The sequence below is a fragment of the Brachyhypopomus gauderio genome, chromosome 18 (assembly GCF_052324685.1).
Source record: "Brachyhypopomus gauderio isolate BG-103 chromosome 18, BGAUD_0.2, whole genome shotgun sequence".
Taxonomy (NCBI): Eukaryota; Metazoa; Chordata; class Actinopteri; order Gymnotiformes; family Hypopomidae; genus Brachyhypopomus; species Brachyhypopomus gauderio.
In genome coordinates, this window is record NC_135228.1 from 1,549,290 (window position 1) to 1,621,378 (window position 72,089).

At 42.5% G+C, this 72,089-nt stretch overlaps 2 protein-coding genes across 8 annotated transcripts in view; both read left to right on the forward strand.

The window, feature by feature from the left end:
- LOC143481625 (NACHT, LRR and PYD domains-containing protein 3-like) overlaps nucleotides 1–1,353 on the forward strand; it is a 35,496-nt gene extending 34,143 nt beyond the window's left edge. For 2 of the 3 annotated variants that reach the window (XM_076979702.1, XM_076979703.1), the window contains exon 17: nucleotides 1–1,353. This exon is cut by the window's left edge and continues 1,463 nt beyond it. The gene's annotated coding sequence lies outside the window, so the exon portion shown is untranslated. The other variant, XR_013122043.1, reaches the window with a different exon arrangement.
- A 19,106-nt stretch (nucleotides 1,354–20,459) lies between these two features.
- LOC143481756 (uncharacterized) lies at nucleotides 20,460–49,500 on the forward strand. 5 transcript variants are annotated; one of them, XR_013122064.1, is made up of 12 exons: nucleotides 20,460–20,590; nucleotides 27,061–27,093; nucleotides 27,614–27,952; nucleotides 35,980–36,261; nucleotides 36,692–36,940; nucleotides 37,876–37,992; nucleotides 38,092–38,172; nucleotides 39,161–39,232; nucleotides 40,142–40,219; nucleotides 40,414–40,473; nucleotides 41,757–41,839; nucleotides 49,148–49,500. XR_013122064.1 is itself a non-coding variant. In XM_076979902.1 (11 exons), exons 1-11 carry the CDS (start codon nucleotides 20,560–20,562, stop codon nucleotides 41,786–41,788), a joined length of 1,374 nt encoding a protein of 457 aa, XP_076836017.1. In that variant the 5' UTR covers nucleotides 20,460–20,559; the 3' UTR covers nucleotides 41,789–49,500. The 5 variants fall into 5 exon arrangements, 3 of the variants coding, with proteins under 3 accessions (XP_076836017.1, XP_076836015.1, XP_076836016.1); XR_013122065.1 differs by having other exon boundaries at nucleotides 49,158–49,500; XM_076979902.1 differs by having other exon boundaries at nucleotides 41,757–49,500.
- Nucleotides 49,501–72,089: the final 22,589 nt, after the last annotated feature.

A 72,089-nucleotide genomic window follows, 5' to 3' on the forward strand; every position in this document is an offset into this window, starting at 1 on the left:
TTTCTTCCTTTTGTTTGTCACCATTCCCACAACAGAACTTCCTACAATTGAGGGATAATGGCACTTTACACCCTCCAGCAGTGCATTGGTTTCTGCAACTTGGGCATGATTGACTTAATTGAACACAATCATGTCTGCTAATGCGTGGGTGGGTATGACAGCTCTCTTGTATCAAGCTTTCTTCTGAGGACTTACAGAGAGGCACTGACATGAAAGGTGTTGTGCATCCCATCAAAGGGAGCATGCTAAACCACTGGAGCAATACACCACAGAAGATCTGTATGCTCGCTTAAGTACATTGCAGCCCTTGTCAGGGCCAAACTTCAACTGAGAACCCGAAGGAGTCTGTCTGTGGAAGAACAGGTTCTATGCATCTTGTTGGTGACAATGTAGGAGTGGACAAATCAACTGTGAGTAATGTAGTGAAAGCTGTGTCAATTGCATTGGCCAGCCTGGTCAATCAGTTTGTTTCACTCCCAAAGTATGACCAGATTGCCCAGACCAAGCACAAGTTTTTTTCTTCTTTTGTGGAACATGCCCAATACTATTGGAGTTATTGACTGCACTCATGTGCACATCCAAGCACCTCATGAGAGGGATTGAGAATACATCAACCAAAAGGGGAGGTGCAGCATCAACATCCAACTTGTAGGTGATGCTGACCTCATCATCACAAACTGTGTTGTGAAGTGACCTGGGTCTGTTCATGACACACGTATTCTGAGGGAGAGTGTTTTATTCAGAGCTCCAAACCAACCGACCAGATGGCATAATATTAGAAGACTGTGCCTATCCACTCCTACCATGGCTGAGGATTCATTTTCTTACAGCAAAAACGCCTGCGCAGGCTTCAATACTGCTCACTGCCAAACAAGATGTGCAGTTGAGCATTTAAATGGAGTTCTGAAGAGACGCTTTGCATGACTGGACTATTTGCGAGTTGAAAAACCAGGCACATGCAACATAATACTTGCATGTATTGTCCTGCACAACATTGATACCAGACACAATGTGCCTCTCTGTGATGATTATGATGCAACTGAGCCTGCTGAAGAAGCAGATCGACCTCTGTTGTTCTGTCAGAATGAGGGACTGACTGGATGTGTAAGGGGTTCAATTGTTCAAAATGATTTTTGACAGGTTCATATCAGATTAATGTTTTTTTGACATTAATATACAGTGATGACTGTATGTCATGATGAAAAAATGAATGTATTATTTTTGATTGTTATTGAACACTTTTTGGGGGTTTATTTCATGGGGCCATTTTTATTTTTACTTTACTATAGTGAAAGGCTTAATTGGTAGCCTGTGTCTACTTTATCCCTGTAAAGGTTAAACAGGTCAAGTGCAAAATAGAAATAAATGTATATACATTAAATTATACAAATGTATGAAAAGTTTTAAATGTATTAAAGTTTTACTACATTTTCTTCCTGAAATCCACCTTGAAATCCTACCCCATGTTGGGATCAGGGTAATCCTGTTTTTTTGGATCAAAGTTATCCAAACCCTACTGAAAAGTTTTGAACAACAGAAACTGAACATGGGCAGACTAGAAACTAACGATTAACACAACAATATAACTTCACAAAGAAGGGATAAGGAAACGAAGGAGATGGATACCCATGGGGAGAGAATTGAATATAACTAAACCACAAGAAGACAATCTGTGTAACAATTCAATGTCGTAATGCATGACTAACCTCACAGTAAACTAATCAAACACAAGAACATGCTGTACACTTAAACCTACGTCCGACAACAGTAACAGTAACTCGCACAACTGGGATCTTAAACAGAAAGGAAAGGAAAAACACTAAAACAAAAGGAAAAACGGGGGGGGGGACGACAATGTGTTACGCTCTCTTGCAGATCCGCCATGATCACCAGCCATGTCGACCACAAATTCAATCCGTGGACATTTGTGCCAATCAAAATAGCCCTTGTTCAGAGCTGTGATGGCACTGTGTAGAATTCGCCTCCTTCTTGCCACAACTATCAGTGTAGAATGCTCACTGATGTTTTCCCTCCTGAATTCTCCAATGATATCAGCAAGGTTTTCCACTTCCTTTAATCAAGAAGAAATAGCCATAAAAAAGTAATCTTAAATTTCAGGAATGAGTCTTTCCTCCTCCTGATATAATGCAAAATGGCTAATTACCGACATCCCATCATCAGCGTAGTGGGAGCATGGTTGCTAAAAGGCTAAAAAAAAATACACGCTATGATAAATGCATATAATATTGTAAAGCTTTTATTAATATATAGAAACCATTGTCTTTATTATAAATGATTCTAATATCAAAGATAGCTGCAGATGCAGACTTTGCAACCTTGCATCTTTGCAGGTACTCCCACAGACAGTGACTAGTGATGTGTCGTTCGCGAACGATCCGGCTCTAAGAGCCGGCTCTTTGAAGTGAACGATTGGAACCGGCTCCACAATGGGAGCCGTTTTAGGATCCTATTTGGGAGCTGCTTTTTCCTTCAGTATTGCGCTTGTGCTCTGCAAGTGCCACAGTGCCAGTTTTTTTCCAACATCGTTTTTATTTGTCCTTCGGTGCCTCGCTGTCTCTCCCTCTCCTTGTGCGTATTGCTCTGTTTCTGCCAGTGGTAGAGCATACTTGGCGCGTCGCGACCAGCGCGAGGGTCCATGCGCCGAAAATGACGCAATCGCGGTGGCTCCGCCCCTGCGTGAGGACCCCCGTGCGAAGCGAGGTCGTGCACCTCTTCAGCGCAATGAACAAAGTTATGTATGCCGGGTTCATACACCTTTACAAGGTGGAATTCAAGCACTTGTACGTCACTTGCCATTTTCAATATTTCCCAGCACCTTAAACTTAAATATTTATACATATACTCGAAATTATTCGCTTTTTTATCACATCGATTCAGTCAGAAATCTATTTGTTGTGAAACAAAATACAGTTACATTTTCAAGTACTTTAGCCTACTTTAGCACTTTTCAAACCTGGAGCACAATGCAACATTAATTTTCGTCAGGTAAAATCCTGTTTTTCCCTGTTTTTTAGGGGTGTTTCTTTATACTACCACCCATATCGTTTCAGACAACACTGCAAAGAACTTCTCCACTGCCCGCATGTCAAGCGTGTGCTCCACATATCTGACCAATCACATGCAGCTTTCAGTTAATAATGTGGTGGGAAAACACTGAAAAAAAAAAGTCTCCACTTTTTTTGTGGAAACGGCAGGCAATTGGCCAAGCTGTAATTGGTTATAATAAAACTTTTATTTATAAAGCATTGTTATGCAGCATTTTTACTTAACAATGTCAATAATGAAACAAAATGTTATAAAATTAGGTTTAAGCTATTAATTAATTAATGTTAAAAATATATATGGGGAGCCGTTTGGGAGCCGAAAAGAGCCGGCTCTCCACAGTAAGAAGAGCCATTAGAGCCGCATCTCAAAATAGAGCCGAGAATCCCATCACTAACAGTGACTACAGGCCACTATTGGATAGGTTTAAAACACACTTCATTTACTCATTTGCATAAATGTATACTAGTAAAAATGTTATTCTTGCATGTAAGAATTCAAATCTTGATATCAAAAATTGATTTTATACATGTAAGAATGTAATTCTTTATCAAGAATTGCATTCTAACTAGATTGTGATGGGCAGGGAGTGTGAAATAAAAAGGAAGCGATCAGGGAAGTCTTAGGGGAAAGGATTTAATGCATAAAGTGCACAAACCAAAAACCTGTGACACAATCCAAATCAAGGATATAATAACCAGCAGTTAACTGGTACAAAGACAAGACATGTATAGACAGAAAAACGACCGTCAGGTGATGGGATCACAGGCCCCACCCACCAGAGGGCCAAACACATCGCAACAACAGGAAAACTGCTGCTGTTTACGGGGGGCAACCAGCAGGGGACCTGCCATACCATGACAAAAGTGTGCTTGTGTAACTCTCCTCTATGGACACTGTGTCCAAGGTGGAAATACATACATGGGTTAATGACAGCGTGTGTACATGAGACTAGAGTACATACTCATGTGTTAATAATATATAAACAATAAAATAATGTAATCAAATAATACAATTCCATAATTATTACATACATAGATGTACACAAACAAAATGTAATAAAGTAATGTAATAAAATGATAAACCATAGAAATACACATACGTGTGTTAATGGCAGTGTGCGTACATGAGACTGCAGTGTGTTATTGATGTATGGGTGTACATGACACTGCCTACACCTGGAAAAAACCAGGAGACCTACACCAGGAGGCCTGCACCAGAAGACCTGCACCAGAAGACCTGCACCAGGGGATCTACACCAGGAGCCGACCTTAGCCTACTAGAGGGAGTAAACCAATTAATGAGGGAGGCCAAGTAAATAGAGCGCATAGCAAGTAATTTAATCTGTCTGTTTGTGGGTAACCAGTGAAGTTGTGCCAGCATGGGTGTAAGAGTGTCAGATTTATTGGTGTCAGTCAGAAGCCATTCTGAATAAACTGTAAAGGGCAAAGGGTTTTGGGTGGAAGACCATAAAGAAGAGTTACAGTAAATAACAGTGTTACACATAACCCCAACATAAATAAATCTATACACATAACCCTGATATCACACACACACACAACCCCATAATCATATACAGAACCCCAACACACACCAATCAATCAAAATTTATTTGTATAGCGCTTTTCACAACACATGTTGTCACAAAGCAGCTTTACAGGATTTACAAGGTTAATACTATGAGTCCAAATCCCTAATGAGCAAGCCAAAGGCGACAGTGGCAAGGAAAAACTCCCTATGATGGTGGGGAATAGGAAGAAACCTCTGGAGGACCAAGACTCAAAAGGGAACCCATCCTCCATTGGGCGGCCCATTAACACACAAATTGCACAAAATCAAATTATACAGACGAACACACAAGTCACAAACAAATCACACAATCAGACTAAGTATAAGGTAACTAGAATGAAAATTCTGGGTGTTGATATTGTCAATGTAAATGTCTTGTGATGAACGCCAGGTTTTCATTCCGTGTCGGAGTGATGATACTGGTATTGTAGGCTCCGACTGCAGTGTTACTCCCCAGGTGAACCTCGGAGAAGAAAGATATGTGATGTGGTAAATATGTAACAGATTAATCAAAGGCCAAAGTAAACAGATGAGTCTTTAGTCTAGATTTAAACATTGAGACCGTGTCTGAGTCCCGTATAGAGGCAGGAAGATTATTCCACAGTTGTGGAGCTTTAAAAGAAAAGGCTCCTCACCAGTGTTCATTTTGACAGCAATTTTTGATTTAGTCTTAGTCTTTTGACTAAAATGTAATTTAGTTTTAGTCATAATTTAGTCATTGATTTGTTTTTAGTCTTAGTCTAGTTTTAGTCGACTAATTATCATTAGAATTTAGTCGACTAAATATCAAAATAATTTAGTTGACTAAAATATAAATGGTGTAATAGTCATTATATACACTTGCACAAAATGAAACATTTATTAACCAGTTATAGAATATTATTTTTTGTATGTGCAATATATACAAAAACAAATTTCCAAACAACTCTATTGACCTGAACTTATAGTTATTGAGCATAACAATAACAAAACATTGATGACCAGTAGGTCCGCCCTACCTGAAAACATATGGAGTTTATGAACAAGGCATATTACATTCTATATAAAACTGGGCGCCGTAAAACAATGCCATAGCCCACAGATGTCGTTTCATTTGTTGTATTTGTCCCAACATCATCATTCCTCATGGTTTACACAGCATCTTGTTTTTCTCAAAGTCAAAGGAGAAATGTGTCCATATATCGCCGCTCATCTTTCTCCCTGCTGACAATGTCGAGTTAACTTTGAGTTTAATTTCATGAGTGACCACAGTTCACGGGCTGGTTTTGTCCTAACGGGTTCTGCGCGATGTGAAGACGTTAGTTCTGATTGGATGGTTACCCGGTTTGTCCCGCCTCTCCGTGTACGCTAAAGTAGTTACGGTTGGATCTCTTCTTAACTTAACTTATCCCTACCTTTCACAAAACTAAATCAGGTCTGATTGAATGTCGTCGCTGGCCAATATTTTCGTCTCGTTTTTATTCATTGACGAAAATGTCCTTTAATTTCGTCATCGTTTTTATCCCTTCGTATAGTTTTAACTTAGTTATCGTCTCGTTTTCGTCATGAAAAAAAGGTTCGTTGACGAAAACTATGAAGAAAATTATTCGTCAAAGAAATTAACTCTGCTCCTCACATAACTCCATGATAATCATAATCAACTCGATCATATACACATAACCCTGTCATCACATAAACACACCTCCATCTCAATTCTCCACTATCAGCATACACTAAGGTCGTGTGTGTCTATATGATAAAGTGAGATTTAAATGTTATTTCAGGAGTAGGTTAAATTAAGTCTCAGTAAATGGTTAGTGCTTGTTACTATAGGACACTATAGGCACGACTAACACGGAGCAAGCACACACAACGTGTAGACTTAGACAACGACGAGCACAGGACACTGCGTGAGCGCACATTAAATAGACAAACCACATTAGCCCCACGTGATTACGAGACGATTCACAGGTGAGACAGATTATCATACGACATAACCATAACCACGGAGATCCACTGACGCAGACAAAGCATGTGGACAACGTTAACACACTCTTAAAAGGGAGGGGCCGGGGTCCTCAACGTGACAGATGCCCACTCCAAGGGCACTACCCGTCCCGGGGTGCCAACGGGACCGAGTGCCCCGAACCCACGACGATGGGCGGATCCGACGCGCTCAGTCCAGCGTCTGGGAGGTGACTGCCCTTGGCGAAGCATCCGTCACGAATCGCCTAGCACACCCTCCCTGGGAAGACGGGGGAAAAGACGTGAGACACATTAAACGGAACTTTCACAAACATACACACAGGCACGCTTACACATAGTGGCACGAGAGGGAAAAATGGGTTAGGCACACAAATGGGGAGACTAACAAACACTGGTACACACACACATGACATAGGCGCCAGACTTCGCGCCAGGAGGAGAGCGATTAGGGGAGAGAGATCCGGAGCTGCTGGTGCTGCGTTGGGCAGTCCCCCTCCTGCCCTCGCTGCGAACCCTCCGCTGGGTGCAGCGCGGCTGGCGGACGTGCCAGATGCAGTGCGGCGGGCGGACATACCAGGTGCAGCGCGGCGGTCGGACGTGCCGGGTGCAGCGTGGCTGGCGGACGTGCCGGGTGCAGCGCGGCTGGCGGACGTACCAGGTGCAGCGTGGCTGGCGGACGTACCAGGTGCACCGCGGCTGGTGGACGTGCCAGGCGCAGCGCGAGGGAGCTCCTCCTCATAGTCTATCAGCTCCTCCTCGCCCTCCAGGACCCCCTCCATGGACTCAGCCGGGCTCTCACCCCGGGAATAGTCCATGGGGCTGGCCCCGGAAGGTCCGGAGGACGCGGTCTCCCCAGGAGTCCTCCTCCCTTTCACAGTTCCCACGGAGGAGGGAAGGCTCTCCTCCTCGTCCTCCGTGTAGGGGTCGCTCTCATACACCCCTCAACCCACGGACGGGGAATAGTCCTCTGCGCCGTAATCCACGGTGGACGCATCGTCCTCCGAAGGATGGTAATAGTCCCGCTCCTCCTCACCCTCCTGTACCGTGGGAGAGGGACCTACAGGCGAAGGGAGGCAGTCCTCCTCGTCTGACTCCTGCTCCTCCTCCTCTTCACCGTAGTCGACGGTGGCGTCGTCGTAGACGGAGGGAGGGTACTCCTCTTCCTCCTCCCCAACATAGTCTACGGTGGGAGCAGAGTAAATGGACGGAGGGTAATCCTCCTCTTCCTCCCCCTCCTCCTCGTAGCCCGCGGTAGGAGAAGGGCCCCCAGGTGGAGGGGGGTACTCCTCCTCTTCTAACTCCTCCTCGGAGTCCCCCTCCTCAAATTCCGCCTCCGGGGTCGAGTCCGTGACACAGATCACACCAGGACCCCTCTCCAGAGGCGAGAGGGCACGGGATGGAGGGGAGTGTCGCTCCCTCCAAATCCTCACCGCGCCCTGGCGGAAGGTCTCTGCCAGCAAGGGGTCTCTCTCCTCTACCTTCTGGGCTGAGGCCAGCTGGAGGGCGCACACCGGGTCCGTCATCAGCTGTTCCCGAGTCGGCGGGGTTATGCGGCACGGGGGAGAGGAAGAAGAGTGGTGGTGCCGCTTGCTGGGGCGAAGTGCCTTCTTAGGCCAGGTGGCGTAGCCTGGCATTTTAGTGTCTCTTCGCGGCTCGTCGTTCTGTGACGCTGGGGCCGTGGCGAAGCATGAGACACGGAATCCTTAGTTTCCACTGACGTCACTTTTATTTATCACATATATTGCGCAACAGCGCACGACGAACACGGAGCAAGCACACACAACGTGTAGACTTAGACAACGACGAGCACAGGACACTGCGCAAGCGCACATTAAATAGACAAACCACATTAGCCCCACGTGATTACGAGACGATTCACATGTGAGACAGATTATCATACGACATAACCATAACCACGGAGATCCACTGACGCAGAAAAAGCACGTGGACAACGTTAACACACGCCCAAAAGGGAGGGGCCGGGGTCCTCAACGTGACAGAAGCATGTACATCAGGGGTGTCAAACTCATTTTCACTGGGGGCCACATCAGCACATTCGTTTCCCACGGAGGGCCATATGTAATTTATAAATGTACCTACTCCTTAATGTTAAATAAAATATGTTTGCTTGTTGCTGTTATTGTAAAATAAACAATAATCCTTTTTATTTATGTTATGAAACCCACATTACTCCATCAATCACCAATCAAACTATCCAAGTGAATAAAAAAAAAATAACATCAAAGACATCACATTTACAGTTGTGATCAAATTTATTCAACCCCCACTGAAATAAAGTGTTTTGGCCAGTTTGACATTGATTTTGATCATTTCAGTCATCTTATTTACAATTATATCAAAGAGGCACTTATAAATTAGACAAACATAACATAATATTTATGATGGAATAACCACAAATGTCTTTACTGTGCTCACATCATTATCAGTTTTATTCAACCCCCTAGTGACATTATTTTTTAGTACTTAGTACAACATCCTTTTCCAGTTATGACAGCTTTCAAGCGTGAAGCATAGCTTGACACAAGTGTCTTGCAGCGACCTATGGGTATCTTAGCCCATTCTTCATGGGCAAAAGCCTCCAGTTCAGTCACATTCTTAGGCTTGCGCACTGCAACTGCCTTCTTTAGGTCCCGCCAGAGGTTCTCAATTGGATTTAAGTCTGGTGATTGCGATGGCCACTCTAGAATGTTCCAGCCTTTCATGTTCAACCATGCTCTAGTGGACTTGGATGTGTGCTTCGGATCATTGTCCTGTTGGAAGGTCCAACGTCTCCCAAGCCGCAGGTTTGTGACTGACTCCATCACATTTTCCTCCAAGATCTCCTGGTACTGAAGGGAATTCATGGTACCCTGCACACGTTGAAGCTTTCCTGTACCATTAGAAGCAAAACAGCCCCAAAGCATAATTGACCCCCCGCCATGCTTCACAGTAGGCAAGGTGTTCTTTTGTTCATAAGCCTGGTTCTTCCTTCTCCAAACATAGCGCTGGTCCATTGTCCCAAACAGTTCTAATTTAGTTTCCAAAACCTGTTCCAAAACCTTTGTGGCTTGTCTACATGACTTTTGGCATACTGCAGTCGACTTTTCTTGTTCTTTGGAGTCAGCAAGGGGGTGCGTCTGGGCGTTCTGGCATGGAGGTCTTCGTTATGCAGTGCGCGCCTTATTGTCTGAGCTGAAACTTCAGTGCCCACATCTGACAGGTCTTTTTTCAGTTCCTTAGCAGTCACGCGGGGATTTTTCTCCACATTACGCTTCAGGTAGCGCACAGCAGTCGCGGTCAGGATCTTCTTTCTGCCACGACCAGGTAACGTTTCCACTGTGCCCTTTAACTTGAACTTGCGAATGATACTTCCGATAGTGTCTCTTGGAATATTTAACAACTTCGCAATCTTTTTATATCCATTGCCATTCTTGTGAAGAGCAATAACCTCTTCTCTTGTCTTCTGGGACCATTCTCTTGCCTTCACCATGCTTGGAAACACACCAGTAGATGTCTAGAAGGAGCTGAGTATCACAGTCCTTTTAAATCTGCCTAATTGGTGCTTATCATGCTTGTTTGCTGCTCGTTGACATCCACAGATGTTTTCAATACCTGATGGAAAACACTGGAATGAACCTCTGTTCTTAGGAGTGGTAGTCGTAAAGGGGTTGAATAATTGTGTCAATGAAGAAATCACAAAAAGGCCATTTAATACTTTATGACAAAAAAAATTGATGCTATCTTAGTTGCATTTAGTTCTTTAACAAGTCCTTGTAAGATTTCATTATGAACACAATTACAAATGTGCACTGAATTCCATAAAACCCTTCGCAGCATTGGGGGTTGAATAAATTTGATCACAACTGTACTTGAAATATCAAATAACTTCAAAAACGCTCCCTCTAATGAAGTGCGGTGATTTATTCAGCTACAACAAATCTATCATTTACTGTCGCATTGTTTGTGAAACAATTTGTTTCATTCTCCTCCTTTGGCAATGGCACCAAATGGCTTTTTTGGTTTGTGACTCATGTATAGTGATTCTCTGACCCTAGTCAAGCTCAGGAATTTCTTATTTCTGTTCAGTCACCACTCACATTCCTGGCTTGTCAAATATTACTAGAGATCCTGGTGTCTCAGGTTACTGGTATTGCCATTATTTCAGTTTTGTGATTTTCTTGATTTCCCTTCTGTGTTTGCCTTGTTTTGTGTTTGCCCTTCTCTTGAAACATCTCTCACACACATTTAAACTTAAAACTACAAACCCCACATACTCACATATGAAAAATCTCTCACACACAATAAAGCTTTAAGCGCGTATAAGCCTATTTCTCTCCCTGTGTGAGTGTGATCTGACAGAGAAGAGCTGTGCAGCTCTGGCCTGAGCTCTCAGCTCAAATACCTTAAGATTGAGAGAGCTGAACCTGAGTGACAATGAACTGCAGGATTTAGGAGTGAAGCTCCTCTCTGCTGGACTGGAAAATCAACACTGTATACTGAAGATACTGGGGTGAGATGCTTAATTTCTCATTGTCGATACAGATCAATATCCACACACAAATCACACTCTGGATCATTCATCCACCATATGTTTCTGGGTACTCAAACTACTTTTCTCTTTGTCTGCATGTTCATAAGGGTAGACACGAATGAGGGGCATTGGCACACAAACGCACATAATACACTGAGTAAAAACAACTGCTAGCCTCTTAGAGCTTATACACTCTTAAAGCCTTATTGTGTGTGAGAGATGTTTCATATGTGAGTATGTGGGGTTTGTAGTATAAAGCTTTATTGTGTATGAGAGCTGTTTCATATGTATGTGGGGTTTGTAGTTTTAAGTTTAAATGAGTGTGAGCAATGTTTCATATGTGAGTTTGTGGGGTTTGTTGTTTAAAGCTTTATTGTGTATGAGAGATGTTTCATATGTGAGTATGTGGAGTTTGTAGTTTTACATTTCATGTGTGTGAGGTTTCATAAAGTCCCTGACAAATTCTGTCGCTTATCCATGTTGTGGAAACAAAAGCTTATAACCTGACTTTAAATTCATCGACTGGTTTTAGAAATGACTCCCAAATGACATGTAATTTACGAAAATGAATTTGCTTCACTGCAGAAATATTGATCACAGAAAGGTCAGATTTTGGCAAGAAAAAAGTTTTGTAGCCCACAGAAAGTAAGGTGAAAATCAAACAAATAATTCACTTCATATACAAATATATGCTTCACAACACTGGTGAATGACATTGTGGTGCTATCAGAGCCACATTTAATATTTTGTGGCTAATCTTCCACGAGCTTGAAGGACTGCATCCATGCGGTTCGACAATGATTCATTGGAATAGCAAATAATTCAGTCTTACATGTCTCCTAGAGTTCATCAAAATTCTTTGGTTTTGTCTTCCAAGCTTCCACTTTCATCCTACCCCAAACATGCTCAATGATGTTCATGTCTGGTGACTGGGCTGGCCAGTCCTGGAGCACCTTGATCTTCTTCGCCTTGAGGAACTTTGATGTAGAGATCAATGTATGAGATGGAGCACCATCCTGCTGCAAAATCTGACCCCTTTTATGATTGGGAATGTAAGATGTAGCTAATACTTCTTGATATTTTAGGCTGATATTGATATTGCCTTCCACCTTGCAAATGTTTTGCACACCCCCATACTGAATGTAACCCCAGACCATGATCTTTCCATCACCAAACATTACTTTTCTGGCTGAATCTTGGATCTCCTGCAGTATTTGCGGCAGCTGTGGTGTAATTTAACTGAAGATTCATCTGATAAATCCACCTTCTACCACTTTTCCAGCATCCATCTGTTTAGCAGGCTGTGGGCCTTGGCAAATGCCACAAGGTTTTTTACCTGCCTTTTGTTTATTGCTGGCTTCTGGGCACTGATTCGCCTTGCGGTCCTTTGTGGGTTTTGAGTTGGCGTTTGGTGTTGTGAGAGGTGTGCATTGGTTAATTAGTTAGATTTAGTGGTTAAAGTTCTGTTATAATATAGATTAGATCACCTAATATTTATAATTATTAATATTAATAATAATCATTACTATTATTATTATTAATAATAATTATTATTATTACTACTACTACTACTACTACTATTATTATTATTATTATAGACTTTAGGCTAGTTGTAAGCTAGGTAGGCTTTTGCCTGTCACCATGGAGCCACCCAGAAAGAGGAGGACTTCTCCTGTGTGGGAACATTTTGAATTGGTTGCTCAGAACAAGGTAGATCATAGCTGTATTCATCATTATGACCTTCTCCATAGCCTATAACCTTTCCTTGTGTTTTTTTTTTTCATAATGAAGGTAAAGTGCTTGCTGTGTCATAAGGAGCTCACTTACAGCAACAACACATCCTCCATGCTGCGACATTACAGATCAATACATGAGCTTGCCCAGTCTGCTGACAGTGGTCCAGACACCAGTCAAAGTAATAGATCATCAATACATGAGCTTGCCCAGTCTGCTGACAGTGGTCCAGACACCAGTCAAAGTAATAGATCATCAATACATGAGCTTGCCCAGTCTGCTGACAGTGGTCCAGACATCAGTCAAAGTAATAGATCATCAATACATGAGCTTGCCCAGTCTGCTGACAGTGGCCCAGACACCAGTCAAAGTAATAGATCATCAATACATGAGCTTGCCCAGTCTGCTGACAGTGGTCCAGACACCAGTCAAAGTATTAGATCATCAATACATGAGCTTGCCCAGTCTGCTGACAGTGGTCCAGACATCAGTCAAAGTAATAGATCATCAATACATGAGCTTGCCCAGTCTGCTGACAGTGGCCCAGACACCAGTCAAAGTAATAGATCATCAATACATGAGCTTGTCCAGTCTGCTGACAGTGGTCCAGACATCTGTCAAAGTAATAGATCATCAATACATGAGCTTGCCCAGTCTGCTGACAGTGGTCCACCGGTCAAAGTAATAGATCATCAATACAAGAGCTTGCCCAGTCTGCTGACAGTGGTCCACCAGTCAAAGTAATAGATCATCAATACATGAGCTTGCCCAGTCTGCTGACAGTGATCCAGACACCAGTCAAAGTAATAGATCATCAATACATGAGCTTGCCCAGTCTGCTGACAGTGATCCAGACACCAGTCAAAGTAATAGATCATCAATACATGAGCTTGCCCAGTCTGCTGACAGTGGTCCATACACCTGTCAAAGTAATAGATTTCTTGAATTATTTATATCATGTGGTTGCCCCCTATAATGTCCCCCTTTACATTTTGTTTCAGATTTCAGAAAGAAAATGGTGGATGATGCCCTAGTTAATATGGTCATCAAAGACTCCCAGCCCTTTTCCATTGTGGAAGATGTGGGTTTTAAGGAGCTCATTCGTGTACTGGATCCAACATGTGTTCTGCCAACCAGACAGGTGCGTATTGTAGCAACATGGATTAAGTGTTTCATTGCTACTTGAACATTAAATGAATAGTAAGCTACATATTCATATTTGTGTTTACAGACTCTGAAGGCAATGGTGGACAAGCAGTATGAAGAGGCTAAGGAGAAGGCCAAGGAGAAACTCCAACAAGTTGTGTCTGTCAGCCTCACATCAGACATGTGGACTTCCATCAACATGGAAGCATACCTTGCCGTAACCTGTCATTTCATTGATGGAGAGGACCAGCTTGGGACAATTGTGCTTGGGGTAGAGCATTTTCCAAGCACTCATACTGCTGAGAATTTGGCATTGGCTCATACAAGATCCATGGAGGAGTGGGGCATACAGGACAAAGCTAAATGTCTAGTGACAGACCTGCAGCCAACATGATTGCATGTGTTAATAAACTGCATGTAAGACGTACTCTATGTATAGCACATTCTTTGAATTGAGTTGTCAAAAAGTAATTTGATAAAGTACCAGGTCTGTCAGAGTTGAGGGAAAAATGCCGCAAGATGGTTTCATAGTTTCGAACCAGCACCACTGCAAAAGAAACACTTGACACAAGTACAGAAGCAGATGGGACGACCTGTTCTTAAGATGATAATAGAGGTGGACACCAGGTGGAACAGCACATACAACATGGAGCGCCTGTATGACCTCAGAGAACCAGTTGGTTGGAGCAGCTCTGGCCTCTCTAAGGACCCAAATAACCCCACCAACATCATCTGAGTAGGCCAACATCAAAGAGACAATTCAGGTCCTCTGCATTTCAGCAGGCTACTGTAGAGCTTTCAGTGGAGAAATGGGTGAGTGCATCTAAGGTTATACCCATGCTGAAGATGCTAAGCCACACTACCCAGTTTAAGACTGAGAGCTTAACTACAAACATGGCAAGGCAGCTTGGTGCCAATTTGGTACGCCGGGTCATAGACCGTTAATTGAAAGCAGAGGCAATAACTGATGACCACGCCCACTTTACTGGACCCAAGATAAAAAAAACTGGGTTTCTTCAGCCCCATAAAATTAGAAGAAGCAATTACAAGGCTGAAAGGAAATTGTGTTGAGATAATAAGAAATACTCCATCAATCAATCAATCACATTTTATTTATATAGCGCTTTTTACAACAGTTGTTGTCACAAAGCAGCTTTACAAGTGCCGAGTCCTAGCCCCCAGTGAGCAAGCCAAAGGCGACAGTGGCAAGGAAAAACTCCCTAGTTTTTTGCATGAGGAAGAAACCTTGAGAGGAACCAAGACTCAGGGGGGGAACCCATCCTCCTCTGGCCGACACCGGTCACCATGACAACAACAACAATTTAGACAGAAAGAAGAGAAAGAAAAGGAAAAAGATGTAATCCATCTTCAACCCCCCTTCTGCAACCAGAGACTTCACAACCTGGACAATCTTCTGGCAATAGTAAGTCTTTATTCAGTTTAGTAATATTATATAATGTCAATGTCATTAATAGATGTTTTCCCTTTTTTCCCTTGTACACTTATAGGTGACCTTTGGCATCTCCTGAATAGCACTGTGGGACAGAGCAGGCAGAGCTCAAGTGCAACGGCTGATGCTACAATAGAAGTAGACCGTTACTTGTCTGAGGTAAACTGGCCAAGATCTGAAGATCCACTACTATACTGGAGCAAACAAAAACTACAATTTCCACATTTATAGCACTGACATTTTTATGCACTCCAGTTTCCTCTGTGCCATGTGAAATGGTGTTTTCTAAGGCTGTGCTTAAAAAAAGAATTGACTCAACCCCAACACTGTTAAAAAACTTATTTAAAAAGAAAAAAAATCAATAATTTATATTTGTTCCATCTGTTGCAGTTTCCTGTCTTTCAGTTCCATAAGCACTCTTATACTCCCAGTTCCACAAGTATTTATTTTAAGTATTTATTTTACATGTTCAACATCATCACTCAAATAATAATATTTCCATTTATAAACACACTTTTATATTCATTGAGACGTGGCAAAAATATTTTATTTCATACACAGACATTCCAGGATTCTCTGACTCAGGATTCATTGAGTCTGTCATATATCCTTTTGCACAGCAGGTGTCACTAGTGAGAACGAGTCAACGAGGCTTCTGGTAATGAACCTTTTGGTGGACCTTTGAGCTGGAAAGCCCCATTGGTTCATGAAGACTCGTTTTGCCATAATTAGCAGACACACAAAAGAAGATGGGGCAAAATGGTAGAACAGGAACAAAGCAAGTACATCCAACAACAACAATGACCAGCACAGACTACACAGAAACCAGGGATTAAATACAGTGAAATCAAGGAAAACCAAGTACAAACACCTGGGAATACTAATGAGGGGCAGGGTTACAAACAAGAAGGAGTCAACAGAAAAACACTGAAACTAGACTCAGTGAATTTCAAAATAAGAGTACACAAAGGGAAACCAGAAAATTTAAACCAAAACAAGAGGGGTAGTAGACAGGAATCCTAACACAAGCAAAGAAACATAAATAGAGGAATTAATGGGAGGAAAAGAAACAAAACCACAAGAACTCAAAACCTAAAAACTCAAAATACTAGACCCTAATCTGCACATCACTCAATGAGCTTTTATGCTTAACCCAATTAGCTTAATACCATATTGGGCTGCAGCTGTACATAGACCAAAAACATATCCAGCATATTGGGAACACCCACGCAAACTACCAATTTATTTTTAGCGCAAAGTTCTCAGCTGGTTGCATAAGCACACACATACGCTCAAACACACGAATGAATACGTGAACGTATGTGACTGAGGGAGGACTCAGATGCGGCCAGAGATTAATAGAGTATAAAATTAATAAATATCTTTCATACATTCCAGCTTTAATTCTGATACTTATAGTCTTTCTCTCCTAAAGTAATTTATATTCTCTTTATACACTGGGTCTTTTGAGTTTTACTTCCACTTTTTTTGTTCTGTCGAGTTGTGCAATGCATCCATATGTGCATCTTAGCGGTTTTGCACATGTGCTGATTCACAGAATAAGACTATATATAATATATAAGACTTGGTCAATCATTAGATTCACTGCAGGGTAAAGGATGAAAAATGCAGCCTGTATACAAACATATTCTAGACACATAACACAGACACTAAATATATAGTGGAAAAAACCTCTGCCCCCTCCCCCCACAGATATCTTTTGTGACCATGACAACACAGGAAGACCTGAGCCTTTGTGTCTTTCACACATCACTAGGGCTGAGATAATTTCTGTCTCTAAGTTTAGCTTATCTGTTCTGTTCCACTTCTTTTACTATCTGTCCATCTCTCTCTCTCTTTCTGAGCGATAGCAACTGACCACGTTGTATTAGTTATTTTAGTAGCTGTGTTCAATTTACATGAAGCACATATGCAGTGGTTGCAGGCTACAGTACCTCAGTTATTGTTTGACTGGTCATTTATCACAGACAAGTGTGTCTTTTGATTTGTTTCGTCTTGTCTGCCAGAGATTAGTGGAGGATTCTTAAAAATGAACGTGGTCACTGGATCATCCTGAAGGTTTCTGAAGTGTTTAAGCATATTATTAATAATATATAATATATTATTATATTATATTTTGAGTAGTGCTGTATATAGAAATGAGAGTGCATAGGTCTATAGATGGTGTAAGATTAACCAGAATTTGCAGACTTACAGTTGTGATCAAATTTATTCAACCCCCACTGAAATAAAGTGTTTTGGCCAGTTTGACATTGATTTTGATCATTTCAGTCATCTTATTTACAATTATATCAAAGAGGCACTTATAAATTAGACAAACATAACATAATATTTATGATGGAATAACCACAAATGTCTTTACTGTGCTCACATCATTATCAGTTTTATTCAACCCCCTAGTGACATTATTTTTTAGTACTTAGTACAACATCCTTTTCCAGTTATGACAGCTTTCAAGCGTGAAGCATAGCTTGACACAAGTGTCTTGCAGCGACCTATGGGTATCTTAGCCCATTCTTCATGGGCAAAAGCCTCCAGTTCAGTCACATTCTTAGGCTTGCGCACTGCAACTGCCTTCTTTAGGTCCCACCAGAGGTTCTCAATTGGATTTAAGTCTGGTGATTGCGATGGCCACTCTAGAATGTTCCAGCCTTTCATGTTCAACCATGCTCTAGTGGACTTGGATGTGTGCTTCGGATCATTGTCCTGTTGGAAGGTCCAACGTCTCCCAAGCCGCAGGTTTGTGACTGACTCCATCACATTTTCCTCCAAGATCTGAAGGGAATTCATGGTACCCTGCACACGTTGAAGCTTTCCTGTACCATTAGAAGCAAAACAGCCCCAAAGCATAATTGACCCCCCGCCATGCTTCACAGTAGGCAAGGTGTTCTTTTGTTCATAAGCCTGGTTCTTCCTTCTCCAAACATAGCGCTGGTCCATTGTCCCAAACAGTTCTAATTTAGTTTCATCTGACCACAGTACACTGTCCCAAAACCTTTGTGGCTTGTTCACATGACTTTTGGCATACTGCAGTCGACTTTTCTTGTTCTTTGGAGTCAGCAAGGGGGTGCGTCTGGGCGTTCTGGCATGGAGGTCTTCGTTATGCAGTGCGCGCCTTATTGTCTGAGCTGAAACTTCAGTGCCCACATCTGACAGGTCTTTTTTCAGTTCCTTAGCAGTCACGCGGGGATTTTTCTCCACATTACGCTTCAGGTAGCGCACAGCAGTCGCGGTCAGGATCTTTCTGCCACGACCAGGTAACGTTTCCACTGTGCCCTTTAACTTGAACTTGCGAATGATACTTCCGATAGTGTCTCTTGGAATATTTAACAACTTCGCAATCTTTTTATATCCATTGCCATTCTTGTGAAGAGCAATAACCTCTTTTCTTGTCTTCTGGGACCATTCTCTTGCCTTCACCATGCTTGGAAACACACCAGTAGATGTCTAGAAGGAGCTGAGTATCACAGTCCTTTTAAATCTGCCTAATTGGTGCTTATCATGCTTGGTTGCTGCTCGTTGACATCCACAGATGTTTTCAATACCTGATGGAAAACACTGGAATGAACCTCTGTTCTTAGGAGTGGTAGTCGTAAAGGGGTTGAATAATTGTGTCAATGAAGAAATCACAAAAAGGCCATTTAATACTTTATGACAAAAAAAATTGATGCTATCTTAGTTGCATTTAGTTCTTTAACAAGTCCTTGTAAGATTTCATTATGAACACAATTACAAATGTGCACTGAATTCCATAAAACCCTTCGCAGCATTGGGGGTTGAATAAATTTGATCACAACTGTAACTGAAAGATCTAAGAAAGGTCTCCTCATACCAGGATGAGATATATCCCATTTATATTTCAGAGCTGGTGAATCTTGGAGCGAGAAAAAATGAACATTTTGTGTTCAAGTTTTCAAGGTTTGAGTTCTAACCCTAACCCCCCCCCCATAGTAGTCAATGAACTCAGGGAGAAAACTCCACTCTCTCTCTCCTGAGGCATCAGCTCTCATGGTGGCATGCAGGGAGCTAATCTGCACAAGCTAATGTGAAACGAGTAACATGCACAAACTGACAAAACACACAGGCTAACACACACAAACACACACACACACACACACACACACACACAAACATACCACACACAGGACAACCCAAGGAAGGAATTGAAAGAGGACTGTGAAATGCTTTTGCAGTGGCTTCATCACACTTTAAATTGTTCTTCATCCAGTGTGGTATAACTTAATATGTAGTACTCTGATGCCTAATTCAACTTTGGTGTCATGGTTACTTCCTCCAACTGTCAAACATGTAGGCTATGTTTTGTTTTGGTGTGTTCAGTCATTCAGTGCCTCCTTGTATTTTGTAACCTGGCCCCCTCCGTCACAGTTAGCCCTCATTAGTGTATCCAAGTGTTTCATGTTTAGTATGGTCTATATATATGCTTTGTTTGCTTGTTTGTGTTGTGGATCATTGTCTTTGCTATAGCTTATAGTTCCATGGTTCTTTTCTATGTCAGATTACGGTGTGGATTACTTGTGTGTATGAATATCTTTTAGTGTAGGTTATGTTTCTATGTCGGACTTGACCAATGTCTTCATTTATGACCCAGAAATTGGAATGCTGTTAGATAGATAGATATTATTGTAATCATGTGTTGCTCGTTTGTGTCCACCTTATCGCTCCCTGATGTCTAGCGCGTTACACTTGGATATTTTCCAGATTTGTTCTACATCCCACTTGAGCAGGTGGGCAGTGCTCTTACTGCAGGTAGTGGCAACCACGACCTTTACAATGAACATCTGCTGCTGCTCCTCATACTCCAGATCTGGAGTGTGTCTGTATCTGTAAGGGGGAGTAAAATGAGATCTCTTCATGAGAAAAGGGAAGGAACTAGAACTCTAGTCTGTGTCCACTAAAGTTGTTACTGATCTGTGAAACACTCACACCAGAGACATGAAATATAAAAGGGTAACCACATCCCTCTTTTCTCCTTCTCTCTTTCAGAAGTGTTTGTACTACATGAACACATGAAGTGTTTAATACTGACAGTAGTTCAGTCAGTGTGTCATTACTGGACAGTATGGAGCTCAGTCCACTGCCTGTGATTCTCTGTGAGTAAATGTTCTCTTTATGTCTTCATTAGAGTTAGTGGTGCTGTATGAAGTTGGTAATATCCAGTTTGAGGATCCTGAGTGATGAGGTCCAGTGTGATAGTTGTGTAATTCCCTCAGAGGGGAGTATCAGAGAGTCAGCTCTATATGGTCTGTTGTCCTCACTGTATGTGTGTTGTGTAATGGGTTGTGTTTGATGTACTGGCTGGAGAGCAGGAGGATGTTGTTAGGTGCTGTTCATGAATGATGGAGATGATTTGATTATCCAACACTTTCTCATTCCCAACTTGTCATATCTTGAATTTTGGGCAGGACCTTGTGGTGTCAGTATAAACACACTGAAGGAACTCTTCTGGGGCAGCCCTGTAGAATTCAAGCTTAATTCTACTATGTACAAATATGATGGCAAAATGGAACCAGAGTCATCCATAATGTTTAGAATCATATTTATTTATATTTTACAGGCCCGTAGCCAGCATTGTGATGGGGGGGATCTTTTTCCCCCAAAAGTGGAGTGAGGGGGGGGGGGTTATGTCTTATATGTTTCCTCTATGCTGCGCCTATAGCGATCGATCGCCAGTGGTTGGCGCCAGAGCGAACTAGTAACTCAGTGGGTTTTCCATCCACCGAGTTTTTGCGCATTTTGAAAATGCGCATGAAAAAAGCTGGATGGAAAAAGACCAAAATTCGAAAAAAGCCCCAAATATCACAAAAAGATGTTTACGCTAGGAGGAGGTGGAAAAGTTAGACTATCGCATCGCCAAAATTCGGAAAAACTGGATGGAAAAGGGTTTTTCGCATAAACGATGACATGTCATGCCTCAAGTCAAGTGGTTCTGTACATGATCGCGATGTAAAGATGGCAAATGCATACAAAAACAGTTCTGGAGAGAGCAAAAATTGAATTTAACTTCTCCATGTAAAGAAAAGAAAAAGAAAAAAATGTTTCACAACCTCAACGTGCAAAAATGCATAACTGCCAGATGGACGTAAAACCACTATTGTTTGGCGTCCTCTCACGTGATGTAAAGTTTATTCGCATAACTGTAATGAATGGAAACAATGCTTAATTCACATTTTTTTCTGCCGAAACTTGGAAATTGCGCATTATTTTTTCGAAAGGTTTGGATGGAAACCCGAATCATAGATGTAGATCGAAGATAAATAAACTAGATTTTTTTCAGCGTGAGAAATCGGATGTATGGTGTGTGAGCGTGTGAAAACGGTCAAATGCGCGTGTCTCAGGCTCATTGCGTGAGAGTTGGCAACACTGTTATAAGTTTGTTGTGAGTCTGTTGTTGCTGTCCTTATTTGTTTGTCTGTATGTTCACCGGAGATTAACAATTCATTCATTGAATAGCCTACCTATCTTGAGGGGCATGTGTGTACGGAGGGAGGGTGCGGGTGCGGGGGCGGGGGCCGGGGGGGGAGGGGATCGAACGAATCCTTCGATCCCCCCTGGCTACGGGCCTGTGTCAGTATAAACACACTGAAGGAACTCTTCTGGTGCAGCCCTGTAGAATTCAAGCTTAATTCTATGTACAAATTTGATGGCAAAATGGAACCAGAGTCATCCATAATGTTTAGAATCATATTTATATTTTAGTAGCCTACTTTCTTACTTTGGTGAGCACTAGAACAAGCTAAGAATACCAAGATTAAGCTCCAAAAAGAGATTTATCCAAATTCAAACTTTCTTCCTATAACATTTATAGCCAGGGCTCTCAAGTCTCACGCATTGAGCATGTGACACACGTATTTGACCGTCTTCACACGCTCACACGCCGCCACACCTCCGATTTCACGCGGCGAGAAAAAAAATCAAGTTTATTTACCTCCGATCCATATCTATGTCGCCCTCCACTGGCGATCGATCGCGATATACAATGTATACACCCCCCCCCCCCGCTCAACAACTGACGTTCGCCACATACCACCCCCCCCCCCCCCCCCCCCCCGTGTGTAAACTGTGCAACATGGAGGTGAAATATTGTGGGAATACCACAAATCTGAAAAATCATTTAACGCGACACCATCCTGATATTCAAAAAACGCCAGAACCCAAACAAACTCCACTAGAGAAGGCATTTGCGATTAAACTACAAGTTCTCCCCGTGCCAAAAAAATAACCGACGTGCTTGAATTCCACCTTTTAAAGGTGTATGAACCCTGCAAACATGACTTTGTTCATTGCGCTGAAGCGTAGCATGCGCGAAATTACAAAATTCGAGAGGTGCACAACCGCGCGAAGCGACAGCGCTTGAGCGGAGCCACCGCCATTACGTCATTTTTGGCGCGCGGACCCTCACGCCGGTTGCGACGCGTCAAGTATAACATTTCACATTCAAACTACACTTTTTATTGTAACTGAAATGTCCCTACAAGAGTCGATATTGAATCGGATCGAATCGAAAATCGAATTGAATCGGGACCTTGTGAATCGGAATTGAATTGAAATGGGAAATCAGTGGTGATACCCACCCCTAATTGATCTAAAGTCAAACTTTAGATTTCACTTCTATTGTTCATTTTAAAGGTGTCAGTATGTAAAATAAACCCATGTGTCATATTGTGGTGGCACCACACAGGAAACAAACAGCAGCTGCGACCTCCACCCACCCCACAGCTCCACCCTGTTCTACTACAACAGCACAGTGCTGCTCTATGTTCAAACATTCACCCTTATTGTAGTTTGTCTTGCACTGGACTGCACTGGAAATGTTTATTCTCAGACAGGGACAATGCGATAAATTACTGAGGTGTTAAGATTCTTTCCTGTTGCTTCGATCAGTCACTTTCTGTATTTTTTATTGCTAAGGATGTGCACCAGTCTGCCACATAGTGCATCTTGTACGTTATTCACAAATTGCAAAGTTTCTTCCAATCTCCCACACACAGATCAGCCCTGTTCTCCTCGTTTTGGTGCTGTGTGTGAACTGGTAACAGTCCTCATCAATATGAGCTCCTGTTACATCAGTTCTCATCAATATGAGTCATAATGTAATCCATGTAGCCCCAACACTGCCACTATAATCTACTACGTTATGGACTGTACGTTATATTTTATTTTTTACTTTAAAAAGAGAGATAAATGGTCTGAATTACAACTTCTCATGCTTTTGATTCAGCGATAGTTTATTCTTGCCACCGTTGCGAGACAGAGGAAGCCAAGATACTGGTGCAAACATTGAACATTAAATAACAACTTAGACAGATACAAACGATAATACAAAGACCGACAATGGAGGGGAAAAATGAGGGAGTAGCAACACCACAACCACCAACAAGAACAGCACAACAGACACAAACACAAACTCACCGTACCAAGGGAAACCCATACAGGGGAGGGGGAGAGGGAGGTTTGCAACCCGGACCCGGACATGGGCCGATGTGCATAGTACTGTTACAGTGTGGACCAATTACTGTTACAGTGTGGACCAATACTGTTACAATTTTGGACCTCTATATTTCAGATTTGTCTGAACAGACATTAAATATCTGGGTCAAAGGTTGAGTCCATTTCTCTACTGGTGGAAAAGGCCACTTACAAGGGGAAAAAAAAGCACTTTCTGTTACATTATATTGGGATGCACTACAGCCAATATAATCCATTACATAAGGGACTAATAAGCAATTATGTATTTGATTAAATCTACTGTCATGTTCACCTACCGCCCCTTACTTTAGTGTTCCCGGTTAAAATTGCCTGGTCTGTTTTAGCACAAATAACATTTTTCACCACCATTCATCGGCACGGAATTATCTATGTCCAAAGCCACACTGGCTCAAGGGTGTTAATTATTTTAAATAAATTACACACTGGCTATACGAAGTTCACCTCTGACCATGACTTTGCAGTATTACAGCAGTATTATGTCTAAATATCTAGTTAGGACAAAACTAGAGTGCTCAATGAACTAAGTTAAAATCACTGTAACTCCGGAATATCATCTGTAGCGTTTTTATGCGTGTGCAAACGAGGGGACTCGGAATTTGGCACAACACGTTCGTTTGAAAAAAATTCTCCTTCGTGCCTGCTGCTTGCATGAGTTAAATGAAAATGAGCACTTTCTTCTTTGATTCACAACTTTGTCCTACCACCTGATTAACTTCCTGTTCCACCCCTGACAGGTGAAGAAACATCTACAGAAAAGCCACACCTCATTATAAGTCGCATGGTTCAAAGCGTGAGGGAATAAGTAGCGGTTTATAATCTGGAAAATACGGGTAGCAATCGCGGGGGCTCTGCTCTTCAGCGCTGTTTGCAGGGTTCATCAACCTTTACAAGGTGGAATTCAAGCACATGTACGACACTTTCAAGGTCCATTTTCAATATTGTCCAGCACCTTCAGCTTAATTAAGTTAAGCACGTAGTCGTCTGTAACTGCACCAGCCTCAATTTGTCCAATTAGACTGTTTATTTCCTCTTTTATTCTGTCGTGAAAAGACATTTCTGCTGCTTTCAAGTCCAACTATGAGCGATTGCTTCTGACTGGAGTCTAAGCTCCGCCCCAAATTCAGGCGAGCGTTCCTATTGGACAGTGATTAGATTTAATTCTGGCATGAATACAGCTTTGCAGAGACACAGTGGAATACAATGACGTTCAGTCGATTGCATTTCAAGGTGGCTTCTGGCACGAATTCAGCGTTTCTTTCTTTCAATACAAATCCACACACTGGAGCTTTTACTTTTCATTGTGGCATGTTTTCATCACATCAGTGTGTAAATCAATCTCATGATCATTACATTTAAAGGAGACATTTATGTCTGAAATACCGTACGGTGAAAAGCAATACCTCTGTGCTGTGATTACATTTCGAGCTATATTGTATGCAATTCTGGCACAAATCCAGCATTTTGGTTTTGAATGCAAATTTGTGTGTATTGTTTTTCAATAAAGAGATAAAGTGCATTGTAATGTAATGTAATAGTGCTTTTGCATTTCATTTTGGCACGTATTCTGCATGCTTGTATGGAAAGCAATGCATTTTGTGGACTGCATTTCCATTTTTGCCTAGTAGCGATTACATTTCCAATTGGCACTGAATCCTCTGCATATTATACATGAAGGAACTGCAATGAAAATACAAATAGGCACTGAAAATGTATAACAAAATGAACATGTAATATAAAAAATTGTAACGTTTGTCATAGGCAGGGGTGACGCAAATGCAATGTAATGAATATTTATTCAAATAGGAAATAACACAACACTACACTTATGCAGAGGAGGCAGAGAGGGACTACACAAAATACAGAAAGGGTAATATAGTTAGACAAGAATACAAAACAACAAAATGGAGACCACAGGTACAGGATCATAACGAACCAGAATGAGACTAACGGCAAAGAGGTGAACCATAAAACAACGAGGGGAAACAGCAACAACTGGAGAGAGAGATGAGAAACATAACCAGACAACTGACAAGAGACTTAACCCGAAAACAACTGAACTCAGCAAGTAAAAAACTAAACTGAATAGCTAACTGGACACAGAGGAATACAACCAGGGCAATAGGGGAGGAAAACATAAACCACTAGAAATAACCAGAGAACAAACCAGGAACATGAATCAGGCGAAAAGAGAAACAGGAATCCAACAGGTATGAAGGCAAGGGAAGACTCACGCACAAACAATGACCAACACAGGAGTGTAGCACGGAAGGGTTTAAATACACAGACAACATGATGGTGAAACGAGACGCAGGTGGGAACAATGAGGATAGGGGCGTGGCAGACAGAGGCAGAAACCATGGGAACGGGGAAGCTAGGCGGGACCAGGGAGGAGGGAGGGGCTGGACATGACAAAAATAAATTGAAAACCAAAAACCAATCTCAACATGGTGTGTGTGTGTGTGTGTGTGTGTGTGTGTGTGTGTGTGTGTGTGTGTGTGTGTGTGTGTGTGTGTGTGTGTGTGAATTCGTGAGAGTGAGCCTTGCAAACATATAAGCATCACATTTGTGACATCTCAGGCTTGTTTTGTTGTAATACATACTCATGCTCATAGAGGAGATTTATTAAAGGGTAAACCATACTCATGGTCATAGAGGAGATTTATTAAAGGGTAATCCATAATCACGGTCATATAGGAGATTTAATATAGGCCAATCCAAAATTTAGGGTCATAGAAGCAGTCCAGGGTCAGATCCCATAAAACGTTAAACAAAGACCCAACACATACCAATGGCTAAGACACAATAGAAAGACAAATCAATACAGACAGAACTCACAGACAACAGGGCTGCGGGACAAGATGTGCTCCGCCCACATATACCTGCATGATGGCCTTATGCTTTTTTCCTTCGCTTGAACTGTGTCAACAGAAATAGGCTGAAAACATTTTCTGTTCGTTGAAGCTCATTTTATTTTCAGTTTGTCTGATGTGTTTTCTTACAAATTTAACATAAATAAATAAATGTAAAATAATTGTTTACATGTTCTTTTACTGTTGTTTTCTCCATACTTTAGTGCTGACTTCACTTCGAGTTTGTCCAGCTGAAGGTGATTTCTACTTGTTTATGCTTTTTATTGTTTTTTTTTGTTTGTTTTTTTTGGGGGGGAGCAATATTTACTTTTAGAGCCGTCTAGAACTTTGCTCAGCCACTACCATAAATTATACAGCCCTGCAAAACCCACTTCTATTTCTATTTTGTAATTCCACTGTTGCCATGTTCAGGGACAACAAATGCAAGCCAACTGAAATCCACAGATGTTGATGTAAAGTGGTAGAGGTGTGTAGTCACACACTCACAACACAGGGTACTTTGCTAACATTATTTTGTGGCACGCTTAGGGATATAACCATGCAAAGACTAAAGAAAGATAAAAATGTAATGTTTAAGTATAATGAAACAAAGTATTCTTCATAAACAGGAGAAGTGATAATCAGATCTCAGTGATTGTGTTGTAATGAGTTTGTGTGTTTGTGAGACTCGTTTCTTTTACTTTACTCATTAATTGCAAGGTTGTTGTGCATGCAAAAATTTTACAGGCTCAGAATTTTGTATTTTCTGTGTTACAGGGAAACCAAAGGCAGTTCTGAGTGTGTCTCCACAGAGCTGGCTGACTGAAGGAGTCTCAGTGACTCTAAGCTGTGAGGTCAAAGACTCCTCTACAGGATGGACATTCAGCTGGTACAGAGCTGTTCCCTACAAAGAAGGTTTAACTCCAATAAATGACACTAAAGGCTATGTGATGTATGGTGTAGATCTCCTCTCAGACAGCAGCAGAGGAGCTGGAGGCTCCTACACTCTCAGTCCTGCTGCTCTTCAGCACACAGGAGTTTATGTGTGCAGACCAGAGAGACGAGAATCAGCCAATCAGACAGAGTACAGCAACCTACAGCCACTATGGATCACTGGTGAGGAAATACAACAGTAATATGGGTTGGTGTCTGAAATAATCATGATAGATACAGGATACTAGTGATGTTTAATGCGACAACAAAAAGCAAAATACAGATTGAAATAAAGAACGGTAACAACTACAAGCAATCCTACTACAGTCCATAAATGTGTGTGCATGTGCGTGAGAGGTAAAATTAAAAAGGAATATAGCTGAGAAAATTTTTTTTACTCACTTGTGTATTACAATATCAATTTTATATCTGAATGGGGACATTTTAACGTAAGTAATGTAAACAGATGCAGGAGCTTAACTTGGTCTGATTAATTAAAGTCCATAAACAGTGAGAGGCACAAGTCCACAAGTGAAAGTGTGAGAGTCACACAGGGAACTGGATGAGCTGCTTCAGAGCACTACCAGATTATAATGCTACTATCAAGAAATTTAATTGGAGCGGGGGGGTGGGGTGGTTATGTGGCGAGTGAAAATTGTTAGTGGAGGGGAGGTATAAATGGACACAAATTAAGTATTATATCGCGAGCAGAGTGTTGAGGAGCGATTTCGATTGGAGAATCGTGCTCTCTGTGAGATTTTTTATTATTAAATTTTTTTGCTGATGCTGGTCCAGCGTGTTGCGTGCCAGTGATTATGCCTCGGCGTGCCAACGGTGGCACACGTGCCATAGACACTGAAGCGGGTTCGAGAACCGAGGCAGAAACTGCTTAATCCAAAAATCCAGATTTTTTTTAATTTTTCCACGCAACTCAAACAATAGCACTGTTTTCTCCCCCTCCCCTGGTGCACGCAGGTGCCGCTCCCCCAGTGTCACTTAAAGGGCTAAAACTACTTTAGTGGCCAAGTGCCTGTCTGTTAGGTAATTCGCTGTGAGGAGTAGTAGTCGCTACACACGCCCCCCCAGAATTCACAAAAACAGACATGTCCAACCGGCAAGGGGGACGAATCAACCGCCCAGACCGGCTCACACCACCCGCTGGCGGGGCAGTTGCACAGGCCGGTTCACCTGCAGGGTGGGCAGGACCAACGACCGGGGGCCACCCACGGCTCACTGGCCGTGCCGTCACCACAGCACCATCCAAGTCCAAGTGGGCCGGCTTCAGACGGTCCACTGAAATGCTCTTGGGGACACCCCCGATGTCCACCCTGAAGAACTTGTCCCCCGGCTCCAGCACTCGGAAAGGGCCGTCGTAGATCGGGCGGAGGGGACTGCGGTGCGCATCATGCAGGATGAACACAAACCTAGCAGCACGCAAAGAAGGTGGAAAACGGGACCGCTGTACGTGTAAGGGGCTCAGGATTCATGTCTGTATATAGTTTGGGTGGAAATATGGGGTGATGTACCGGGCATCGCCAGCAGGTGGAGTTCAGGACTTTGGGGAGAAAACCCGCGAGCCGCTTTTTCCTCACTCAATAAAATGTGCGCGAGGGAAGCGGTTGTGTGAACTAACTTCATCCGAACTTTCCCACATTTAGGTGAGGAAAAATACTGCCAAAGGCGGATTGAGTCATACTTGTAACTTGCTTTGCATGTTTACATAAATGTCAAATGCACATAAATGTCGTTCTGAATGTACTGGTTTCTATGTACAAATATGTTGGCTAGTCTTAGCTATATAGCTAGCTATGCTGTTCTGTGTATCAATATGTTAGCTAGTCATGTTGTAGCTAGATAGCTAGCGATGTTAGCTAGACTTGCGTACTGGAAAAGCGAACTATGCTCTATAATAACTGGTGAATAATTCTTGTTTAAGCCGGTAAAAATGGAGATGCTTGTATTTGCAATAATTAGATTGTAAGACTCAATAAAATGTGCACGAGGGAAGCGGTTGTGTGAACTAACTTCATCAGAACTTTCCCACATTTAGAGCAATTATATACGCCATGCTGAGAGGTGGGCACAGGGACAAAAGCACCCAAGAACTCACGAAGGGCCTTCCGCAGGTGGCCAGCGGATCACAGAGCAGTAGAACAAGAGAGAAAATCCCCAGGGACTCGCAAGGGCTGGCCATAAACAAGTTCGGCCGAGGAAGCCTGGAGATCCTCTTTGGGGGATGACCTGAGGCCCAGCATGACCCAGGGGAGCCTATCACCTGTGTAGGCGTATCAATTCATCTACAGCCAGTGACTTTTCTAATGCGTTTTTAGACTGTGTAAAGTTAAATAATATTGACTTGAAACAGCCTAGTGTTGATGATATAGTCACGTCATTCTATCATAACTGTTCAGCTGCTCTTGACTCTGTTGCTCCCTTGAAATTTAAACAGGTGAAATCTAAAGTCCATCCCTGGCTGAATCCTTGTACTCAGAAAATTAGAGCGGCTTGTAGGAGAGCTGAGAGGAAATGGAAAACACAAAGACTACAAGTTAATCTTGATATATTCCAGAGTTGTCTACGCAACTATCAACTAGCGGTTAAAACAGCTCAAAATGCCAATAGACCCAAAGTACTGTTTAGTACAATTAACTCTATACTTAATCCTGTATCTGACATGTACTTCCTGATCTTAGTGAAGAGTTTTTAAACTTTTTTTTTTGGTAAGATTGAATCTTTTAGATCTCTCTTTCCATATGCAGGTCTGGAAGGTTCTCCTCCTTTTCAATGTAAAGGGGTTTTCAGAGAATTTGAAACCGTTTCAATATCAGAGCTTGCCAATTTTATGCTGAATATAAAGCTAACAACTATCCCACTTGACTTTTTGCCACCCCAGCTGATCAAGGCATCATTTGAGGTTTTAGGTCCATTTATCTTAGGAATCATTAATAGTTCCCTTGCTACTGGAATGGTCCCTGTAATTTTTAAACATGCTGTAGTCACTCCCTTGCTTAAAAAGCCAAATCTAGATGCAACAATGTGTAGTAACTATCGCTCTATTTCCAAATTACCATTTCTAGCTAAGTTACTTGAAAAGGTTGTGTACTCTCAGTTTTTACCATTTTTAAGATCTAATAGTGTGTTTGAGATTTTCCAGTCAGGTTTTAAGGCAATGCACAGCACGGAATCTGCCCTTCTTAAGGTGACAAATGATATTTTAGTGTCTGTAGACTCTGGTAATTGTGCCATTCTCATGCTGTTGGATCTAAGCTCTGTTTTTGATACAATTGACCATGACTTACTGATTGATCGTTTGAAGGAGTGGGTGGGGGTAGAGGGTGTGGCCCTAAGATGGTTTAAATCCTATCTGGAACATAGGACTTTTTCAGTAAACATGGGCAACTCATTCTCCTCTACAGGTGATGTGAAATATGGTGTCCCACAGGGATCCATACTAGGTCCAATCCTTTTTTCATTATATATGTTACCTTTAGGTCAAATTTTCAGAAAGCATAATGTTAACTTTCATTTTACGGCATCTTCCGAGGCCGTAGTGGAGGACAGCGGTATGGCTTCCGGCCACCTCTTGGTTCTGTCGACGATGGTGAGGAGGTGAGAGAAACCATGGGATGGTGGCAGCGGCCCCACTAATTCCACATGCACGTGGTCGAAACGCCGCTCTGCCACAGGAAATGAATCCAGCGGGGCCTTAACGTGTATGTGCACCTTGGCGTGCTGGCAGGCTACACAAGCACTAACCCAATCGCGAGCATCCTTCCTGAGGCCATGCCAGACAAACTTGTCCGCCACTAGCTTCTGCGTCACCCTCCTGCCGGGGTGTGAGAGACCGTGTATGGAATCAAAAACCAGCTTGTGCCAGCGGGCGGGGACGATAGGCCTAGGCCGGCCCATGGACATGTCACAGAGGAGCGTCACACCTGCATCACTGAAGGGAACATCCGCCAACTGCAGGCCGGTGATTGCCATCCTGTAGGCCTGGACCTCCAGGTCCAGCGTCTGGTCTGCTGCCATACAGGAGTAGTCGATGCCGAGGTGCACGGCGTCGACGACCCCACGAGAGAGGCAGTTGGCCACCGAGTTGTCTTTCCCCGCAATGTGCTGGATGTTCGTGGTGAACTCTGAGATGAAGGCCAGCTGACACTGCTGACGGGCAGACCTTCAGGAGCGTGAACAGGTGGGCCCGAGGTTGTGATGTGATGCTCAACCTCATGCCTGCTGCTGTCCGAAGAAAACGTGGGTTCCGTCAGACCAGGAAACTCTGCAAGGAGACATGAGAAATCGTCAGAGACAGAGAACACACCCGACAGGTTGGAGGAGCTTAAACGACTAAGCAAGCATGGGAGAGAGCTGAAAGTCTCTGGATTTACGAGACGTCTGTTCCTAATATTGACCAGCAAGCTGTTGGCACACAGGAAATCGGCACCTAAGAGGGGAGTGGAAACCTTCGCCAGCACAAAAGGCCATGTGAACCGCTGCCCACTGAAGCACAGTGGCACCGACCGTTGCCCGTACGTGGGAATAGAGCTACCTTTGGCGGCCTCCAGGGCGGGGCCAGCGTGGCCTGACTTCATGTCCATCTTGGAGGCGGTCCATCAACTGAGCACCCGTGTCGCAGAGAAAATGGTGCCCCGAGACCGCGTCCATGAGGAAAAGCAGGCTACTGGAACGGCAGACGCCTGTAGCCGCTAGCAGGCGTCGGCCCTCACTTTTCCCGGCTTCCTGAAACCGCATGGTGGGCGGCAGCTTCTGGCCTTGGCTCCGAAACACGCGTGGTAAAAACACAGAGCTGGGGAGGGCGGAGGCATGGATGCACAGACGGCAGCGCCAGAGGTGAGCGGAGGTGTACAGACATGCGTGGCTGCCAAACACTGCTTGGCCAAGAAAATCTTGTCGGCCTCCCTAGCTAATGCACAATAATCCCCGAGGGTAGAACCCGCCAAAGTTGTGCGATCGTCGCTGGGTAACTGCTGAAGGAAAATCTCTCTGAACAGAAAACACGGCGGGTGGTTGCCCAGTGTGATCCATCAGCTCCGAAGGTTTGGAATTGCCCAAACCAGACAGCGAAAGAAGCCTGCGGACATGCTCCAACTCCTAAAGCTCGAAAATTTGTAGGAGGAGCGACTTAACACTAGGACTACAAGCATTTTCATACTCCCCTACTAGCTATCAAGAGCTCGTCAAAAGACGAGGTGCTGGGCACCAGGCCATCCAGGCCTGTCCTTTGTTATGTATATGGAGCCATCTCAGGTAGACGGGGGGGGGGGGGGGGGGGTGTGGGTGAGTGATAGTGGGAACTGTGTAGATCCATTGACTCAGATGGAATGTAGAAGAAAAAACCCTGGTGTTGCACATATGGGATATAGTGGCACATATAGTGGCAGTTTTTCAAAAGACAAAAACTATTGCTCAAGAATTGCTCAAGAATATTATTCTATTTCAAGTAGTTGAGGATTTTTTTTGTAAAAATTTATGTAACCATATCTTTACCTAGTGGCAGTTTTTCAAAAGACAAAAACTATTTCAAATAAGGTAAAAAAAATCAGAGCTATTTGACTAATGAAAATGCTACTTTCTGCAGTGTGAGATTTCCTAAATTTCCTCTTTTTGTTTACTAGTTATGGCTGTTGTGTTTTTGGAAGAGGCACACTGCAAAAAGTACCATCTTGATAAGTTAAAATTGCTCAAGAATATTATTCTATTTCAAGTAGCTGAGGATTTTTTTGTAAAAATTTATGTAACCATATCTTTACCTAGTGTCAGTTTTTCAAAAGACAAAAACTATTTCAAATAAGGTTAAAAAATCAGTTATTTTGACTGATGAAAATGCCACTCATAGGCCACTATAATTCAAATATTATGTTTGTGTCAATTTCACATTATTTCAACCTTTCACAAATCAAATCTCAAACATATCCTGAGATGAGCAGACTTCTTGCAAGAGAGCTTGCAGTCTCATGAGGCAGCCAAAGGTGAGTATTGAAAGGTGTGTCAACAGCAACAGCTGACACATGCCTTATTTACATAACACTGGAGGTAAGAAGGGCTAATCACACCTACCAAGAGAGCAAGAGACTTATGTCATTTGACATAAGTTGGAAGTCTAGTAGGGAGTCTGTCTAAAGACGAGGGTTTGGTAGTTCTAGTAAGGGCTTCATACTTATCGTCCTCCGGAGGTTCTTGAAGAAAACTCACCACTCTGGAGGCGGTGCCGTTGTTCAGGGCCGCGACGACATAATAATACATCGTGTCGTCCCCCGTGATTTTCCGGATGGCAAACTGAGCCTCGGCTTGAGCAAACCAAAAGCCATATTACTTTGTTCGTCGTTACAGACAACCGTGCATCTTATATATCTTAATGACAACCTGACTTATTTTATTTGTAATAAAATAAAATATAAAATAGACAATTATTACCTAAATATATCTTATTATGTAGCTAGGACAAACCTAGAGTGCTCAGTGAAATAAGTTATAATCACAGTACTCCTGTTAATCGGGGTGGGTTCGGGTACTGTGATTATAACTTATTTCACTGTCATTAAGATATATAAGATGCACGGTTGTCTGTAACGACGTGGAACAAAGTAATATGGCGAGGTCACGTAGTCGGAGGTGAACTTCGGTATATCACGTGTGTTACTGTTCTCGTAATTCTTAGTTTGAGTCGGAATTCGGCACAACACCGGCAAACACAGGCAAGATGTGTGTTTATGTTTTCTCATATCAGCTATTTTTAACGATGATCTATTTTAGTAACCCACAGTAGATAGACTGAAGTAGATTGTTTGGAGTTACGACTACCCTGTTGTATATTGTAATCGTGTGTGTGTGTAGAATGGCATGGGTGGGTGGGGCTTAACTCCATCAGCCAATGACTGTGTAAATCCCGCCCACCCGTAAAAACAGGTCAAAAAGTCAAAAGCGAGAAACTTCTGGAGGCGAGAGCGAGACCGAGAGAAGTGCGAACGAGAAAAGGCGCAACGAAAACGAAAACAGATTCTTCAAGAATATTAAACTCAAAATAGACTATTGAAAACATAAATATTGTGTTTACAAACCAGCTTTTTTAACTCTCAATATTAACGACAGTTTTCTCAATTACAAAACATAATTTCTTGGTTATGGATTCTGTTTTTTGATTCTCAAAACATTAGGTCCTATTTTGACGCCATATTAAAACTCCCTGAGTGGCCAAGTGCCTGTCTGTTAGGGAATTCGCTGTGAGGAGTAGTAGTCGCTACAACACCACACCACACCCTCTGGTGGCTGTCTACGGGCACTACGAGCCATGCATTACGCTGTAGGGGTTTCACCTACTACTCCTTTAAAGTAGATTTAACTGTGAATTCTTTGGAGGTTTTGGCAGCAACCACTTTTGAATAATATTAACACAGACAATTTGCTGAAAATAAATGATAAATTTATTTAAAACCAACTATTCTAAAACACAAACATCATCAACAAGGATCAGTATATTTACAGTGAAGACTTGACATCTGGTGTGTGTGTGTGTGTGTGTGTACAGTGGGTAAAATAAGTATTTAGTCAGTCACCAATTGTGCAAGTTCTCCCACTTAAAAAGATGAGAGAGGCCGGTAATTGACATCATAGGTAGACCTCAACTATGAGAGACAAAATGTGAAAAAAATTGAGAATATCATTTTGTCTGACTTTTAAAGAATTTATTAGCAAATAATGATTTTCTCAATTTTTCCCCACTGCATGTGTGTGTGGAAAGGGGAGGAGAGTAAGTGTGTGTGAGTGTGTGTGTGTTCATGCTTGTGTGGGTATGTGTGTTTAAGGAGGCGGGAGCTGTAATTTCATTTCTCCTATGAAGAACAAAGCAACTAAAATGGCACCGACTTTAAACAGTAGAGCAGCGTGACTGTATGTTAATGAGCTGTATGTTAATTAGTTAATGGTACCTACACACAAAGATCCTCTATTTAACTGAAGGCTTTATTCAGTTTATAGAAAAAAATCACAGTAGTTTCTGAACAACTTGTAGTTTAAGATTTTAAATCTGTTAATAGGTGTAAAACTGGTTGCTACCTTTGCATATTCATTACTCAACTTAGTTGTAAAACTGGACATTTCCATGTTGTATGTGTTCATCAGTTGATTAGATCATTAAACATGTAATGAATAGACTGTCATAATAACACATCATAATTGTGTTTTCTGTTTGTAAGGTGAGTCTCCTCCAGTCTCTCTGATCATCAGACCCAACAGAACTCAACACTTTAGTGGTGACTCTCTCACACTGAGCTGTGAGGGACAGAGTGACTCTACTGGATGGAGAGTGATACGATACAGACACAGTAAGAGAGTGAGAGAGTGTTCATCAAAGCGGGGATCAGAATTTACAGGATCTACATGCACCATCAGATTCCTCTACACATCCCACACTGGAGTGTACTGGTGTCAGTCTGAATCTGGAGGGAGCAGTAATCCTGTCAACATCACAGTACACAGTGAGTCTCTATGTGGTGCATTTACTTATTTAGAGGAAAAGGAAATGTTTGACTCCAGATTATTATGAACTATAGAGGAGTGTAAGACATTAATGTCCTAGGACTGAACATTGGCCTTTGTCAACAAAACTAGAAAGATCTACATAAACTACTCCATATCAGATTGATGAAACTGTCATAAATAAATCTGTCAGTAATACCACTTATAAGCACCAGGTGTCCTCGTCCTCTGAATATTCATCATCACCATAGCGATCCTCATCTCCAACTGTCCCTCATCATCCTCTCATTACCCTCCCTGTACATCTTCCTCTCCTCCTTCATCCATGAATCACTGTCAGTTCTTTCATTTACTGCACTGCTGAGTTCTGATGACTTGTTAAATATTTTTAATCATCATAAATAATGAATAACATTTTCTCTGTTCTAGATGTTTCTGTGATCCTGGAGAGTCCTGTACATCCTGTAACTGAGAGAGATCCTCTGACTCTACACTGTTTACTTCGCCCCACTGTCACATCAGACCTCAGACCTGATTTATATAAAGATGGATTACTCATCCAGAACCAGACTGCAGGAGAGATGACCATCCACACTGTCTCAAAGTCAGATGAGGGTCTCTACCACTGTAAACACCCAGAGAGAGGAGAGTCACCACACAGCTGGGTCTCAGTCAGAGGTGAGAGAGCGATATTACATCCAGATATTCACACATTACTAAACCAAAATTAACAAGAGTCAAATGTTTTTGGCAGTACATGTGGGGTTACCCAGAAAATATTTCATCATTTTGAAGCAGCAATCCTGTCAACATCACAGTCAACTGAGTCTCCATGTAGACTCACTTCTTCATTTATTTAGGGTTTTATCCTGATCATATTCTTAACACACATCTGCTCACATGACGACCTGCATTTGATAGTGATGACAAAGCACCAAATCACTTCTGTAAGTCACTCTGGACAAGGACCTCGGACAAATCCTTTAAATGATCATAAACAGAATACAAGAAAAACGTTCAAAAGAGCGTTTTCAAAAGAAGCTCATTCACACACATTAGTTACATATGGTCACTCCAGACATGTAAAGTTCCTGGTACATCATTTATAAAGACCCTATAAATGTTTTATAAGGGGGATTTACACAACAGTGTTTTATTCTGCTGCCTTCAACAGAAATCACATTAGTTAGTAACCCCAAGTATGTGAGGAAACACTGCCACATTGTGATTTAAATCTGTATTTACAAAAATATAACATTGTTTTCACATGGAATCAAAACACATCAATCATTAGACTTCAAAATATGCTTGTTCATAAAATAATGACAAAAGGGAAAGCTGTAATACTGTATAAATACACAATATTTAACTAGACAAATGACTATACAAACAGATGTTTAAGCTAACAACCTTTCACACAGAAAGTGAGGAGGGTTCTCAGTATGCACATCTCACCAATCACAATCATGTTTTTTTTACTTGGAGTGTTTACATCTGAGGTGAATCAGCTCCATTAGAGTAATGAACAGGGCTGATCATCAGATAAGAAATGTATTTATTTATTTTCATTACTGTCCAGACAAAGTGTATTTATTTCAAATGTATTTTTCCAGTTCCGTTAAGTTCAGATGCTTCGCCCCCTCATGTCCTGGTTGGTTTATCTGTGGGTCTGAGTTTAGTTCTACTCTTCATCTTATTGGTCCTACTGTGGTGTTACAAAACCAACAAAGGTCTGATATTAGATACAATTAATTTATTAATAACTTAAACATACTTTTGTATAATATTAGGCATGACATAATTCATTTCATTATTTCTGTGTTGCCCAGGTGTAGTATGTCTTTGTTGCTCAACTGGAAATCAATCAGACACCAGTCAGACATCAGATCAGACCCAGAGAGGGTCAGGAGGTGAGTGGAGTCAGTCAGGATAAACACCACTGTACACTGATCAGACAATCAGACACTGACAACTTTACTCATTAATGTAATGACCCAGGTACACAGGGTAAAAGAGTGGACACAAATGAGAGATGGTGGGTTTATTATTTAAACACAGAGAGATACACATGGGAGAGAAGAACAAACAACCTACAGACACACTAGACACAGATTTCTGTGAATGATGCAGCATACTGAACAAGAAACGAAACAATAAAGAAATCTAATTCAGTACAACTTGAAACAAAAATACATACAACAGAACATAAAAAAAACCGTAATATAACTGAACAGTCACACAAGTACACACAACGACAGCAGGAGAAAAACAAAGAATTACTAGACTAGAAACATAAACCACAGGTATGAACTATAATCATTCAAACATAAGAGAAGTAACATAACATAACTGTCACAAAAATTCACCTTGATTATTTGACTCTTGCAAGCCAGACAACCCTCCAGGTCACATAGACAACAACAACAACAAAAAACTTAGTTGTGGCATAAGAGTAACTTTACTGGTAACAAAAGCCACGTCCTCTCCTTACTCAACCATGTCCACCCTAACTTTGGTAGCACTATATAACACCCTGAACTCTTTCTTAAAATACACACTAGCATCAAAGTACACATTACATCCTGAAATAACCACAGGACAAACCATAGAAAACAATGAAGAACCAGGACCAGGAATAAAGGCAGAAGAGTACAGAGAACTTAATGATGAAACTAGGGAACTTGGAAACATGAGACAATGACCAGCCATTACATGCACAAACCAAGAGATTTAAATATACTAACAAACGAGGACAATAACAAGACACAGGTGAAATGGAAAACCTGGGAGGAGAGGCTAGGAAACAAGAGCTGATGAACACACAAGAACATGAAAACCAGCTATACAGTAAAGTCCAGAAGTCTCTTGTAGTGACTAACACACTGTACTCTGTACCAGATGAAGCTGCAGACGACCACAGTGATGTCACTTATGCTCAGGTCATGACACACAACAAAAACAGGAATAAAGGTACATCCACATCACCATCACTCTGGGGTTTAGTTCACTCCTCACTCCCACTCTGGGGTTTAGTTCACTCATCACCCTCACACTGGGGTTTAGTTCACACATCACCCTCACACTGGGGTTTAGTTCACACATCACCCCCACTCTGGGGTTTAGTTCACACATCGCCCTCACACTGGGGTTTAGTTCACTCATCACCCTCACACTGGGTTTAGTTCACACATCACCCTCACACTGGGTTTAGTTCACACATCACCCCCACTCTGGGGTTTAGTTCACTCATCACTCCCACTCTGGGGTTTAGTTCACTCATCACCCTCACACTGGGGTTTAGTTCACACACTACCCTCATACTGGGGTTTAGTTCACTCATCATCCTCATGCTGGGGTATAGTTCACACATCACCCCCACACTTCTGTTTAGTCCACACATCACATCACCCTCACACTGAGGTTTAGTTCACACATCACCCTCACGCTGAGGTTTAGTTCACACATCACCCTCACACTGGGGTTAAGTTCACATGTCACTCTCACAATGGGGTTTAGTTCACGTCACCCTCACACTGGGGTTTAGTTCACACTTCACCCTCGCTCTGGAGTTTAATTCACCCACACACACACATCCCTCAGAGTATCTAATTAAATGTACCACAGACTATCAGTCTGCATAGTCTGATCTAAACACGTCTCATAATCTCATAATCTCCCTTATCAGGCAGGACTGTTCTAGTTCAGGTTGTTTTGACTCTTAGATTCAGTCAGGAGGAGTAACAGGTTTTTGTAACTACTCAGTGTAGAATGCAGTCTGATCTACAACATGGATGATGGGATGTTTGCTGATTTGTTAGAAAGCTAAAGGTCAGTGAGAGGTTACGACTGTTTGTTTTGTTTTGTTCTGTGTTACTGTAGATGTTGATGCTGGACCCAGTGATGTCACTTATACTGAGGTTAAAATGAAACCCATAAAGAAACCAAAGAAAAATCAAGGTACATGGAGAGTTTTGGTACCCCCTAGTGGCAATCTAAGATACAGTGGGCTTTACAAAACATTTAGAATCTAAGTTTGGATTCAACGTTTATACTTTGTCATCCATTGTCATCCATCATTCAGGTAATGTTCCCCTTATTTGAGGGGTTTAGTTCTTCCAGTGGTCTAATTCAGTCTTTTTTACCCCTACTAGACAAGACCAGAGTGGGGACAGACACTGTGTACTCAGAGCTGAGGCAGGACACACACAAAGGTCAGCGCTCCAATACTTATGTCACCATTTCAGAAGTACCAGGTTGAGTCACTACTTGACAAAATGAAGGAACCTAAATGAACACTGTACATGGTCATATGAAGGGTTAAACAAACTTAAACAAATACTTCAAAACCAGCTGACAATGAAATATAGATGAACCCAGTCAGCAGATCATTTCATAGAGTGATTACTGGTCTCCATTCATTACTGCCAGTATCAGCTCTTATTGTTGTATTTTTATAAACATGACAGAACAATAACATTGTGAACAGTGTGAAGTGACTTGTGCTCATGTTTACACAGTTTTTGTGTTCACACCAGGGTCGGAGAGGGCCCCCTTTTCAGCCTGTGAGTTTCATGCCCAAATCCAGCCCAAAATTATTTTTCCTTCCCAATCGGCCCAAACTAGAGATTGACATGAGCCGGCCCATTGGGAATCCTCCGGAATCTCCCAATTAGCCACTCCGGCTTGCGTTCACCAGAGGGCACGGGCCGTCACGCACACACGGGCACGCACGCCCACCTCATCACAGAGCACATCCTCTCATTCCCGGACACTCCCACCTTCACATCACCTGAATACTGACACCTGTCAGTAATTCAATATCATCCAGGGGGCCATAGATAATCAATTCGCGGGTCGGATCTGGACAGTGTATCCCCGCTTTCATGTAGTGTACCGGGATACTGCTTTTCCCGATCTTTTTGCCGTTATTTTCGTCGCTCATGCTGCTTTCAGTCTGCTCCTCTTGAACGTATATACGGAAGTAAGGCGGATGTTTGTCGTAGTCACATCAAGACAACATCAGTGATTGGTCAAATGTGCGGGAAAGTTGCGGTGATTGGCTGAAGTTGCAACACCGCCCTGAATTCGCGGGGTTTGCTTGAAGTTGCGTTGAAGTTGCAAATCGCAACATCGCGACTTTCTGGAGGGTCTGGAAAGTATAAACCAGGCTTTAATGTGTGTGCGCGTGTGAGGAGGCGGGAGTTGTAGTCTCAGTTATGGCGTCAAAATAGGACCTAATGTTTTGAGAATCAAAAAACAGAATCCATAACCAAGAAATTACGTTTTGTAATTGAGAAAACTGTCTTTAATATTGAGAGTTAAAAAAGCTGGTTTGTAAACACTATTTATGTTTTCAATAGTCTATTTCTGGCATTCAGGAATTGTTCCTGCCGACGCTGCTTCCTGCCGACGCTGTTGCGGAGCGAATTTTGAAATTGTTTTCTAAAGTATAATAATGTATTTATGTGCTAATCTTTACCTTTTGCCTTCCTAGATAAATTTTACAGGTTTTATTCCGGCCGCTGACCAACTTTCTGCCCTCACAAATCAGCTAGCGTAAGTTTATATATAGACATGGTAAGTGTTTTGATTTATTCATGGCTGGTGTTGGTTTGTTTCCCTGCTCGGAGTGTGGCATGTTTAGCCTAGACCCTTTCGCCACCGACAGTAATAGTAATAGTATTTGTGAGCAGTGCAAACTAGTTAATTCTTTCGTGGCGAAAGCGCTTCCGCGACTCCGGCGATAGAGCCCTCACAGCGGGGCGAATGGGTGACGTCTCGGCGGCGTAGTCGGAGAGCGAGGGCTGCAGCTACCGCTAACGCCAGCGCTAGCCCACCAGAGCACCACTGCCCGGTTCACGTGTCCAACAGGTTTGCCCCGCTAAGTGTTACACCCGCTGAGGAGACTCTGGTGATAGGAGACTCTATAGTCCGACACGTGAAAAACGCTATTCCTGTAGGGGCACCAGCGGTTACAGTCAGCTGTTTACCGGGAGCCAGAGCGCCGGTGTTCTGTCGGATTTTCCTACTTTGTCGAACTTTCCTACCGTATCAGCTGGCAGCGAGTATTTATAGACTAGTCTGTCGAATTTTCCTACCTTGTCGAATGTTCCTACCGTGTCCGTTGGCATCGCGTATTTGTAGACGTATCTCTTAGTTTGTTTACCTTATGGAAACGTCGTAATGTAGCGCAAATCAGCGTTTAAAAAGTAGTATTTGTAGACGTATCTCTTAGTTTGTTTACCTTATGGAAACGTTGTAATGTAGCGCAAATCAGCGTTTAAAAAGTAGGATGAGCTTTAAAATAAAAGTTTTATTTTGCGTATTAGTGTATTATTACACGGCTCAATCATTATCATGCGGAAATATCCAAGTCCCTATAAATAGGTAATAACAGGTAGTAAAACGGCGCTGTTAAAACATTTTAATTAACTAGTTAACTTAATGCACAGTTGAAAACATTGCAATTGCAAACAAAGAAGGAATTATAAACAAGAAATTAACTTACTGCACTATTGAAAGGACTAAATAGTACTGCACTGTTGAAATTCGCTAGCAGGCAGGAAAAATCGATGGGTGTAGTAGGCGGCCACCAAAATAGTGACATAAAAGCGACTTGCGCATGCGCAGTAAGCCTTGGTATGAATTTTCGATGGGTAGGAAAAATCGACAGAACACCGGACATTAGTGGCAACCTTAGACTGTTAGCCCATAGGAGATTCTCTAGGATAGTCATACATGTAGGGGCCAACGATATACGTCTGCGGCAGTCAGAGGTGACTAAGGCTAATGTTAAAGAGGTGGTTAAATTAGCCCAGACGATGTCCGATGCCGTAATCTGCTCTGGCCCCATCCCAATGCGGCGCGGTGATGAGCAGTACAGCAGGCTCACGTCGCTAAACCGCTGGATGTCCAAGTGGTGCTCCGAAAATCAAGTGGGCTTTATTAATAATTGGAAAGAGTTCGAGGGCAAGCCTGGTCTTTTAGGCAGGGACGGTGTCCACCCCACCCGGGATGGCGCTGCCCTGTTATCCTGCAGCATAGCCCGTAGTCTGTTAGTTAGTGGGCAGTGTAGTACTAGGAGCTGCTGACTAACCAGAGTTGCGACCAGGCCGCAGACTAACGGGTTAAACCTGTCTGCGAGCTGCCTAGAGGCGTCACCAAGATCCCATAGGATTGGGACTGTGTCTGTGCCCCGGGTTAAACTAAATCATAAGAAAATAGTCCGTCCTAAGTTTTTAACTAATATTCAGACTTCACATCAAATTATTACAACCTATATGACCGATCTAAAAATTGGATTAATCAATATTCGATCGCTCAACTCGAAAGCAGTTTTTATGAATGAACTTATAACAGACCAGAAAATTGATATTCTATGTCTAACTGAAACGTGGATTCAATCTGGTGATTATTTAACTCTAAACGAAGCCACTCCTGTGGGATATAGTTATATACATAGACCTAGATTGTCAGGCAGAGGAGGAGGAATATGTATAATCTATCGTGATTGTTTAGAAATTCATCAGAAGTACTTAGATATCTCAAACTCATTTGAGATGCAGTCTATTAATGTAATTAGTCCATCTGAAAATAAAAGTACATTTTCCCTAACTAATGTATACAGACCACCAGGACCTTACTCAGATTTCTTAAACGATTTCACCGATTTTGCAGCAAATTTAGCAGTATGTAGTGATAAAATAATAATAGTAGGAGACTTTAACATACACTTTGATAATGCGGCGGATCCACTGACAAGGGCTTTTACCTCTGTATTGAACTCTGTCGGCATTAAACAAAACGTAGTAGGACCTACACATTATCGAAATCATACCCTAGATCTAATCTTAACGCTGGGTATCGACGTAGATAATATAAATATACTTCCGCAAACCGTAGCAATCTCCGATCACTATTTAGTTCAATGTGAGATTCATCTTAACATAAATACCCGCCCGTCTCCTCGGCAGTGTATAAAACGCTCGATAATTTCATCAACAGCAACAGTTTATTGAAACCCTCCCTGACTTAACTGCTTTAGCCCACTTGCCATCCGATCCAGAAGAGTTAGATAGTCTAACCGAATGCTTAGAGAATACCTGCAGATCAGCTCTAGATATAGTAGCTCCATTAAAATATAAAAAAGCTAGATCCAAAAAGCTCACCCCGTGGTACACTGACCAAACTAGAAACTTAAAACAAATAGCACGTAAATTAGAGCGTAAATGGCGATCTACTAAATTGGAAGTATTCCACTGTGCCTGGAAGGATAGCATTATTGAGTACAAACGGGCTCTCACTAAAGCACGCTCAGCATACTTAGCCTCACTGATCGAGAAAAATAAAAACAACCCTAGATTTCTTTTAATACTATTTCTAAACTTACAAAAAATCAAGCAGGCACAGAACCTCAGATTCCAGTAAACCTCACTAGTAATGTATTTATAGATTTCTTTGATAATAAAATAGAGAATATTAGACAAAATATAAAACCCTTTATTAGCAATACAACTGGTATGTCATCTGGTTTGGCTGATATTGATTTAAATTACATACCGGGAGAAAAACTTGATGCTTTTCATCCACTCCCACAATCAGAATTAGATAAAATAATTTCTTCCTTAAATTGTACTACCTGCACACTAGACTCAGTTCCCTCAAGTTAAGTTCTTTAGCAGTGTACCTCCTCTGGTGTGCCATAGTGTCTTCCGTCTTCTCCACACAGGATAGTAAGGAAAATGTAAGTCACCAGCATTTGTGTTTCTGCTTTTATCGTGACTCTGAAGAACACACCCACAGCAGCTTACACAAATGTAAATCTGGGACGCTTCATACATAACGCCGAAACCACGCTAATGACATACATACATGGGACCCGTGATAATGGTTCAAATATGTAAATGTGTTGCGCTATTGAAGTGTGGCGCTATTTCTGCTTCTATCATGACTGAAGAACACACCCTCAGACAGCAGCTCATACTAACTGAACATACCCCTAACTGAAAAGAAAAATCTATCTATCTATCTATCTATCTATCTATCTATCTACGTATCTATCTACGTATCTATCTATCTATCTACGTATCTATCTATCTATCTATCTATCTATCTATCTATCTATCTATCTATCTATCTATCTATGCTTCATAAATAACGCCAATACCACGCTAATGATAATGTGTTTCAGCTTCTATCATGACTGAAGAACACACCCACAGACAGCAGCTCATACTAACTGAACATACCCCTAACTGAAAAGAAAAATCTATCTATCTATCTATCTATCTATCTATCTATCTATCTATCTATCTACGTATCTATCTATCTATCTACGTATATATCTATCTATCTATCGAAGTGCATACACAAGAAATTTTGGGACGCTTCATAACGACAATAACACGCTAATGATAATGTGTTTCACGGGAACAATATGGACCCGTGATAATGGTTCAGCGATGTAAATGTGTGGCGCTATTGAAGTGCATACACAAGAAAATCTGGGACGCTTCATAACGACAATACCACGCTAATGATAATGTGTTTCACGGGAACACTATGAACCTGTGATAATGGTTCATAATCAGTGTAGTCGGACTACTTTTTTCAGTAACGAGTAGTCTAACGCAACTACTATTTAAAAACTAGTAGTCAGATTAAAGTTACTTATCTAAAACATCGTGCGTTACTATTTCTGCATTTCGGGGGAACGTAGGTTATATTTATTCATTCTTATTTTTTGGCTACACGTTTCTTACACGGTTACGTCATCTCTGCTCTGCGGCGCCAAAGTCAGATGGAAGGAGAGGTTCGCCTTTAGCAGCTGGAAATACAGGCATTATTTTGATTTTATTTCGGCTAAGGAAGACAACATTAAGGTCCGTTGTACACTCTGTCCTGGCGACAGAGTGCTGTCTACTTTCAAAAACACAACGTCAAACCTGAAAAAAAAAAAAAAAAACCGGGGCTTGGCGGCGAACGTAAATTGTTACCGGGCGGGGTGTAAAATTGACTAAATTCAGTATTATATCGCGATCGATCGATCGCCGGTGGTTGGCGCCAGATCGAACTAGTAACTCATTGAATCATAGATGTGGATCAGAGGTAAATAAACTGGATTTTTTTTTCGGCGTGAGATATCGGAAGTGTGGCGTAAGCGTGTGAAGACAGTCAAATGCGTGTGTCTCAATGCGTGACAGTTGGCAACCCTGTAAGTGGGCGGAGTTGAACAGAAAGACTGTCTTATTTATTTATTTAAAAAACATGTAAGCCTATTTCAAGAAAAAGTTTACAAATGCCAGTGTCATTTTTGATGTTCCGGTTAAAATACATGTCAATAAAGTGAGTATTGGCAGAACTGGTAGTCATTTTCATGTTATAGGGGCGGGGGATCAGCCTCTGCTGAAAGTAACTAAAAGTAATCTAACTTAGTTACTTTTAAAAGCAAGTAGTCAGTAACTTAACTGAGTTACTTTTTAAAGAAGTAGTCAGTAGTCAGTAGTCGGATTACTGTTTCAAAGTAACTATGGCAACACTGTTCATAATAATGACTGAAGAACACACCCACAGACAGCAGCTCATACTAACTGAGCATACCCCTAACTGAAAAGAAAAATCTATCTATCTATCTATCTATATATATATATATATATATATATATCTAATTCAAGCGCACGCAGCAGCAGACATAGAGACGACTGTTTCTCTAACAACAGCTTGAGGCTAATGTTATATTGGAAATCCCATGGCATTGCTAGCGGAAATTAGCATTATGATTGCGGTGCTATCTAATTCTAGACAGAATATACCCAATAAAGACAGTGAGAGGATCAAACAAATACATGTGCTATACTTTATTGACAGATATACAACAAATTTAGCAGTATATAATATATTTACAGAGGATATTAGTAGCAGTAGTAGACTGCAGTAGTAGACTGCAGTAGACTGCTGCCTCAGACTTGCTTTGTGAATTAACATAATAAAGGGTGATGTTTGTTCTTGCTAATTGCTGGTAAGACAGAGGGGAAGGAGGGGTGATGTCCTGACAGTCTTGAATTTTCAGGAGCTCTAGTGTTAAAAGAGGTATTACCAGCTGTAACTAAACCTCTTCTAACTATAGTTAACTCTTCCATTACAATAGGTCACGTGCCCAAATCATGTAAATTAGCAATTATTAAACCTCTGATCAAGAAACCAAATCTTGATCCGACTGTGCTAATTATAGACCCATTTCAAACATCATTTATATCCAAGATCATAGAAAAAGCTGTTGTCCAGCAATTATGCCTATATCTGCATAGGAATAACATATTTGAAAAGTTCCAATCTGGTTTTAGGCCCCATCACAGTACTGAAACAGCATTAGTTAAAGTAACAAAATGATCTCCTCCTTGCTTCAGATCAAGGCTATGTATCACTGTTAGTGCTTCTTGATCTTAGTGCAGCATTCGACACAATTGATCATAGGATCTTGCTAGAAAGGTTAGAACGCTGGGTTGGAGTCTCTAGCACAGCCCTTTCATGGTTTTATTCTTACTTAACAAATCGCTATCAGTTTGTAGAGCTCAATAATATTCCATCCAAACGTACAATAGTTAAATATGGGGTCCCACAAGGCTCCATCTTAGGACCACTATTATTTACATTATATATGCTACCATTGGGCACAGTTATAAACAAACATGGTGTCAATTTTCACTGCTATGCAGATGACACTCAACTTTACATATCAGCCAAACCTGATGACAAACTCAGTTTAGGAAAAATTGAGGCCTGTGTAAGAGATATTAAATGCTGGATGTCTATAAACTTCCTCCAACTAAATGAGGACAAAACGGAAGTTCTCCTTGTGGGCCCTAAGGCCGCAAGACAAAAAATTCCAAATTTAATGCTTAATCTTGCAGACTATCCCATTACACCTGGCACAGTAGCCAAAAACCTAGGCGTCATACTCGACTCCGACCTATCATTTGATAAATACATAGATAATACTACTAGGATAGCATTTCTACATCTCCGCAACATTGCCAAATTAAGAAATGCATTATCACAGGATGATGCAGAAAAATTGGTGCACGCCTTTGTTAGCTCTAGATTAGACTACTGCAATTCACTACTGTCAGGATGTTCAAATAGGAATCTAAATAAACTTCAAACAGTTCAAAATGCCGCAGCCAGAGTTCTGACCAGAACTAGAAAATTTCAGCATATTAGACCAGTCCTATCAGCCCTGCATTGGCTCCTAGTTAAATTTCGTATTGATTTAAAAATTCTTTTATTAACATATAAAGCACTACGCGGGCTTGCTCCTGAATACCTCCAGGAACTTATTTCCTACTATGACCCCCCACGTCAACTAAGATCACAGGGTGCTGGTCTTTTATTAGTTCCACAAATTAATAAGGTAACAGCAGGGGGAAGAGCCTTTTCTTATAAGGCCCCCCAGCTTTGGAACAACCTCCCAAAATGCATACGGGACTCTGACACAGTCACAATCTTTAAGTCTAGGTTGAAAACCCACCTATTTGGTTTAGCGTTTGATAATTAACATCCCCCCTTAGATAAAGGTACAGATCCAGGGGTTCACAGGCGAAGGGTTTTATGGTAGACTGGGGCGCTGGTGCTGTCGTCCTGTCACTGCTCGTGGTCACTCAAGTTTGTTGACAGTGCAGTGGATGGATGCCATTGTCTCAGAATGCCCCCAAGCCTATGTTACCTTCTGGTTCTGCCTTTTTAGCTAGGCTGTAATAGTTTAACTTAATGCCGGAGTTGCTGCCACACTCCAGAAATGTGTTTAATTTCATCTGTCCTGTATATGTCCTCATACAGAGCTAATTTTCCCTGTTTTATTTTCTCCACATGGTTGCCGGCCTGCTTGAGGAAAAATGAGATGAGGAGAGGCAAGCGAGTTATCCAGTGCCAGCCACCTACTGCCCGACCGGATAAGCCTACACCATGATGGACAATACTACATCTTTTCCTTTTCTTTATTTCTTTCTGTCTAAATTGTTGTTGTTGTCATGGTGACCGGTGTCGGCCAGAGGAGGATGGGTTCCCCTCCTGAGTCTTGGTTCCTCTCAAGGTTTCTTCCTCATGCAAAAAACTAGGGAGTTTTTCCTTGCCACTGTCGCCCTTGGCTTGCTCACTGGGGGCTAGGACTCGGCACTTGTAAAGCTGCTTTGTGACAACAACTGTTGTAAAAGCGCTATATAAATAAAACTTGATTGATTGATTGATTGATATTTTCAGTTTAATATTCTTGAAGAATCCGTTTTCGTTGCGCCTTTTCTCGTTCGCGCTTCTCTCGGTCTCGCTCTCGCCTCCAGAAGTTTCTCGCTTTTGACTTTTGGACCTGTTTTTACGGGTGGGCGGGATTTACATAGTCATTGGCTGATGGAGTTAAGCCCCGCCCACCCATGCCATTCTCTCTACACACACACACACGATTACAATATACAACAGGGTAGTCGTAACTCCACTAACTCCAACAGTCTACTTCAGTCTATCTACTGTGGGTTACTAAAATAGATAATCGTTAAAAATAGCTGATATGAGAAAACATAAACACACATCTTGCCTGTGTTTGCAGGTGTTGTGCCGAATTCCGACTCCCCTCGCGTGCACGTGCATATAGACGCTTCAGACGATTGCGGTGATTGGCTGAAGTTGCAACACGGCCCTGAATTCGCGGGGTTTGCTTGAAGTTGCGTTGAAGTTGCAAATCGCAACATCGCGACTTTCTGGAGGGTCTGATATGTGTCTCTCACAGATCAGCTGTGAAGGAGGGGGGGGGGGGGGAGTGTGATAATAGATCTTTATATGTCAGGGCTAGGATGCCACACCTTCTACCTCCACAAGTGTCAGCCCTAGACTGAATCAAGGCAATCAGCGATGATCCGTTTCACCTGTTGTCATTTTAAGGAAGCCTGTGGAAGGAAGCCTACGGGTGAGTTTTGCTTTTCATGTGTTGAGTTCTTCGCATCGTTTTTGTTTCTATTTTCTCCCGAGTGTCTACGGTTGAGTTTCAGTTTACGCGTTGAGTCTTCCGCGTTGTTTTTGTTTCTGTTTTCTATCGAGTGTTCACGGTTTAGTTTCATTTTGCATATTGAGTTTTCCGCGTCATTTTGTGTTTGTGTTTTTGCCACTGTGCGTGTGTGTGCTTTAATCTTGCACTCACTACTTACATCAGGGCTTATTGCGCCAGTTCGAGCCGGCACTTGGGTCCGCCTCTCAGTTTATTCATGCGGTGGTTACGTCACCATACCCACCGCGTTACATTATGTGTCTCTAGTGTCACATACACCTATAATCTCTTGGGCTGTGATCACAAAGACATTTGCACAAAGTCTGTACATTCTCTAATCTACTTTCCACTATGTTTGTGTTGTTGCATTTCCTCAGTGCAGTAAGGGTGTCCCTTCCAGGACACCATAGCTCTCCCCTCAGTATTTATTCACATGTGACTCATTTGTGATGGTGCCCTGGCTATTAAAATCATTTGTTTTCTCCTGCTTCAAACTGCATCTGATGACAGTGGACGTAGATCACATATGTCAAAGTCAAGGCCCGCGGGCCAGATCCGGCCCACGAATTGATTATCTATGGCCCCCTGGATGATATTTAATTACTATTAGAACCGGCCCGCAGGCCACAGCCGCCCGATGGTGTTTTGCACGCACAAACACTACATTCCCCACAATGCAACGGTAGCCCACGAAGTCACTGCAGCGTACACAAGCGGCGAGGGTCTGTGCGGCGAAAATGACGTAATCGCAGTGGCTCCGCCCGTGCGCGAGGGCGTCGCACGCTGTCGTGCACCTCTCGAATTTTGTAACTGCGCACTCCAGTTAAACTTAATTAAGTTAAATATTTATACATATAGTCGAAATGATTCGAAATAATTCGCTTTTTTATTCACATTATTTAATGGTTGTTTATTTTCAAAACACCCAATCTTAACGTCTTCACGTTCTCTCATGTTTCATCCTGGAATTACAAGAGGCTCGTATTTGAGAACTGTTCAGTGAGACAAATATTTGTTGTGAAACGAAGTCGTTACAATTTCAAGCATTTTCAAGTACTTTAGCCTAAATTCCAGCACTTTTCAAACCTTTATTACTTTATTCATTTAATGTATAGGATATGTTTTCTTTGAAGGAAGTTTGTTTTTATCTGTTTGCTTGTTGAAAAATGTTTTCACTTGAAATTACTGACAGATCCATAAGAAAATATTGCTTTATTCATTTAAGCATTAAATAATATACACTGTGTTAGGTCTTGGTTCAATAGGCTATGTGCAATCATTTCAATATGTTTTAATAAACATTGAACCAGTCCGGCCCTCGGCTTGTAGCAAATTTGGTTTTTTGGCCCTCGGTGTATTTGACTTTGACATCCCTGACGTAGATGGAGTGTTTAGTGTTTCATTCTTATTAGTGTGGCCCAATCTGCTGTGAGTAATTTTACAGCAGCTTGTTTATTAAACTGGCTACAGAAGCCCACAGTTTTATACTGAGTGTGGCCAGGGTCAGGATGCTGACAGTTTCATTGGAAGACACCCTTTCAGTTAACAGGATAAGGATGGTCATAATGTCATAGGAATACTTCATTTCTGTTAGCAGGTCACAGCACTACTACAGTGACTTCATTGTGTGTGCTGTATGTTCAGTGCATGTCTCAACATTAAAATGAGGGGAATGATATTTGATCCTGATACTCAGATAATTTAGCTGCTGCCTATAGTTTAAAGTAGATAACACTCCCACATAATCATTTATGGTGTGGTCTTCCTCAAAAGTTTTAGTCTTCGGAGTGACCATAACAGGTTCTTTTTACTCACACATCTGCAGTTTGGCAAAAGTGCTGTTTCAGCAGGTCTCTACATCTGTAATTAGTTCATGATTAGCCCCACCCATTTATTATTGTGTTTGGAAAAGATTTATTTGCCTATATAATATACATTTATAATCTTTAATGGATTCTTGAAGTCCAATTATATTGTTTTACAAGTTTGTTAAGTCTTAAAGTAACAGCTTGTGACCAGAGTGGAGTTGACTGGTGTGGTCTGGTTTCTACTGTAATTCTGCTGTGTGGGTTCAGCTGTGTAGGAGGGGGGAGTGTTGGGGGTGTGATAAGGGACTTTTAGAGGTGACACGTAGTGACCTCTGTTTCCTGTTCCTGATAGTCATTCATGTTTAGTATTATGCAGTCACAATATACAGAATCACATAGACGCACATGCAACTCTATTCATACAAATGTTAACGTCAATCTGAATATCCAATACCTTAACACCTAATGTAGAGGTCTGCACTCCCGCGGGACCCGTCAGAATATCTTGTGGCGTGGGACAGAATTTAATTGTTATTGGCGGGAGCGGGAGTTGAATAAGTCCAGGCGATGCGGGAGCGGGACCACATATACATGTAGAAAAATCCCGCAAATTAATAAATAGTCTAGAAAATTATAATAATAACGCAATGATTTCCATGCATAAGGAACAGGATGAAAACAACTAATACAGTACGTAAGCAATAAACTAATTCAAAATATTGGCAAAGCAACTGATCACGTGAACATGAAGTGTGCGTCATTTTGTCATTTTGATACCGAAATGGCAGAGAGTGTAGACGGCCAACCACTTTCAGCGGTGGAAAATGCTATTAAAAGAGGTGAATACACCACAAATAAGCCAACTACAGGCAAGTCGGACGTATGGAATTCGTTTTCCCTTGTAATAAATGGAGATGGAAATCGTATACCATTCGCTTGTTGCGACAGATGTAAGAAAGTGTTGGTGTACGATAGCCACAAATCAGGTACCTCTGGTTTGAAGCGACACTCGTGCACAGTTCTGAAGGGGCAGACAAAACTGTCATTCTCCAGTACCACAAAAGTGACAAATGATTTAAAGAAGTTAACGACAGAAAGATGTGTTCAATTTGTCTGTAAGGACATACGGCCATTTGACACAGTCTCTGGTCAGGGCTTTTCCAAACTTGAACAGCATTTGGTGGACACTGCAGCGAAGATTGGCAAATTTGATGTCAACGATATGTTGCCCCATCCCACAACCATTTCAAGACACATTGAAGAAGAAGCGCTGAAACTAAAAATATCTCTGGTAGACATAATGACGGAGACCATCAGCAAATACGGGTGCGCCGTCACAACAGATATTTGGACGGAAAACTACAGAAAGACATCTTTCCTTTCAGCCACTATCCATTACATAGACCTTAGCTATCGTCTTGTGTCAAGGGTGTTGTTTGCGATTCCATTTGAGCTAGGAACCAGCAAGACGGGGGACAACATTCGATCTTTGTTGGTCCAAAACCTCCGTGGTTTTGGTATTGACTGCACATGCACCAACATGGTCAATAAGATCATCTTTGTAACTGATAGAGGGGCCAATATGGTTTCTAGTTTGCGTGGCTTCACCAGAATCAACTGCAGTGCACATATACTCAATGTAATTTTGTCAAGTGCCTTTGCCACTGCCATGATGGAAAATGCGTGCGAAGTCTCTCAGCTTATAACAGACGTTAAAAAGTTGGTGACATACTTCAAGCATTCCGGACAACAAGGCAAGCTGACGAAATCTCTTAAACAGGCAGTGGAGACCCGGTGGAATTCAGTTTTTGACATGACAGATTCTGTCTTGCAACAGTTTGAAGACATTTCAACAATACTGCTGGAGAATAATCAATATGACAAGATCGGGTGCATCAACAAAAACATGCTGACAGTGGTTGTATCCTTTTTGAAACCTTTCAAAGATGCAACAAACGATTTTGAATCAGAAAGCTCAGCACTAAGTGGATCTCTAGTCCTTCCATGGTCTGTCAGACTAATGACGCACTGCACCGATGCAGTGGCTATACCTGCGCTCACTGAAGTTGCTTCTGTGTGTTTGTGACGTCTGAAAGAACTTATGTCAACTGACAATTCAGCACCAAATGCTGTTCACAAGATCTACAGAGTGGCAACATTTCTCACTCCCAAACTCCGACACCTAATGATGCTAGATGATAACGCACGAACAGATGTCATGGATGCGGTGAAAGAGCTGATAGTGATCCTGAGGTTTGATTAAAAAAATGACGAACCTGAGCCTCCAACAAAGAGAGTGCATTTCCGTGAGTTTGAGGAATGGGAGGACCAGGGTTCCATAGCAAGGGACAGAAGAACGACTTCAGAATCAGAGATAAGTGACTACTTAAGAGTAAAATTGGACCCAACTGAGACATCAGAATCACACCATGTTCTTCAGTGGTGGAAAAGTCACAGGCAAGAGTTTCCATCACTTAGTAAACTTGCCCGTCATGTACTCTGCATACCGGCATCCAGCGCACCATCGGAACGAGCCTTCAGTGTTTGTGGGCGAATTCTTGAAGAGAGACGCAGCATGCTAAAGCCCTCTACAGTGAGCAACATCCTTTTCCTTCATGGGAATCTGAAGTAGGCTAGTGTAGCCTCAATGTTTGTTTTAGTTCCAAAATTTCCTTAACAAAAAAGGTCTCGCAGCATCCAGAATTTATTTGGTGATAATTCATTTATACGCTACTTTTTGTTAAATACTCCCATACTTACTGCCTTTTTCAATAATTATTTATTAAATTATGCTGTATAATTTCTAGAATAGACTGCACTTTAATTAGAATTTTTCTATACAGCAAAGTGATATTGAGGCTGTTAACATTTTCCTTTGTAGCCAGGCACAGTATACCAGAAAGGTATATTTCAATTCTTGTTTTGAGTTTAATAAAAAAAATAAAGACTGTGCTTAACAATATTTTTTACCATAGAATTGTTTTTTATTATTTTGACATAACCATTACATTTACTATACTGGTACATATTTTAAATCAATCATAGGCTTAAATCAATGCTTAAACTTTGATCAATGCATTCAGAACTGATAATAACTCAAAAGAACGAACTTCATTAACTTCATCACTCAATGAGCGCTGCCAACGAAAAAAATGAAGCAGTTTCAAGTTAATACAATTAACAAAAAAACCTCAAGATAGTACTAATAAATACCAAAGTGAAGCACCGACACACACACAGATGGGACAATTTCAGCATCTCCAATTCACCGGGGGGGGGGGGGGGGGGGGGGTGAACGTAAGTTGTTGAGCGGGGTGGCAAACGTAACACTCGTGACGGGGAGTGTTTTTTCAATAGCCCTGAAATAAATGCTCCGGTTTTTTTTTTTTTGGTCCGTATCCAGTTATTCAGGAATGAGATTGGGTCCGGACAGGACTGCGTTCGGGTCCAGATCCGGACCGCGGTCTGCCATTTGAGTACCCCTGTTGTAGTGACTTGGACATTTTTTTCAACATTACTTAATCACATTTAAAATAGTTTTATTAGATGCAGCACAATATAACTAAAAAAAGATGCCTCAATTGTCAAATTTGATCAAGCCTGTCCAAATATATTCACAATTACATTATATTCACATCGGCCCTATTTTTTTATGCAATTAACCTAAAACGAAAGGAAATCTTGTGATCAAGAAATGTGCTCTAGTTTTAGCACGTGGCTAGTCCGTGTCCGTCGTGATCATGGTTCATCGGACCAGCACGTTGTCTTGGCCCTTAAAAACTACCTTAAACTGTACAGACTGGGATAAAACTTAAGGAAACAATAAACAAGAATATAATGTAACGGTCCACGTATCTATTAATATCTTTTGAAAAGTCCCACAAAGTTTTTGAACGGTCCAAACGTGAAGTTTCAAGCAGTCTCAAAAAGAAAACAAGCGTGAAATGCGAATTCTTCTAACGGGATGAGAGAAAGTGGACATTCAGTTAGGTCATATTACCAAAACTCTGGGAAGAACCTCCTACAAACCGACAAAAACAGCGATTTATTTTACAGCGCGCTTGCGATCACCGATTTCGCTTAGACAGCGCGACCGGAGATGGCCGCGGCTCAATCATTATCATGCGGGAATATCCAAGTCCCTATATTGCTGTTTTTATAAATACATAAGAAAATTTCAAGTACTACATTTAATTATTTCTAATTAGGATTGCGACAGAAATATGTATGTGGCGGGTGGGTGCTTGGAGACCCCTGCTCTAACCTAATGTACAATTCGGTGAACCTGAGTATAAATATACACACACACAGTGTGTGTTTATACTCAGGTTCAGTGTAGAATACAGGTGGTCCGGTATGAAGACACTAACAGAGTGAGTCTAAAATGAGTTCTGTAGTTCTAGAGTGACCTTCATTAAAGGTCTCTAAGTGTCCATGTGGACAGATAGACAGACCGACAGACCAGATACTATGCTAAAATGAACAGAACAGAAAGGCCACGGTGGAACTGGACTCAGAATACACTGTGTGTGTTTGCGTGTGTGTTGTGGTGGAAATTTTAATATTTTCCTTGATGCTATGCTTTATTGGTATATATCTGTCAAATGCAGTGGGGAACCGTCAGGGCCCTCTACGCCCTCTCAGAGGGCCTAAAATATTCTTAAATAATTATCCAATTTTATTTTATCTACTTACAGTTTGACAATCGACATCTAAACAATTACAAGAATATAAGCAAATAAATTATTCAATCGTGTCTATTCAATCTGTGTTGGAAGGTGAGGGGTTAAGTGGAAGCCTGTGAGCCTGTGTCTCCCCCTATCAGGACGCCTGCTGTTCGTTTACAGAGGGCCTGGCAGTTATAATTCAGCGCAATACCAGTTTCAAATGACAGCAAAATTGACCAATCATATCTTCTCTCTTAGTGGGCGGGCTTAACTGTATGATAATTTCCGCCCGCTGTGGCGACGCTAGCTGTCGTTAGCACCACCGCTAGCTAGTTTCGATTCATCCCTTTGACGTCCTCGTGCGCGCTGTTTACATATTCCGCTTCCGAGAACCACGGATCTGTGAACCTTTTTTTGTTTGGAAACTTATTTTGCCTAAGACGTTATCTAGTACAGATATTATTGTTTATTGCGTTTTTAAAGCTGTACTGTCGTCTGTTTTTCTTTATTCTTTATTGCAGTTTAGTAAGAAAGGAAACAATTTTTTTCGGGGGGGGGGGGGGGGGGGGGGTAGCGGGCCCAGGTTTAAAGGTCACGGTTCGCTACTGGTCAAATGTGTTGCAGATCCAGACCTGGACAGACGTCCCTGGCGACCCCGACCAGTCCCTACAGCCCCACCCACTCCCTCTGACAACGAAACCCTAAGACCAGCGAAACCTCCTCGTCCTCCTCCTCCGAAGCACCCGGTCAGCCCAGTGGCATCGCACACGAGATTACGTGACGTGCAGGATGTGACAGACGTGCCAAGCCAAGAACTGATGGTCTGCGACAGCGAACCGTCCCTGCCCCCGGCTCCAGTGGAACGGTTGATGGTTCCTGCAACAACCAACGATCAGGTGTTGTGCCCAATGGCGGAGGTGGCGGGGCAGGATGAGCCTATGCTGGTTATGAGAACATGGCCTTTAACGGACTTACAGGAAATCATAAAGCATTTCGGACACCCCAATGACGTGGAGGTTGCAGGTTTGCGGATGAACTGTGTTGTTTTGCCGTGAGTTCAGACCGACATCACATGAGTTGCGACGTCTTCTGTGCCTGAAGCTGGGAATAGATGTGACAAAGATCCGGATAGACTAGCCAGCTGAAAACAGATGGCTGACCAATACATGCAGACTGACAAGTGGACACATGCAGAAATCCAGCTGAAGAGGGTGAGAAACAGAGGACACAGAAGCAAGAAAAAGAAAGGCATCAAACATACCTAGCAATCAAATGATGACGGGCGATGGAAAAGGTAACGGAAGAAAAGACTGGAAGGGGCAGAAGAAGGACAAACGCGAGACGCAATTTCAGCAAAGTCGAGGTGGGGACGGAAAGTAGGAGGGGTCAACTGGTAACGAACCGGAAGGGTCAGGTAAGACAAACTGTCTCATGCTTTGCAATGAAGAAATGCTTTGTCTATGCACGTAGATGACACGTAGATAAAGTGATTAAACCTGCTACTGAGTTCTTGCAAAATAAATGTTTTGCCATGTGATTTGCCATGTGAAGAGACGTATTAACACATTAGAACACCATGTGCACTCTGTGTGCTAACGCTGATGTTTCCTACAGCAGAGATATGTGAGCTCCAGTCAACAGCAGACGCCTCTGAGCTGTCAGAGTGGGCGGAGCAGTATAGAGGGAGGGGTATTACTGCAAAAAATCACGATGATGACAGATGTCAAGGATGCCAATCTGCTATCTGATGATTCATTAAAATTATCTGATGTTGATTCAGTTAACTAATCCTTCAGGAAATTATGTAATGTGATTGACCATGCATAGACTTCCTGTAAGTGATGCTACCATTGAAAGCCCGAAAGGGAGTGATCGGTAGTTGATGTAATTTGTCAATAAAGGACAAAAAGGAATTTTAAAGAAATTTTAATATGTTCCTTGATGCTATGCTTTATTAGTATATGTTAATCATGATAGTCACATTATAGTACAAGCTAGATTTTTTTTACCTGTATATATGTGTTGTGTTAATCATGTTAGTAGGACACTGAAGCTATTTAGTGTCTGGTGTGGCTCAGTAGGCCTTAGAATTGTCTTTCCTCTGCCACGTCATCGACCCATTCTGGGTGCCTGATGTTCCTAGAGTGACCTCAGTCTTATCCAAACTGGAGACACCAGCTGGTCTCTTAGTCTCAACATGGAAGTGGCCACGTCGGTTCTCAGACCATCATGAGACCGCCAAACGTGGATGGGGCATGTGAGGGGAGGGGCCAGTATACATTTGTCTAATAATGTGTGATTTACGTTATGTTCATCCAATCATATTCATTTAATCACCTCATGTTCACCTCGTGAACACATTGTGTGCTTATGAATTATTAGTATATAAGAAGAGACTTCTGAGAGGGGAATTAGCTCTCTTTTCCTTGTGTGTTTGTAACTGAGATCTCTGGAATTAATCCATACTTGCTTAATAAATTCATTTTACTTTATTACCTTACCCAACTCCTTCTGACTTTTATTGTGCTCACCATTTAAGGGTTACAGAATTTCTTTATTTTTATTTTTATTGAATAAATGAAAATTTAAAAAAAGGGTTACAGAATTTCAACCACAATGTGTACATGCATATGTGTGTGTGTGTGTATGTGTGTGTGTGTGTGTGTGTGTGTGCGTGTGTACATGCATGTTTGCGTGTGTATGTGTATGTGTGTGTGCGTGCATTCATGTATATGGTGGAAGTGGTTGCTGACTTTTGGAGGTGTTGTTCCTCACACAACTATGTCTCACACTTTGTGTCACACTCTGTCTGTGTGCATGTTAAATTCTTCTGGTCACTGAGAGCAAATAAGATCTGAGTCTATTATGCAACATTATTATTATTGTGTCTTTCACTGTACTGAGACCAGTTCCATCACAGCATTTCTGTTCTGTTCATTTTAAGATATAATCTAGTCTGTCTGTCTATCTGTCCACATCGTCCTCTGTCTCCATCTCAGAGCCAGAGGTGATTGAAGGCTCCTCCATCTTCTGTTCCTTAAGAGGGGAGGGCTCCCTTATCTCCACACCATCCTCCTCCAAACACTCTGACTCTTCATCCAGGTAGGAGGGAGCCTAGGAGGGTCCAGCCCTCTGTAGTTCAAGAGCTGGTCCAGGTCTCGGTCCTCCACAGTGTACCTCTCACACTTGGAGGAGTGTTACAGGTTGTACCATTCATGGTCAGATCCTCTTCTAACTCTGGAGGGGAGTTCACCTTCTGGATGGTTCACCTTCAGGGCATTTCACCTCCTGGGTGGTGAACTTCCCCATGTCAAGCACTGGAGCTGGTGCCTCTGAAGGTACTGTCTTCTTCCTCCTCCCTTGCTACCTCCTGTCTGTGGCAGAGAGAGGGGCCACACCATAGCTGGCAGCAGAGGCCAGGTACCCCAGCGAGAGGGAGAGTTTTCTCCAGGAGTTCATTGACTCTCTCTCTCCTGAGGCATCAGTTCTCAGGGTGGCATGCAGGAAGCTAATCTGCACAAGTTAATCTGAAATGAGTATAAACGGACTGAACACACAGGCTAACACACACACACACACCACACACAAACGTACCACACACAGCACAGCCTGAGGGAGGAACTGAAGGAGTACTGTGAAATGCTGTTGCAGTGGCTTTGTTTTTTCATCACACTTTTAATTGTTCTTCATCCAGTGTTGTATAGCTTAATATGTAGTACTGATATTTAATTCTACTTTGGTACCTTGGATATTTGTGTGTGTGTGTGTGGGTGTGTGTAGCGGATACATATGTTAGTTATAGATTATGAACGGGGCACCATCCTGATTGCTCAGGAACCAGTATTGTGATAATGGAGTTAGGTGGAATATTGTTTAATTAGTCTCATTACTAAAGGGTTAGGTTCTGGTTCCGCGCATTGACCTAATACCATCGACCAAAATATGTATTTACCACCCTGACCAGATTAATGAATAAATGTCCAAATTTATTAAATGGTTAATATGACAACTGATATAAAGAATAGCATATGGAATGATTTGGCTCAAAATGAAATTAAACCTATATGTGAATCTACTAATCTAAACCAGGGATATAATATAGGGACTTGGATATTCCCGCATGATAATGATTGAGCCGCGGCCATTTTTCTCCAGTCGCATTGTCTAAGCGAGGTCAGTGATCGCAAGCGCGCTGTGAAAAAAATCGTTGTTTTCATCGGTTTGTAGGAGGTTCTTCCCAGAGTTGTCATAATATGACATAATTGAATATCCGCTTTCTCTCATCCCGTTAGAAGAACTCGCATTTCGCACTTCTGTTTTTTTTTGAGTCTGCTTGAAATTTAACTTCTTCGCATTTGGACCGTTCAAAAACATCGTGGGACTGTTCAAAAGATATAAATAGATAAGTGGACCATTACATTATATTCTTGTTTATTGTTTTCTTAAGTGCAGTTTAAGGTAGTTTTTTTAAGGGTCCCAAGGTGTTGGTTCGATGAACCATGATAACGGCGGGCACGAACTAGCCACATGCTAAAACTAGCGCACATTTCTTGATCACAAGATTTCCTTTCGTTTTAGGTTAATTGCATAAAAAATAGGGCCAATTTAAATGTGAATATCGTTGGACTGGCTTGATCAAATTTGACAATTAAGGCATCTTTTTTTGTTATTGTTACGATTAGCTCCTTCTCCTGTCATTCAGTCGTGTTTTGTTTTGTTAGCCATGTTTGTCCCTAGTCCCTCCTGGTATTTTGTAACCCTGTCCACTCGTTAGAGTTTCATGTGTTCCTCGTTTACCCATGCCTATTTAATCCTGGTGTTTGGTCCTGTATGTCGTGGTTCATTATTGTTTCTGTATGTACTCGCCTTGTTCTTGTTATTCTGCCACGTTGCCCTGTTTGTTCGAGTGTCTGCATTACGGTTGGTTTTGTGTTCTGGTTTAGTCATGTCACTTCGTCTTGGTTTTGTTCCATGTTCTGACTGCCCATGTGGTTCGACCCATGCCTGCCTGTATGACCCTAAGTTTGGATTTCCTATTAATAAATCTCGCTCTCCTCAGCGTTTGTGTCCGCCTCCCTGATCTGCGCTATGCAGAATGTTAGTTATATTGTGCTACATCTAATAAAACTATTTTAAATGTGATAAAGTAATGTTGAAAAAAATGTCCAAGTCACTGTATAATAGTGAACAACAAAAAATATAAAATTAAACAATAACAGTGAATGATAAGACAGTTATAGACGGTCATGACATTTAAATGGATTATATGACTACCCTAAGACAAGCCTAACTAGCGTAGGACCCAGGGACAGACAAAAGGTCTTTATCTTTCTCCTTTCTATTCTCTCTCTAAAGTTTGGGCATGTTAATGGTAACAGTATTTACTATTTTGGACTCCAGGAGAAATAGAAGTTGGCAACCCCAAATCAGCATATGAAATGAGCGTCTTACTTCATTGAAGAGGCGTGGTGAAGCGGACCAACCGGTGTGCGTTCATGGTTTGTATCCTCCTGAGGCGGCTAGGTTAGCGAAGACTTAGTGGTGGCGTCACAGTCGTAGCTGGAGGGCGCAGGAAAACTTGTGCAGATAACTTAACTGAGAAAGAAAATGAGCTTGACTTGAAAGACCAGACGAAATAAAAGGAAGTTTGACGACGACCCGTAAAATAAAGAAAATAAAATAAAATAAAGAAGAATCTTTTGTTGGACTCGGTGAGAGCTTTAGTGGCGGTCCTTTGGCCTTGCTCCAGTGGACTTTGCGGTGTTCGGCTTGAGTCCAGCAAATTGTTTGTCGTGATGGTTTGGCGTGTTTCCAACGAGTTCGAGTCTCGGCGAGTCTGCCGAAATTCTCCAAGTCCTTCCAAGTCTACAATCAATCAATCAATCAAATTTTATTTATATAGCACTTTTTACAACCGTTGTTGTCACAAAGCAGCTTTACAAGTGCCGAGTCCTAGCCCCCAGTGAGCAAGCCAAAGGCGACAGTGGCAAGGAAAAACTCCCTAGTTTTTTTGCATGAGGAAGAAACCTTGAGAGGAACCAAGACTCAGAGGGAAAACCCATCCTCCTCTAGCCGACACCGGTCACCATGACAACAACAACAATTTAGACAGAAAGAAGAGAAAGAAAAGGAAAAATATGTAATAATGTCCATCATGATGTATGCATCCGGTTAGGCAGGAGGTGGCTGGCCCAGAATGGATCGCTGGTCTCCTCATCTCATTATTCCTCAAGCAGGCGGGCAGCCATGTGGAGAAATGAAACAGGGAAAATTAGCTCTGTATGAGGACATATACAGGACAGGTGAAATTATAAACATTTCCGGAGTGTGGCAGCAACTCCGGCATTAAGTTAAATTATTACAGCCTAGCTAAAAAGGCAGAACCAGAAGGTAACATAGGCTTGGGGGCATTCTGAGACAATGGCATCCGTCCACTGCACTGTCAACAAACTTGAGTGACCACGAGCAGTGACAGGACGACAGCACCAGCGCCCCAGTCTACCATAAAACCCTTCGCCTGTGAACCCCTGAATCTGTACCTTAATCTAAGGGGGGATATTAATTATCAAACGCTAAACTAAATAAGTGGGTTTTCAACCTAGACTTAAAGATTGTGACTGTGTCGGAGTCCCAGACGCATTTAGGAAGATTATTCCAAAGCTGGGGGGCCTTACAAGAAAAGGCTCTTCCCCCTGCTGTTACCTTGTTAATTTTTGGAACTAATAAAAGACCAGCACCCTGTGATCTTAGTGGGCGTGGGGGTTCGTAATAGGAAATAAGTTCCTGAAGGTACTCAGGAGCAAGCCCGTGCAATGCTTTATAAGTTAATAAAATAATTTTAAAGTCAATACGGAATTTAACTGGGAGCCAATGCAGGGCTGATAGGACTGGACTGATATGCTGAAATTTTCTAGTTCTGGTCAGAACCCTGGCTGCGGCATTTTGAACTATTTGAAGTTTATTTAGATTCCTATTTGAACATCCTGACAGTAGTGCATTGCAGTAGTCTAATCTAGAGCTAACAAAGGCGTGCACCAATTTTTCCGCATCATCCTGTGATAATGCATTGCTTAATTTAGCAATGTTACGGAGATGTAGAAAAGCTATCCTAGTAGTATTATCTATGTATTTATCAAATGATAGGTCAGAGTCGAGTATGACGCCTAGGTTTTTGGCTACTGTGCCAGGTGTAATGGGGTAGCCTGTGAGATTAAGCATTAGATCTGGAATTTTCTGTTTTGAGGCCTTAGGTCCCAGAAGGAGAACTTCTGTTTTGTCCTCATTAAGTTGGAGGAAGTTTAGAGACATCCAGCATTTAATATCTCTTACACAGGCCTCAATTTTTCTTAGACTGAGTTTGTCATCAGGTTTGGCTGATATGTAAAGTTGAGTGTCATCTGCATAGCAGTGAAAATTGACACCATGTTTGTTTATAACTGTGCCCAATGGTAGCATATATAATGTAAATAATAGTGGTCCTAGAATGGGGCCTTGCGGGACCCCATATTTAACTTTTGTACGTTTGGATGGAATATTATTGAGCTCTACTGTGGTGGAAATTTGATGATTTCCATTTATGTCAGGCTTTCTTAGTATACACATACAGTATTAACACATTAGGGATAGGTGTTAGAGATCTTTTACATATACGTGTGTTGATCAGGGCACTGAAGCCATTCTCTGAGCAGGTCCCTGAGTTTCTGTGGTCCAAGGGCAAGTGTGATGTGGGCTTGATCAAGGGATGTGAGCCTGTGAGAATCACACCTAAGTCGGACTTCAGGCCTCGTAAACCACAGTATCCCTTGAAGCGGGAAGCGGTCAAGGGGATACGACCAGTCTTTGAGGCATTGTTGAAGGCGGGGGTAATTGTTCCATGTGCTAATCCAGTGAGATCTCCAATTTTTCCTGTGAGGAAATCTAGGGGGCCTGGCGAACCGGAGGAGTGGAGATTTGTACAAGATCTCCAGGCGGTAAATTTAGCTGTGGTAGCGAGAGCCCCGTTGGTTCCGAATCCCTATACGATTCTTTCACAAGTTCCACCTGACAGTAAGTGGTTTTCAGTTGTTGATTTGGCTAATGCCTTCTTTTCTGTACCGGTACATGCAGACTCACAATTTTGGTTTGCTTTTGAGTTTGATGGTCGACCATACACTTTCACTCGCCTATGCCAGGGCTACTGCGAGTCGCCAACCATTTACAATGAAGCACTGCGACACAGCCTAGAGTCGTTAGAACTGTCTCCAGGTACGGTTTTGCTCCAGTACGTGGATGACTGCGCCCTCTGTTGTCCAACAGAGGAGCAGTGCACACGTGACACCATTAAGCTATTACAACACCTCGCAGCCGAAGGGCATCGGGTCAACAGGTCCAAATTACAATTTGTGCAGTCAATTCCTGGGTCACCTGATATCTAGCGCAGGTAAAAGGTTGGAGAGCAGCAGGACTGCTGCTATTCAGAATATTCCAAAACCCAGGACCAAGAAACAGTTGATGTCATTTTTGGGGATGTGTTCTTATTGCAGAACTTTTATTCGGGACTATGCGTGTCTCGAAGCTCCATTGAGTGCCATAGCTCATGGACAGGGCCTACAGGCCCACGGTGTACTTAGCTGGACACCGGTTGCTGAACAGGCCTTCAATGCATTAAAACAAGCGCTACAATCACCCCCAAAATTGGGCTTGCCTAACTCTGAACTGCCGTTTGTCCAAACAGCAGATGAGAAGCAGGGGTGTATGACCTCAGTGCTGCTACAGCCGCACGGAGGGAAACTGCGGCCAGTAGCCTACTACTCCGCCAAGCTGGACCCTGTGGCTGCAGGGCTTCCTCTCTGCCTTAGAGCAGTGGCAGCTGCTGAGAAAGCAGTGAACGCCTCGCGTGACATCGTAGGTTACAATAATCTTACGTTGCTGGTTCCACACAGCGTGGCCCAGTTACTGTTAGAACACAAAACAGCACACATGGCAGCAGCTCGTTGGTTGAGGTATCACACCATTTTGTTGGGAATGCCAAATGTTACTGTAAAACGGTGTACAACTCTGAACCCTGCGACTCTTTTACCAACAGAGGAGGACGGTGAACCACACTGTTGTGTGTTGCAGCAGTGGCTGAGATTTGCTCCCCAAGGCCAGACCTGAGGGAGACCCCGTTAGACAATCCAGATCTGGAGCTATTTGTGGACGGATCGGCATCACGTAACCCAGCAACAGGGAAGAATTGTGTGGGTTATGCAGTGGTTTCACAACACAACACTGTTAAGTCTGGACCACTGCCAGAGCACTATTCGGCTCAGGCAGCTAAACTGGTGGCTCTGGCTGAGGCATGTAAGGTGGCTCAAGGTAAAACAGTGACGATTCACACTGACAGCAGGTATGCCTTTGGAGTAGTGCACGACTTCGTGGCTATCTGGAAACACAGGGGGTTTCTTACTTCATCAGGGAAGTTGATCACACATCATAAACTGATTGCTGAACTTCTTGATGCCATCCTTCTCCCGAAGCAAATAGCAGTATGCAAATGCGATGCGCATACGAACAATAAAGATCCTGTTTCTTTGGGTAATGAACGGGCAGATGTGGCTGCTAAGCAGGCGGCTGGGCAGTCATTTAAGCAGGATTTAGACACCATGTACACTCTGTGTGCTGATAACACCGTTGTTTCCCCAACAGCTGAGATAAGCGAACTCCAGAAGACAGCAACCGCCTCCGAATTGTCTGCATGGCAGCGGGCGGGTGCGGTGAAAAGGGGGGGCCTTTGGGTTGGGCCCAATGACAAACCATGTCTTCCTAGGAGCATGTTTCCTGTGTATGCACAATTGACACACGGTAAAGACCATGTGTCAAAAGGGGGGATGTATGATAGCATTGCACAACACTGGTTTACGAATGGTTTCACAAATTATTCCCAGAAATACTGTGAAAGATGTATGATATGTGCGACTAACAACATAGGGAGAGGAGTGAAGGCGCTTCAGAGCGCTCACCCAGCAGCTGATCTCCCTTTCCAGCACTTACAGATGGACTTTATTGAGTTAAGCCCAGCTGAGGGGAAGAAGTATTGTCTGGTGATAGTGGATATGTTCTCCAATTGGGTTGAAGCCTTCCCCACGTCAAAGCAAGATGCATCAGCTGTGGCAAAGGCACTCCTCACTGAGATTATCCCCAGGTGGGGAATCCCTGAGAGGATAGGTAGTGACAACGGCACCACTTTTGTAAATAAAGCTCTAACACAAGTAAGCGAACATCTGGGTTTTGATTTGAAACAACACTGTGCCTATCACCCGGCGAGTGGTGGGGCAGTAGAAAGGGAGAACGGTACATTAAAGAACAAGCTGATGAAGTGTTGTGCTGACACAGGTTTGTCGTGGGTAAAAGCATTACCCTTGGTGTTATTCTACATGAGGACGAGGGGGAGAACGGGCCTGAGTCCGTTTGAGATCTTATTTGGCAGGCCGCCAAATACAGGCATTGGGAGAGACCAACCCTCTGCACCCACCACGAGTGAGTGCAATGATGTCATGTTGAATTATTGGGCAAACCTGTCCTCTGTCTTGTCACAAGTTCACAGGGCAGTGAAGGAGGCGTTGCCTAAGCCACGGGAAGGTCAACAACACAACCTGAAACCCGGAGACTGGGTGGTTGTGAAAGACTTTAGGAGGAAGAACTGGAGGGCACAGAGGTGGAGAGGCCCATTCCAGATCCTCCTAACAACCCCGACAGCAGTAAAGGTGGCCGAGAGGGCAACGTGGATTCACGCCAGCCATTGCAAGAAAGTTCCAGTACCTGAGCAGACGAAGAGCAGCCCTGAAGCATCCCAGCTTCTGTAGGGTGAAAGGAGGGTGTTCGGGCGCCTCAGTCGAGTGGGTGAAAGTGCAGAAAGGGCGTGACCCGCACTCCAAGCACAACGGCTGTCAAGAATGGTCAACGATCACCCACCATGAACCCTGTGCTCTTGCTCATCCGGTGATGGAGCTCAATGGTGATTGTTGTTGATGGTTTTCTGTGTGCCTTGTTTGCTGTCACTTCTGAGGAGTTGTGTCTTGCAGGCTGCAGACACGGCGCTAACACCTGAGGACCTCACGATGAGGACAGATGTCAAGGACACAAATCTACCACCTGATGTTGATTCATTTACTGATGATGATGATGATGATGAATCAGTTTAATTACTTCGTTGAACAATGTTGTAATCTGTCTATAATCAGGTGTAATTTGTTTGACCATCCATGTACTTCCTGTAAGTGATGCTACGATCGAAAGCCTGTATTGGGATGATCTGTAGTCGATGTAATTTGTCCATAAAGGACAAAAAGGAGGGAAATGTTGTGGAAATTTGATGATTTCCATTTATGTCAGGCTTTCTTAGTATACACATACAGTATTAACACATTAGGGATAGGTGTTAGAGATCTTTTACATATACGTGTGTTGATCAGGGCACTGAAGCCATTCTCGTGACTTCAGTAGGCCTCAGATGTGTGTGTGTGTGTTCTCTGGCCTCGGCTGAGGCCTAATCTGATGTTCCTCTGGTGTTCCTAAACTGACCTCGCTGGAGACGCCTAATCTCTACTTGGAAGGGACTACGGCGACACTCAGTCTGCCGGGACATCACGAGGATGCTGAGCGTGGAGGGGACATGCGTCATACGCATCTGTCAAATCAGTGTTAATTATTTCATGTATTGTCCAATCACATTTGGTTGATCACCTCGTGTTCACCTCGTGGACACCGTGTGTATTGATGATTAAAAGTATAAAAGATGAGAGCTCGGAAGGGGGAATTAGCTCTCTCTGTGACAGATACCTGGCGTGTTTGTAACGGAGATCTCAGGGGTTAATCCATGCTTTGTTGAAATAAATCATTGTACTTTATTATCTAACCCAACTGCTTCTGACTTTCATTGTGCTCACCATTTAAGGGTTTCAGAATTTCTAACACATCTACAAACTGATAGCGATTTGTTAAGTAAGAATGAAACCATGAAAGGGCTGTGCCAGAGACTCCAACCCAGCGTTCTAACCTTTCTAGCAAGATCCTATGATCAATTGTGTCAAAAGCTGCACTAAGATCAAGAAGCACTAACAGCGATACATAGCCTTGATCTGAAGCAAGGAGGAGGTCATTTGTTACTTTAACTAATGCTGTTTCAGTACTGTGATGGGGCATAAAACCAAATTGGAACTTTTCAAATATGTGATGCCTATGCAGATATAGGCATAATTGCTGGGCAACAGCTTTTTCTATGATCTTAGATATAAATGATGTGTTTGAAATGGGTCTATAATTAGATAGTACAGTAGGATCAAGATTTGGTTTCTTGATCAGAGGTTTAATAACTGCTAATTTACATGATTTGGGCATGTGACCTATTGTAATGGATGAGTTAACTATAGTTAGAAGAGGTTCAGTTACCGCTGGTAATACCTCTTTTAATAACTTTGAGGGAACCGAGTCTAGTGTGCAGGTAGCACAATTTAAGGAAGAAATTATTTTCTCTAATTCTGATTGTGGGAGTGGATGAAAAGCATCAAGTTTTTCTCCCAGTATGCGATTTAAATCGATATCCACCAAACCAGATGACATACCAGTTGTATTGCTAATAATTGTAGTCAATGATGCTATCCTTCCAGGCACAGTAGAATACTTCCAACTTAGTAGATCGCCATTTACGCTCTAATTTACGTGCTATTTGTTTTAAGTTTCTAGTTTGGTCAGTGTACCACGGAGAGAGTTTTTTAGATCTAGTCTTTTTATATTTGAGTGGAGCTACTATATCTAGAGCTGATCTGCAGGTATTCTCTATGCAGTTGCTTAGACTGTCTAACTCTCCTGGATCGGATGGCGAGTGGGCTAGAGCAGTTAAATCAGGGAGGGCTTCAATAAACTGTGTTGCTGTTAATTAATTTATCGAGCGCTTTATACACTGCCGATGAGACGGGCGGGTATTTATGTTAAGATGAATCTCAAATTGGACTAAATAGTGATCAGAGATAGCTACGGTTTGCGGGAGTATATTTATATTATCTACGTCGATACCCAACGTTAAGATTAAATCTAGGGTATGATTTTGATAGTATGTGGGTCCTACTACGTTTTGTGTAATGCCAACAGAGTTCAATATAGAAGTAAAAGCCCTTGTCAGTGGATCCTCCGCATTACCTACCTGGCTGCCAAGCTCCTTGTCTCTCCTTGAATAAGGGTTTTAAACAACTTTTATGGGCGTCATCGTAAGGCACTTTCTTGGTGATCAGGTCATTGACCATTGGGCCTGTATTATTGAATACGTGCCAGGTGCAGCGCGGTCGGCGTAGGCGCCTGGAGTAGCGTGGTCGGCATAGGCGCCTGGAGCCGCGCGGTCGGCGTAGGTGCCTGGAGCAGCGCGGTCGGCGTAGGCGCCTGAAGCATCGCGGTCGGCATAGGCGCCTGGAGCAGCGCGGTCGGCGTACTCCCCATACGGGCCGCTTGGGGAGACCCCTTCGGTCTCCATGCTCTCCTCGTCCTCACTCCGGGTTCTCTCCATGAACTGCTCCGGGCTGCCACCCCGGGAGCACTCCATCTTCACCTCTCCGGAGCGTTCGGAGGATGGACTCACCTCTGGTCTCCAACTCCCCTTCACGGTCCCCGCAGAACACTCCGAGGGGGGCAGACTACCGTCCTCCCCTGAGTACAGTTTGCTGTCCGTGCACTCAGAAACGCCTGACTGCATGGACAGAGGACGATCTTCCTCTTCCTCCTCACCGTAGTCAGAGGGGTATGCGGAGCGCTCCGACGGCGGGTAGTCCTCGTCGTCGTCCTCCTCCCCCTCCTCAACGATGGAAGCGGGACCTACAGGCGGAGGGAGGTAGTCCTCTTCCTCTGAATCCTCCTCCTCTCCCCCGTAGTCAATAGTGGACACGTCGTCCAGCGACGGGGGGTAGGCCTCCTCCCCTTCCCCACCGTAGTCAACGGTGGAGGCTTCGCCTATCGACGGAGGATATGCCTCCTCCTCCTCGTCCTGCTCCTCCTCCTCCTTGGAGTCCTCCTCCCCAAACTCGTTCTCCGGGGTGGACTCGACAGCTCCGTAAACACCGGAGTCCACCCTCGGCGGTGAGCGAGCGCGAGATGGAGGGGAGTGTAGCTCCCTCCAAATTCTCATTGCGCCCTGTCGGAAAATCTCCGCCAGCTCGGGGTTACTCCCCTCTACCCTCCGGGCTGAAGCCAGCTGGAGGGCGCACACCGGGTCCCTCTCCAATTGTTCTGGCTTTTTGCCCTTCTTGGGCTTTGGCTTGTAAAGTAAAGTAAAGTAAAATACATTTATATAGCACTTTTCACAGGCACAAGCCACAAAGTGCTTTACAACGGAAAATAAAATAAAATAAATCAAAGACACAAAAACACACACTATAAAACAGAAATAAAATACAGTGTACAAGGTCAACGGCTGCAACCTCCACCACTAACTAAACGCCTGCGTAAAAAGGAAAGTCTTTAGCTGTTTTTTAAAAGTATCTACAGTGTCAGCTGATCTTAAATGTGGAGGAAGTGTGTTCCACAGTTTTGGAGCAACCACCTTAAATGCTCGGTCTCCACGAGTCTTTAGACATGAGCGTGGCACAGACAGTAAACTCAGGTTGTTTGACCTGAGTAATCGTGATGAAGTGTAGGGGTGGAGCAGGTCAGCGACATACACAGGAGCTGTGTTGTGTAGTGCTCTGTATGTTAAAGTTAAAATCTTGAACTGGATCCTGAATTCTACAGGAAGCCAGTGTAAGGATTTTAAAATGGGTGTTATGTGAGACCGTCTGCTTGACTTGGTCAGTAACCTCGCTGCAGCGTTTTGAATTATCTGTAAACGTCCACGAGCTGATACACTGAGAGATGAAAACAAGGCATTACAGTAGTCTATGCGAGATGAAATAAACGCATGGATCAGCATCTCTAGATCTGCTGTTGAAACCATAGATCTCAGTTTACTGATATTTCTCAAGTGGAAGAAACAGGATCTTGACAGCTGTTTAACATGAGAATCAAATGCTAAAGACTGATCGAAGATAACTCCCAGATTTCGGAGGCTAGTGTGGACAGCAGAGGAAAGAAGCCCAAGATTTTGCTTAATCGTTTGACTAAGCCTATCAGGAGCAATGATCAATACCTCAGTCTTGTTGTCATTTAGCTGTAGGAAGTTATTTGAGGTCCATTCTCTGATTGATTGAAGACAATCTAATAGCCTAGACAAACTATGAACCTCACTTGGTTTAAAAGAGAAATAAAGCTGAATATCATCAGCAAATAAATGATAGGAAATATTAAAACTATTTAAAATCTGCCCCAAAGGTAACATATACAAA

Bases quoted from the DNA above. Each gene is read 5' to 3' on its own strand.
- LOC143481756 (XM_076979900.1), top strand. From the start codon at position 20,560: ATGGAGCTCAGTCCACTGCCTGTGATTCTCT. The intron at 20,591-27,060 runs GTGAGTAAATGT...TCCATACTTTAG, and splicing joins TCCACTGCCTGTGATTCTCT to TGCTGACTTCACTTCGAGTT. The intron at 39,233-40,141 runs GTACATCCACAT...GTGTTACTGTAG, and splicing joins CAACAAAAACAGGAATAAAG to ATGTTGATGCTGGACCCAGT.